This window comes from Podarcis melisellensis (genome assembly GCF_964234715.1).
Source record: "Podarcis melisellensis genome assembly, chromosome: 2".
Lineage (NCBI taxonomy): Eukaryota > Metazoa > Chordata > Lepidosauria > Squamata > Lacertidae > Podarcis > Podarcis melisellensis.
The window spans coordinates 51052547-51124635 of record NC_138529.1 but is presented as its reverse complement, the minus strand read 5'-3'; the positions used below and the strand labels follow the sequence as shown (position 1 = coordinate 51124635).

General features: G+C 43.3%; 1 protein-coding gene across 2 annotated transcripts; it reads right to left on the bottom strand.

The window, feature by feature from the left end:
* Positions 1–15818: 15818 nt before the first annotated feature.
* Positions 15819–67483, bottom strand: NSG2 (neuronal vesicle trafficking associated 2). Of its 2 annotated transcripts, none has more exons than XM_081900140.1 (5): positions 67230–67483; positions 66302–66452; positions 40056–40175; positions 20941–21051; positions 15819–19444 (listed from the first exon to the last, which is right to left on the bottom strand). In XM_081900140.1, exons 2-5 carry the CDS (start codon positions 66428–66430, stop codon positions 19253–19255), a joined length of 552 nt encoding a protein of 183 aa, XP_081756266.1. In that variant the 5' UTR covers positions 66431–66452; positions 67230–67483; the 3' UTR covers positions 15819–19252. The 2 variants fall into 2 exon arrangements, with proteins under 2 accessions (XP_081756266.1, XP_081756267.1); XM_081900141.1 differs by lacking the exon at positions 67230–67483 and adding an exon at positions 66679–67001.
* Positions 67484–72089: the final 4606 nt, after the last annotated feature.

Below are 72089 nucleotides of genomic sequence, written 5' to 3'. Positions count from 1 at the left end.
ACCCCTGGCCACTGGCGCCCCCTTCTGCGAATCTTCCGATTCGCTGGAGAGACTCATGGAATCCCTTGGGCCACTGTCATATTCTCCTACGCTCCCCTCGGATTCTTCCCCTTCGCTCTCCATCTCCTCTCTTCCCTGTGCCTCTCCTCCTGAGCCTCTGACAATAGTTATAAGATTGTGGTGTGTAAGTATTTTTATACATAAATAAATGGGCTTATTTGGATTTGGGGGGAGGGGAGCCATAGGCTTTAAATGGGTTTTAAAGAAATTGTGTGAATGTGACCTTAGTTGTCTATCACCCACAAAGTAGAGGCAACGTATTGCCCTGTTTAACAAATAATAATAATTGACAGCCGGGAGAGTATCTTTTTCTGACAGCATCTCATCACCATTTGCACCCCATCACTGCTGCAAGGTAGTATGATAGAAGTTGATACAATTATTGGAGTGTGTAGATTTGGAGCGGCAGCCTACAATCAGATCCCCCAGATGAGTCACAATTCATGCCTCCATCTCATTCTTCACTGGGGTTTCAGCTTTTTGTAATCAATCCCCTCCCTCCAGAAGGCGTAAGGTGACAAATCATACACAAATGGTTTGAGAATGTGCAAATAACACCTTCATCTGCCACAACAGCTTAGAAGTCCCTGTGTTCAATTTGTTTCCTAACCTCTACATTATCCTTCAAATTCAGCCGGCACATGAAAAAATAATTGGATAGTTGCTTTGTAAAAAACAGTTGTACGTAACCAACCATATTGAGTCCATCACCAAACGTCACAATTTATCACCATCTAATCAGTAGTGAGCAAGGAGAATTATCATATCGGAATATGCCTGTCTCCATCAATAAGCCAGTGATTATTCAGCCAACATGAAGGCTTAGTCTCTCTTTGTTTCTTCAAATGTACGATCCTTCGTGAGGATTCCCCACAGGAGGGATTATTTATACAGAGGTAGAGAAAGCTCAGCGAAGGAGGCGATGGGAATGCTGAGAGAAATATTCCTGAATGTGAAATATAAAAGGCTGGGCCCCTAATTGGCATTTGCAGAAAGGAAATGCAAAGCTATATTACCTAGCAAATTAAATATGCACCGCTGTATCAGTTTTGAAATGCCAAAAGGCTGCTGATATAAAGTGGTACCACGAGAAAACCATATCAGTGGAGACAGAGAAGGGGCAAACATCATTTTGGGAACAAGTTGTCCCATATGTTAGATTTCTGACAGAAAAAGAATGGTATGTTTCACATTAATGCTGCCATCCTATACATATTCGTTTTTTATTTTGTGGGGGTTAACTTTCAAGGAAGCAAGCTTGCAGCCTTATTTTAATTTCACTTCATGATTCCTTCATAATTTTTATGTGAAAAGTACTTTCACTTCAATATCCTATCTGGATATTCTTACCTGTATCCTTTTATCCTCCTGCTGGTGTCACCTGTTGTGCTGTCCTGGCACTGGCAGAACGTAAGCACCGAGATAAACAGGCTTAGGGTTTTTCTGTGTGTGTTTTGTAACTTTCTTTTAAAAGCAGGGACTTGGGTCCCATGGCCATTAATAATTGGCCAGTTGCCATGTTAATAAAAAAAATGGAAGACAAAAGCAGCATTGGCTTCATGGATTTAGATAATCAGAAAAAAAGGATCCCTCATCACTCCATTAAAACTGGCATGATAAAAGTCTGTAATTTTATCAGGACAAGTTAATTGTTGTTTACTGTTGTAACAATTCCATTCTCAAAATTTATCTTCTGTGCCATGAACATAAATAAAAACAGGGTGTGTTTTTTTTTAAAAAAGAAAACATTAAAACCTATTCTTCAGCAGAGACTCTTTTGACAGCAACTCATGGAAACCGGCGCTGTGGATTAAAGAAGCCTCAGCACCTAGGACTTGCCAATCGAAAGGTCGGCGGTTCGAATCCCTGCTGCGGGGTGCGCTCCCGCTGCTCGGTCCCAGCGCCTGCCAACCTAGCAGTTCGAAAGCACCTCCGGGTGCAAGTAGATAAATAGGGACCGCTTACCAGCGGGAAGGTAAACGGCGTTTCCGTGTGCAGCTCTGGCTCTCCAGAGCAGCGATGTCACACTGGCCATGTGACCCGGAAGTGTCTCCGGACAGCGCTGGCCCCTGGCCTCTTAAGTGAGATGGGCGCACAACCCCAGAGTCTGTCAAGACTGGCCCGTACGGGCAGGGGTACCTTTACCTTTACCTTTTACATGGAAACCCATCATGTGCAGATTGAAGTGATGCAGTTTAGGAACAGCTTTGCCACGTAGTGAACTATTTGTCTAACCCAGTGGTGAAGAACCATTTTTCTATCAAAGGCCACATTCCCTCAAGTGTAACCATCAGAGGCTGCTTGCTAGATAGGGGCCAGAGCTACTAGTAGCTGAAGCCACTCTTTTTCTCTTCTCTTCCTGGGCATGCTCTGTCTCCCTCTCCCCATTCTCTGCCTAGCAGGCTGCCAGGAAAAGAGCAGCTTGCTTTTGCCACTGGTTTCAGTTGCAAAGGACTTCCGCCCCCTCTTCCTACCACCATTCCACCCATTTTGGCTTTTTCCCTGTGGCTTTCCCCCTCCTGCCCTTGTTTTCTCCCTACAGGATCACCCACATTCACATGGCATTAGATCATGGCTCACATGTTGCCTTGATGCCACTGGCTGCCCATTCCTGGGCTAAATCATGCCCTTTTGGCTTCCTCTCTCCATATGCCAGAGAGTCAGCTACTTTTACTCAGCTGCTGACCTACATCCTGCTGGGTCTGATACCATTTCCCCCTGGATCATCCTTGCACCATTTTAGTGGAGCACATTAAATGAAAAAGAGCAGCAACCTATGAAAAAATGGCCAACACAGTTAGAGGGGTGGGGCCAAAGTGTTATCAACAAGGCAAGGAGTTTGTGGTAATGTGCTTGATATCTTTTTCTATAATTGGCAGGAAGTAGCTCATGTTTGCGCTTACCCTACTAAAATCTGGACAAAATTTCATCCAAGATGACATCAGTTGGAGTACAAGTTCTACTAGCAACAAGTCGTCTGTGCTGCTTGATTCATGTGCAAGGCATCCGTGATAAATGTGCATGTGTGGACCAGCCTTATGTACAAACCTCAGTTATAATTACAATGCACACATATTTCATGAAGAACATTTATTCTTATATGAACATTTCATTGCCTCAGCAATGAAATATGTATGTCGAGGGAGAAAAATGTCACTTCCTATTGTGATGTTAGAAACATGCAGAGCATTGCAAGTTGCAAACTGTGAATTTACCAGTGCCGTGTGCCTCCTTTCCTCTCCTCATCTCCTCCCTTTCCTGACTTTGGCCAGCCTTATGCTGACTTCCATACATATGCTGGCTCATAGTTACGGCACAGCATAGTAGAAAAGGAAACATGCCAGCAACAGAAATAATAGCAAAAAGCAAGAGGTGGAGAACATTGGAAAGAGTAATAACTTTGGGATAGCTGAACTAGATAAACTGCAAAATGTTTTTTTTCAGTGTAAAATGAAGCATACGTTTTACTCGAAGCTATTAAGAACTGAGATCTGTGAACAGCTGTCCCTCATGATGAACCATGGTGCTGCAGGTGGCAGCTTCTCAGTGAAGTTCTCTCAAACCTTGGACTGACTCTGTACACTCCTGGGCAGGAAGGAGTATAAGAGGGTTTTCTGTTCCAGTTGAGCCTTGCTTCAGCAATGAGTTATGCATTCTTTAGTTCTGAGCTGCCCCGATCTTCAATCTGGCCTCCAGGTTTTCCTTAGCTCTTGACTTCATACCTCTTCGGTGCTGGGAGACCAGGGAGGAGGGGAGCTGCACATCGCAGGAGGGGGAAACAGCCTGGTTTTCTCACCAGTCTGCCTAATCTCTGCCTCTTGGCTCCCTTCTTCTCCAGCCTCTGCTTCTGCCCTCGACCCTGGACTGCTCTCTGCCACAGCCTCTTCCTGCTCACTGAACCCTGCTACCTCTTCAGCATCTGACACCTTCTCCTCCCAGTCTGCTCTCTTTTCTCCTTTTCTGAGCCTTCTTTCCTTGGGAACGCCTCCCACCACTCCTCTGCATCCAGCAAGTCCATGACATGGTCTTGCATTATACCAACACAAAGACCATTGGTACATCTAGTGCAGCATTATCCACAGCAACTGGCAATATCTTTTCACTTTTTCAAGGAAAGGAGTCTTTCCCAGTCCTACCTGGATAATCTAGGAATTGAACATGGAATCTTTTGTATGCACAACACGTTCTCTGCTTCCAAGCTAGAGCCCCCTGCCAACAGTCTGCTCACTACATGGATGGACTCTACAGATCACCAGCTAGCTATGTGGTTAGAGTGGCCAATGGGGACACATCTACGTAGCCACTGTACAGCCATCTACGTCCATCTTCTCATTTAGCAAATGGTGGTTCCCAGCACCTCCAAACGAGCACAAGACAAGGATTTAAGTGCATACACCAATCAAGTACTGAAATAAGCTCGGATTCACAGACTTATTTAACACTTGGCTAAACATCACTTAACGTGGTGAGGCCCAAATGATTCCTCTGCAAAGTGGAATATTTTGTCCCAGAGGAGCTGCAGTCATTACGAATCACAATTATTAGGCTAAATCAGTTTTCAGAGAGCCAGGCAGAAAAGAAGACCATTTCATTAAACCAGAACCTTGTTCTTCATATTATGTTTTATTAAACATGGGGAAATTGAAGTGCTACCCACTGCCAGTTGGGCCAACCACTGTAGACCACTTAAACGGCATAGTGATACGAATACATCATAACTGGAAACCAGCGTAGTGCATTAATTTCAAAGACTGGGTTTAGGTTCCTACTTAGCCATGAACTCTGTGGGGAAGAAACTCAACCAAGGCAGTCTCTTGAAAAGCCCCTTTACATGACCATTATATTTGCAGCAGCCACTCATACTCTTGGTAAGCCACCATTACCAGCAGTCCTAGTAGAATGAGAGGTGTCCCAGGCAGAACTCTCTATGTATTCATGCCCTGGTAAAATTCAGATTAGACTGCTGTAAGGCACTCTGTGTGGGGCAGCCCTTGAAGTTTGTTCAGAAACTAGGACTGGTTTAAAACACAGGTGCATAATTTGGTGCACAGCTTGTCCTAGTTCCTGTGGCTCAGTGGCAGAGTGAGCTAGTGGCTGCTATTAATTGGAAAGACATGTAATGGTTCAGCCTAACACGAGTACAAAAGCAGACCTTCCCTGTTGTAGCACCTTCCCTCTGGAATACCCTCCCCAAGCCTTGTTATTGCGAGGTGTCAACCATTGGGTGCTACTGCCACTGAATAAAAACATGTTTGTTTGCTTGCCTTTTTGGGACCACTAGAACTCTTACTTACGATGCTGGCATCCCTGTTTTAAATTATTTTAATCTGTACAGTATTTTATTCTTATAAAACCCTTTGAGATTTATTTTAATGTAAGCAGCATCGTAACATTATCAAAGAAATAAACTGCTTTGCATACTAAGAACTTTAGAAACATTCAGCTGAGAGCCAGTGTGTTGCAGTGGATAGAGTGCCAGACTACAATCTGGGAGATGAAGGTTCAAATCCCCACTCAGACATGAAGCTTACTGGGATAGTCACTCACTCTCAGCCTAACCTACCTCACAGGGTTGTTGTCATGGCAAAGTTCCCGTCCAGTGAGATTTATTTTGCTGTCTCCCAGTCAAGAGGGATCCATTCCAACTCTATGATTCTAAGACAACTGCTGATTGTCATCACTGGCTATCTTGACCATGCAAGAGTTTGTCTCTGTGCCATGCCCATTATTCATTAATGAGACACTTGCATTACATCCTTATTGGAAACAACTAGAATGCCATCAATATTATGCATGCAGGGAGAACCTCTCACCAAGTTCTCAGCTGCAGAGAATATTAAATGTCACAAGCTTGGACTTCAGTGATGAACATGAATCTGCCAAGTGCAAGAGCAAAAGACTACAGACTGTCCACATGCTTACCCTGCCCAAAGGGTAGAGCCAAGATGTTGTGGTGTACTAAGGGCAATTAAAGTACTCAAATTTCATTTTTGTCCTTGTCTACCAACCTCATGGCCTCATTGAAACACTTTTTTTAAAAAGGGGGATTTTGTATGGCTCAAAGGCAGAATCAGTGCTGGGAGAGGCTTCTTTTTCCTTTCAATGGATGAGAATAACATAGCCTGACTGCCTCTTTTCATCCTCTCTTGAGCCAAGGAAACAGCCCCATTTTCAGTGCAATGGGCTGCTTCCTTCTAAAGCACTCATAACCTCTGCATCAGCTGGCCATGCTAGGAGTGAAATATGTACATGGTTCCCATTGACTTTAATTGAGGGAGACAGACAGCCCAAGCACATTTGGAGTCTCCTGTAGTTAGCAGCAGTGCAAATGCTCTTTAATATCCTATAAATCGCTTTTGATTAGCAGCTGGGTGACATCCATCACCATGCAGCACATCAAAGAGAACAAGAACTATTTTCTTGGTTCTCTCATTCTTTTCATTGCTTTCCTCCTTTTGCCAAGTTCCTGTAGGACTCACCACCTGCAGAGGGCAAATGGGCCTAGACTGGAGGTCCACCTTGGGTGGGTGAGAGAAGTAGCAGTCTTCTTTCCTTCTGTTGAGAGGCTAACTACATTACCCATGGCTGCCAATGCAATACCAAATACTGGTGAAGTTTCAGTACACTAGCTGCCAAGATGTCCTGGGACATCGTTGCTGGCCACCAACGTGTTTGACATCTAGATCGCCAAGAGTTTCTTTTTTTTTTTAATATTTTTTATTGAGTTTTCACATTTTATAGACATACACACACACAAACACAAAACACAAAACAAAGCATATATAATGTTCATTACCCTCTTTCCTTGACTTCCCCACATCTCTCCTTCCCACATTCCAATTTCAATAGTTAGTTCAGCAAGTTATTTCCTCTTCTCTCTATTATATTGTTGTCCTCTGTTCTTAATATTTAACATCTCTTGTTAGGCTCAAGTTTACTTATCCTATTTTTACACATTAGCTCCTTTCTCTAAGGTCGACCTACCCTCTCTCCCACGAAATCCTCCCTTTTTATTAAACAAATCATATCAAAATTAAAAAGAACAGCCAAGAGTTTCAGTAGGAGCAGGCTTGGCCCTTTTCTCTCTTCCCATTTTGACAAGAAAGCTTTGCAGTCACTCCTGAATTAGAGTTATTGGAGTATTTAAGGTAACAGTTGGCACCTCCCTCATTATATGCATGTTGCTCCATGCCATTGAATGAATGGAGACAAATCTCCTTATCAAGTAAGGTCCCAAAAAGTATAGCCCTGTTGGAACCTGTTGGAGATTCAGCAACTCTTCCCCTTCCTTTCCAGGACTGGAAAATCTGCTCCCAAACTCGGACACACTTTCTACCTCCTCAGTGCGCCAAGCATGAGCCATTTGCCTTGTTATCTCATAATTTATTTTCTGGAATGTGTGCTCAGCATCACTGATGTCTCCCACTGAAAACAAATGAGATCTGGGAATATTTAACTCTGACTGGTTTGCACCCTTGCCATTTTTGTATTGGTGTGCAACAAAAGATTAACATTTATTTTTTGTGAAAATAAGCTGCACCTGTTTTGTTTTTTGGCTTCCTAGTTACAAAGTAAACAAGTGACAGCCAACTACAACTCCCATCATCCCTGACCACTGGCCATATTGACTGGGGCTGATGGGAACTGGAGTCTAACAATTTCTGGGGTCACCATGTTGACTAGCATTTGCATAAACTGTTTAATTTTACACTTCTTGATAGCCCCTGTTCACTGCGTGATACTTTCATTACCTGTCTTTTACTGCAAGGTGTTTGCAATCCCGGAACCCTTCCACTCAAGTTGGGAAGGAGGTGATTTCTGGTGGGAGCCTTTTCCATCTGCAGCCCTCATGCATCATGTCTCACACCATTTCCAAGGGTATTCCCACCCCATAGGAGCCCAGGGTGCAGAGCACAAGGGAGGGGCCCAGGAAGTGCAGCAGGGAGGAAAGAAACCCTTGTTCTGCATGAATATAATTAACACTATTTTATGTATGGAAGGAACGTTAGGAGACAAGCTAATAATCATGCTCAAATTCTGTAGGTTGCCTTGTGCAAACCTGAAAAAAGCAACTTATTCATGTGAAAAATTAAATGCACATAATTAACAAATAAATGGTTGAGTGGATAGAATCTGAAATATTCTAACTGGTCAGAAGAAGACCCAGGAGAGAATCTGGAAAGGGTATGGTCAATGATCCTTCAAAAGGTCTTTGACAATCATAGACCTTTCTTGTTAGTGGCTGAATTATTAAGCTGGTGAGCCTGGCTCACATGAGCACAAATGAGTGAAGTTAACACAATGTCCAAAATTTGCAACATGCAGTTATTGCCAACCTGGCTTTTCTTATGAATGCAGAGCCTTTTAGAAATGAATCACTTGTTTTGAATTCTGGAATGACTGTATGTAATGGAATTCAAAAATAAGCTTTCTGAAGCCGTGGGACATTGGAAAACTGCCTTTTGGTGTTATCTTGAATGATGCTTGCTTGTGTGTTCATTGCAGAAACACTCGTGAAGGCAGCTCTGGTGGAAATAGAATTTTACAGAGTGTGAAATGAAGACAGAACAGAACTGCAGTGCAGGCTTTTTCTTAAGCGACTGCCTTTGCTCATTCCACTGAAACATTGGGCAGCTACATGAAGTTGTTCTCTTTTAATCTTCAGCTCCTGAAACTTGCCAGGCCCTAACAAAATAGCAGAAAAGTGACCCAAAAGCCCCTCATTCAGACAGGCCATTTCATGTCTCACGAACTCTTAGCTCTTTTAGAACTCCATCCTCATCTTGATATTTCACCACTCACTCCCCTCTCTCGCTGCTGATTTATAACTGCGGCCATGTTGGTTCCTATTATGTACTTTGCATTAAGGGAATAAGACAGTCACAGATTTTTATATCTTAAATGGCTAAGTGTCAGCAACTGCTCGCAGCCAGCCATTTAGGCAACAATCTTAAGACATGGCACAGACCCATCTCTAGACTGACCCAGTGGTGGATTTATGGTCCACAGAACCCTGTGCACAGCTCATTTGGGGGCCCTATTAATTCACTTGAATAAACATGACTATGTCCAAAAATACAACAGAGCTAAATGCATAATAATGTGTTAATTAGTAACTTGCGTCACCTTTGTTTTTCTATTACATTATTAAACAACACTTTTTGTTTCTAATTAATTTTCTGCTTTTCACTTCATGGCACATAATATTGTTTTGTATTATACTTTCAGTGGAACGGGGTTTATAAATATTCACTAAGACATGTTTGGGAATAACACACAAATAAAACAAACACAGTCAATGTCAGAACACTATCCAACTGCAATCCTGGCTCAACTCTCATTTCACTGCTTCCTTGGTCTGACTTCTCACTTCCTTCAGTACCCTTAGTGACTTCTCTCGCATTTTCCAGACATTTCATAGAATTACTACAAACAACTGAAAGTTCTGTCAAGTTCAAGAAAAGAACATGGCAGCACTGGGCAGCCTGTTGGCTTATATGACATCACAACCACTACATTTTAACCGCAGAGTAGGAAAAATGAAGAGTGGAAACAATGCAATAAACAAGTAGTGGAATTGAGCAAAGGTAATTCATTGTTTGAAGTATCATTTCAAAGGTGTGTTCTCAATTAACAATGTATATTAATAACTCAGGGGTGGAGACTCAGCTGCACAGGGTATTACTGCCACTACTACATTTATATCCCATAATTTCATCCATTGAGTTCTAGGTGGCATTCAGGGTTCATTAATCCCCACAACCAGTGCTGTTCTTCTAGAAAAAATGGTGCTGGTACTCACCATGAAGTTGTTACAGTAAGTGCCACATTTTGAACCAGTGATTTTCTCACAGGAAAAAAGGTGTCTGTACTGTGTACACTTGAGCACCCCCAGAAAAAAAGCACTGCCCACAACAACTAGAGACGCCGCAAGTCCTAGAGTGGCCCTGGGAAGGTCACCCCAGTCTGCACCGCATCAGTAAACACAGCGCGGCCTGGAGCAGATTCTGGGGAAATTGGGGCATCCCAGAATGTGTTCAGAAGCCATGGCAGCTTATGTAAATTCAGGACACTTGAGGGGTCTGGAAATGTCCCCCATAACATCACATCCTGGGTGTCAGGATGGCTAAGGGAGCAGGGACATGTTGTTTCAGCACTATATAATCTACCATATGCACATTTGCAGGACTGTTGCAATGATTTTCTCTCAAGGTAGCACATTTGTTTACTTCAGTCATCATGCAAGAAGCAGCTTGGAGAGAAGGTTTCCTCCTCCTCTCACAATTTTCTAGGCCTAGCCATCAGCTTAGCAAACTCAAGTTTCCATGGAGAGTCACCTGCTAGGAAAATCTCTTTCAGCGAATAATGCAAAGCAAATCTTTAGTAGTGCGGGCTTCCCTCACTGCCCCCCCCCCCACATATCCTAAGCCTTTTGTCTCTTGTTTCTCTATACATCTCAGCATCGAAAAAGGGGACGACGTCTGTGTGGCTGTTCCATTTAAAGTGGGGGGAAAGAGTTTCCCTGAAAAGCAAGCAAAATGGCTGCTAGTGAGGAAAATGAAGACATTCCTTCTGAGGGGAAGCACAGGAGCATTTCATCTCTATTATAATGATCTCTTTTTTAGTACACACTGAATCTAGGGCTTTTTTAGGAAGTGCACTGAAGAGAACTCAAACTGAATTTTTAGATCATTCGCTGACTCCCAGTGGTACCATAGCAGGGAAAAAATGCTGTTGTAAATTGAGCCCCCTCAATAGCAGGGGCAAGTTGGCAGTGCTGTGTGCATGTGTGACCCTGGTTTCCCTCTTCTCATGTCATTTCCACACCCCATGGTATAACACTTGAACAGGGCTACAGTCTACAAAGGAGTTTTTTCTGCTTTAAAGATTTCTAATTAGGTAGAAACCGCTAGCAAAACATATGCCTGTAATCAATTTGATTCTGTGCTGAATCTATATCAAACCAAGGGGTCATTTGTCAGTTGCTTTGACTGATTTCCCAACACATCAGTACAAATCAATTAAAAAACACCACCACCACAAATAAGTTGGTTTAGATTTCCCTTCTGATTCCATTTGTGAAGCAGGAGAAGTGGAGTTTGATGTTTTAGGGCAGAGGGTGAGGACCAACCCTGAAGGACCTGCATTTTCATGCAGGTTGCATTGCATTGTCCAAACCAATTCCCTGCAACTCAGAACCAATTAGCAATCTACTCTATCTGAGCTGCTCCCTGGTTTTTTATTTATTTTCATAAACACAGCCAAATTGTTACAGTTAATTACATTCTGCATACTCTTGACAGAGTTGAGTAATAGTGGAAAGAGGAAGCCACGAGAGTAGACCGAGTTATCTGCTTTCGTATTATCATTTGCCTTCACTGCTTGAGGTTCCGCTCAGTTGTAAGAAGTTCTCATTTTTTTTAGGGCTCACATCAGGGTTTGCTCTCTGTACTTGGCAACAGTCTTGTACAGCCTCTTGTTTGCCTTTCTAAATGCAAATGTTTAAGGATTACAAATCCATTGCCTCCAAGGTTCTGCTTGCTACAGAAAAGACAGAGGATTGGGCTCATTCAGTAGAGGAGGGAAATATATGAATGAATGAATGAATGAATTTGATTTGATTTCTTACCCACCCTTCACCAATAAGGTCCCAGGATGAGTAACAGCAATTTAAAAATACAAAATCAGTTCACACAGTTCTCTCTCTCTCTACAGAGAGAGTTATACCAGTATACTGTGTATATATATATATATTACCATTTTATATATATATATATAATGGTAACCAATGCATCTGTTTAAAATCAGGTGCTATGTGGGCTCTAAACTGAACCCCAGCCTTCTGCATTTCGGATAAGTTGACGTTTCTGAGTGATCTTCAAGGGCAGTTCCATTTAAACTGTATTGCAATAATCCAGCCTGACCAAGTCATCTCTGTCCAAAAGGTGCCAGAGCTGGCAAACCACCCAGAGCCTGATATAGGCACTCCTAGTAACCTGAGCCTCCAATGACAATGTACTCCTCCATATTGCATTTTTGCATATGCTGCTATTTTGGATTTGTGTCTCACATTGAGGGGGAGCTTGAATTTATTTTTAATGCCCAGGAGTCAAGTAGACTGGTTTATCTGCTACACCAGTTCAAAACTGTCCACATGGTGTCTGTGATTGCAAGAATATGTGGTGCTTTGGTGAAGACATTAACATCACATGAAATTTATATTTATATTTATATTTATAATCATCACTACCACCCACTGCAGAGAAGTGATTCCAGGAATATAAGGAAGAATGTTAAACCCAAAATTTACTGCCCAAGCTCCATTTGTAGCATTGCATTAAAGGGTATGAGGTTGGGTCATAAATCAAATTTCCCCTTTTTACAACATTCATACAACATGCAATATGAGAAGATAGACAGGAAGCCTTCAATGAAGATAGGGTTCACCTGCCAGTTGACCATTTCATTGCATGGCAGCTGCGTGGATAGTGCCATTCTGTAGTTTAGGTACTAGGAAGCACAAGGTCAGAAATTTCCTGTTGCTGTTCTGTTCTAGTTTAAAAGAGACAACAAAGTTCTTGTTACTGACCAATGATACTAAACAATTGTTTGTGGCACCTGCAAAAAACGGCTTTATTCCAGCCAGGCACGTAACTTTAACCTGTCATCTTGATACATGATAGTAATAAGCATAGGTGTTTTATAATTGCTGGTTGTGTTTTTTTATTTAAACAACTCTTTAAAACATCACTTGACTTGTTGATATTTTTAATTATTTTGGGGGGTTGTGTATTGTAAACCACTGTTAGGTCTTCTATTCTAATAAGTGCTATATAAAACTTACGAAACAAACAAATAAATAAATATTTCCCAGGAGGAGGGAGGAAGATGCAATGTCTTTGGCACTTGGCAATGGGGTGGGTTTCCTAACTCCATAAGCCAAATTAGAATTCTTCACTTACCTTGGAGACAAAAAAGCTCTTGCTATAATGAGGCATGTGCTTGGTTCTATTATTTGGGAAAATAATGACAATGCAAGAGGGTGTGTGTGTATGTGTGTGTGTGAGAGAGAGAGAGATGTGTTAAAGGTTCCATCATTCTGCAGTATTTATCCAGGACCACCCAATGAAGAACAGGCTGCCCTGGCAGTTGCAGAGAAATTAGATGCTGAGAAATTCAGCCAGTGCTGCTTTGAGTCAAGGGATCCCAATTATTCTACATTTTAAATGGGCATGACCTATCACAGAAACAGCCCCTGACAGCAATATCAGTTATTTCAAGGGTCTGGGTCCCTCCACGGTCTCAATTTCTTTTTTGTCAAGCTATTATGAATACTCAATATGAAAGTCAAAAGTGTGGCACTTATAGAATCCCAAGTGTTGCTGAAAATAGAAAAATGTTCCCTTTTAATAATGTCATAGAGAGACACCACTGAGCCACAGAGACTTTCTGCTGGTGGCTGGAGAAGTGGAGTCCATAAAAATATGAAGCAGAATGAAAATTAGAAGCAGTCCTCTTCCACCTATTTATTCTGCAGTGGGGTTAGGGAGGGGAAAACCTTACAAAACTCCATTTCTAACACACGTTTACATTGTCGTCCATGTATTACGTGCAAATCAGAATTATCCTTTTGGAAAGTGTTCACATTATTCCGGTACTTTCATTGAGCAACTGGTAAGGTAACTGGGATATTGTATCAATTTTGACAAGATAATCTATTCTCTTACGGTTGGCTGTTCTACATTTTAAAAGGAATTTCAAACAGAGAATAACAAAGAATGCTTTTTGATGTTCTTTTGTCTGGGATATGAGAATGGGATATTTTTCATTGGGATATGAGAAACTTTAGACACAGACTGAACACTTGTTGGGAGTCAGGTATCAGTTAGCTGAAGCATCCTTAATTGGGGAGGTACTTTCAGCTGATGCAGCCCAGCACCCTCTGAATAGCTGTAGGCTCCCCACCCCTGCTTTGCAATAAGACCTTCTGCACCTCATTGAGGGCACCTGTTCTTTGTCTTTTGAGGGGCCGATTTCACATTGCACTTTGCCATTGAGCTGTAGTCCTTCCCCTCATAGTTCTGCCCTAAGCAGCCTTTATAAAAGTTGATTCACACAGCAATTCAGATTCAGAAAGATTGTTTCCCACACTAGCTTCCATGACAACCACATTCAAACAGGCTGATTAGTTTCCACACAGGTGATTCACTGCACTCTTCAAAGCAGCTATATTTCTCCTCCATACCTTAAACATGACACCTATTCCGATCTATTGTCCTTTGCCTGCAAAATCATTAATGGAGCTGCAGCCTCACCTTCTAACTTTCCATAATCAGAAGTGTGCTCAAATGTGTTCTTCCACTCTTGGAGCTCTTTGCTCCAGCAGGGACTTCCGCAAATGGAAGACAGTGTGTGATTTTCACAAATTCCACCATTTCTCTGTGCTGTCTCCCATAAAGTGTTCTTCTGGAACAAATTCAACAGAAATGGCCTCCTTCTGCCTTCCTTTCAGAGATGCCTCCATGAGATTGAAAAGCCTTCTGTGAGCAGAGTGGCACAGCTGGACAAACAGCCCAATCATTTGCACCTGTTGATGGGTTTTAGTTTCCTTCTTCCAGTTTTTGAGTCCTTCATGTCACCAGAGGGCAGACTTTTTTTAAAGCCTGCAGCCACCTTAGGTCAATTCTACTGGATCTCTAGGGAAATTAAAGCTCTATCATTCTAGAGTTCTGAAGAAGTAATCTCCTCTATGAAAGTTGAAAGAGTTTCGCCACAGACCTTGTCACTATGCTTAATTTTGAAACCTAACTTCTTTGGTTTATATAACTCTGTTTTCATGACATGATTGTTTGATTCAAAGGGACAATTTTATCATCTCTCAATCATTGCCGATGACTCATCAAGCAGAACTGCCTTGCACTGCAGACTTTTAGCTTGGTTCTAAATGTCTGTTAATCATCCTGGAATTAAGCAGCAACACTGATAAGATTGTGGCAAGACTGTGATATCTTTTTGCAACTGACCTTTTGTGCTAAGGTCCATTCTGGCATTCACTTCTGACGCTATAAAGTAATTGAAGCTTATCAGTTTCACAAGGCAATGATTTCTTATGAATGCAGCCCTTCTTATTTTGCATGTCAGAGGAAATAAAGGTTTCAGGACCAGCAGGCAGCCTGATGCAGTAAATAATCCTAGCTGTCAACTGAAAAGGTCACATCATGGTGTGACAACTCCCCCCCCCCCCCAATTTGTATACTGCTCTACATCCAAGTATTACAGGGTGGTTCACAACATATTACTTGACAATGGGCTGGCCTATGCATTGAGCAGAGGCAGCAAATCTCCTGGGCACAAGTGCCACTGGGTTCATGCTAGATGAGTAATAATTGTGGACTCACTTACATTTGGTTGCTGCAATGTGCAGTACTACCCTATGCATGTTTGCTCATGAATCCCATAGCTCAGTGGGACAATACATGTTTTGCATGCAGAATGTCCCAGGTCTAATCTCTGGCATCTCCCGGTAGGGCAAGGAAAGAATCCTACCGAATCTTCAATATAAGGCAGCTTCCTACATCCCTATGCCAGCCCATCATGTTTTGAAAGAGAGAGAGAGAGAGAGAGAGAGAGAGAGAGAGAGAGAAGACAAATGTGAGCAATCAGTGCTTTGCAGTTCCAAGCACACTAATTCACCCACATTTTATTTGCCTCCCCCATCTTTTAAGTGAAGAAAATAAAAATAACCGTACCATAGTAGCTGAGACTCTCAGACACATCTAGCTTTATTTGTCCTGTCAGAAAAGGTCAAGAACTACACCAAAAATACTTCAGTCTCTTCTACCTACTGACATACAATACACCACAAAATTATAAATTGTCCAGTAGTTGTTCTGGGCATTGTTGTTGGGGGCTTAACCCCCCCCCTCCCCATGGATTTGTACATTTCAGGTGATAAATGGATTTACAGGTGAAGTATGAAGCAGGAAGGGGGTAGAGAGATAAGGATAAAAAGTCAGACAATGAGATTTGGCACTACAGTTTTGGCTACATTATACAACCATTTATCATAACTCCTTTTGTACTCCAGCTCCAACTCAATGGACTTTTTTTTTTTGGCAAACAAAATATACATATTTGACTTAAATAAGATATCTGACTTCCAAGTTCATTTTTTAGGACTCTCACTTGCAGTCAGTATAACACTTTGATTGGGTTTGATTCAATTTCACTTTGCTTAGTTTTCCTTTTAATTTGGTTCACTTTGGGCATAATCATCAAAACGTTGCTCCTGCTGACCACTCCCAAGCAAATTCCAGCACATCTAATTGAATGATCATTCACTCAAAGAAGTTGTAATATTTCTTCAGTATGTTTATAACCTTCTTTCCCTCCGTGATCCATCATAAGACAGTGTACATGGAGTTCCCAGGCAGTTTCCCATTCAGGCACTGACCAGACCCAGACCTGCTTAGCTTTAACAAGGAGGTTGTATTACATGCCCTCAAACTATGCCCTGGGGACTTCCTGCACCGGCGTCAAATTGCATGGAAGTGCCCATATGATCTGGGCATCTATGGTGGTGCTAGTAAGCCTTGACGTTTAATTGATAATGCAAGCAGTAGCAGCCAGTGGCAGGGGACAGCTTTGCCCAGCAGCCTTCCCAACGAGGAGATCACTGCTGCTAACTGAGAGGGAGGTGTCAGTGAAGTCGAGTGTGGTTGTGGGTTCAGCAGCAGAGCTGATGTAATGTTCCTGCCGCTGCATCCACACCGTGCCAACCTCCCAGCTGCCTCAACCCTCTCCCTCTCAGTTACCAGCAGCAACCTCCACACTAGGAAGCCAGAAATGCCGCCATACCCTGCCCTGATGACCACTATCCACTCCAAGGAAGCAGCACCCCTGCTCCAAACCATGTAAAGCATATTGGGCTTAAGGGTCAATTCACACAAGTACTTTGTTTTCACAACAAGGTGGTTTTGTGCAGTCAGCTGGTGGCGGAGACTGGCATGGAATCCACTCTTCTTGATGCAGTCAAAATATACTTGTCTCCGTCCCACCAATGACAAGCCTAGCAAGACTTGTTTATGGGAAATGAACACCTTTTCCTGAAGTCTTACCAATTAAAGGTTGGCTTTTATGCAGGAAAATGGTGAGGCTCAGTGGTAGCACATGTCATCTGCATGCAAGAGGCCCTGGGTTCATTCCCTGACATCTCCAAGTACAGGATCAAGTAGCAGATGATGTGAAAGAGCTCTCTCTCTTTCTGCCTGAAACCCCAGAAAGCTGCTACCGGTCAGAGCATTGGGCTAGATGGACCAGTGCTCTGACCCAGTAAAAACCAGATTCCTAGATGCAGTAGCCAAGTAGTCTTGGGAAAATAAACACATAGAATTATAGAGTTGGAAGGGACCCTGAAGATCATCTGCTCCAACCCCCTGCGATGCAGGAATCTACAGCTGCCCCATGTGGGGATCAATCCTGCAACCTTGGCATTATCAGCACCAGGCTGTAACCAACTGAGCTATCCAGGCTCAGCTTCCCCCCACCCCGACTATTAGAGGAATTAGACTATTTCTTTGTGAGTGGGGAATGGTATATGCAAAGTGGCTCCATGTCTCTTTGCCATCTACATGGTAATAGTTGAGTATTTTAGCTTTTGGCTTCATTGCTCATGGCAAAAATATGACTCTAGAGGGATTAAAACATATCATCCTAAGGAATCTAGCTATGGTCTAGCAAGGAAAAGCATGCATATGGTACACAAGGGGTTTGTCTGCCTGTTCTTTCCACAACAGCTCCAAGTAATATGCAGATTATGTGGGGGGGTATATAAAATAATCATTTTGTCTGAAAAATAAGACAATTGGAGGTTGAATGAGGTGAGGAAAAGCTGGAGCAGAAAGAGTAGGAAAAAACCCATTTAGGTTTGCAAGTCTGAGAGGCGCTCACCTCTGGATTGTGTTCATAGAATCTTTCTTGTAAGCTACTAATTATCTACAGAATAAGCTAATTTCAGGGGCTTATCTTCCTCAAAATACTGCTCACTGCACTGGAGACTCAATCCTCCTGTGGCCTCTGAAGCAGAAAGAGGTCATTTCAGATATTCCTGTTTCAGCTTTTCCGACATCTAATAGGACAGGTATTTTAGAAAGCAAGAAGGTTGCCATCAGACCAGCTCAACTGTGGCCTGCCCTTTTGGGGCATTTACCTGGTGGGGGTTGGGGGTGAATGTTTTAAACTCAGTTTGTTAGTCAATATAGACATGTGAATTGGCACAAACATAAGGAGTCTCCTTTTACTGAGTCAGACAAGTGATCCATCTAGTTCTGGACCGTCCACACTGACTGGCAGTGGCTTTCCAGGGTTTCAGGCAGGGGACATTTCCAGCCCTATCTGGAGATGCTGGGGATTGAACCTGGGATTTTATGCATCCAGAGCAAATGCTTTGCCACTGAGCTATGGCCCTTCCTCAGTATTTCCTTCTGAGAGAGAAACCAAAGAAATGGTAGCCATGATCCACCAGGTCATTGCACATGCAGGGGACTCCAATGAATGCATTGCATCAAGGGCTTCCACATCCATCTTCATTTTATAGATCAGATCTGTAAAGCCCTAAGTTGGGCTAGAGCTCATGCCCTTTTGCCCAGCCTAGTGTAACATTCTATTGTGTCCCTCCATCAACACAAGTTTCGATTTTAATCTGACAGACAAATTCCACAGTATTGTGTGTTGCTGCTGTTTTCCCTTTGGGGGCGGGCAAGAAAGGCCTGAGAAACTATGCTTGTGATTTCTTCTACTTCCTTGCAAGTGTCCTCTGGATTTGCTTTTGTTTGTGTGTTTTTTCATTATTTTTTTCATTTTTCTAACAAATCTTAAGCAATGATTTTAAAAATATTTGTACATTGTTAAGATATAGTCAACACCTAACATGCCTTTGTACAGGATTTTGACTTAGTTACAAATCAACGAGAACAATGCACCAAAGGAGGGGGGGAGAGAGAAAGAGTGAAAGAACAAGAGAGAGAGAGAAAGAAGAAAGAGAGAGAAATATCCATTAAGATGACACCTGCACTTGGAGTTGCTTTATTCTTGCTGCACTGATTGCCCAGTGCCCTCGCTGAACTAGAGCAATGCTTTAGAGACATGATGTTGTTCTTCCCCATTCCCCTCCATCCCTAGGCCACCAGCTGGCTTAATGGCCTTCTGTCTTGGCGGCCTTGGCTTCGTGATTTACCGATCCGGAGGAAAGCCAGGGAGAGACGGACCGTGAGCTGGTTTGCTTGGCCATGCTGTAGTGGCTGATGACGGTGTAGAATCTGCCCCTGGAGTTGGAATCCTGAGCGGAATAGTAAGCATCCAGGGAGGCTGGAATGCACCGCTTATGCTGAAGGGAAGGAAGAGAAGCATGGCCAGTAAGTAGCAATCTCATTTACAGAAACTTTTTTTAAAAATAAACATTATTCATCCTGCATTGATCCAGGAAATTCTGAACATTTCCCTCCCTCCCAATATATTCAGTATCAGGGCAAGGGACAGAGGCTGCGCACACTAACCCGTTTGTAGCACAGAAAGTGAAGTTTTTCATGTCCTGAATTGTTCATGCTCATCCTCAACATGATGCTTTCAATCGAGATTGATTCTAGATCCTGACATCCGCAAGGGTGGGTGGGTGGGTGGTGACTTGTTACATGTTTGAAAACCTCCCCTCAATTAGGTAATCCATGCCTTTTACTCCCTTCACATGTCCCAAGTGAATAAAGACATGGTTATTGAAATCTTGGTAAACGCCCACCGACAACATCATTGGAATGGTGTGGCTATACCCTCCATTGCCAGGACCACCTACATCCGTTTTCAAATGAACACACTGCGGGGTAATGCAGAATCAATCTCAAATCAATAGATCATAGAGTTGGCCGGGACTCTGAGGATCATCTAGTCCAACCCCCTGCAATCAAGGAATTTGCAGCTGTCCCACATGGGGATCGAACCTGCAACCTTGGCAATATCAACACCATGCTCTAACCAGCTGAGCTGAGCCTTTATTTTCACAATGAAATCAGCCCCCCGCCCCCCAAAAGCAACAGATCTGATTCTGCATGGACTGCATAGAAAAAGCAAGTAGTGTACACAGTCTCCATTGATTCTAGAATAAAATATAGTGTGTGCCAGATTGTCTTGTTAGGATGTGGAAAACAGGTTCAGATCTCCAGTCAACCAGACAACTCACTGGGTGGCAGGTGTTCATTTCACACCTGTCCATACTTAACCTTCCCCAACCTCACTCCCTCATCCCTCCCCCACTCCCAGTTATGATGAGACTTTGAAATTTGCTCTTCCAGCTTACCTCATCCACAAGTTGATCCAGCAAAATAAATCACCTCTTCCTACTAAATCCCTCTCATTTTAGAGGACTGGCATGGTAACCACCACCTTTTGTTTTCTATATCCTATGTTGCCTCAACGCTCAAGACAAATATCCTGCTAGAATAAGCACACGTTTCTCCCCAAGGGCACACATCCAGCATCTACAGAGAGTTGCCACCAAACCTCTAAAATGCACTGGACACAGTCTCTATCCCCAAATGTTCAGTGGCTAATCTTCATAGTGAGCGAACTCTAAAGGCCAGTTTATGTGAGCTCATTTAGAAATATGTGGGGTTGGCTTCATGCAGATCTAAACCTGTCAAGTTCAAAATAATTGTGGTTGGCAGAGGGTGCTACCAACCCCTATTTCCTAAATCACTAACTGCTTTTCAGCATGTTGTTGACAAATGATGTCTTTGATCCTGATGCGAAAATGCAGGACTAAATTGTAGCCGTGCGGTGAATTAGATTCTGTCATTAGCAGAGACAGTTCATCCATCTCAGACTTCTTACCTTATAAACAAATCCATCTGGGCAACTGTGGTCGTAGGTAAAAGCTTTGTATACCACAAGAAATACTATGCAGGCGAGGAACGCAAGAGCCAGACTGATGAGAATAGTGACCTGCAAAAGAGGGCTAATATTAGTCTACTGACATATGCAGCATCTCACAGTTAAATGACTTATATTAACAATCAGCCTAATAGACTGCAGTCTTTATCACACTTTGCAGTGCTTAACTAAGCATGGAAATTAAATGAATACCACATCCAATATCCCCAGGTTTTTATGTCGATTTCCCCTCTAAATTGAGGCTATGATGATGTGCATTTTTCTCTATGCATCATCTATAAAACCTGGGTTTGTCCCTCTCCAATCTTGCTTTCTTATTATAAACCAAAAATTGCTGCTGCATCTCCTTTGACTTCTGCTGGTTTCACACTGGATGAGTATTTTGAAGATTTTGCCTTGTTTGGCACTTGATGGTAAGAACCTGTGTGCTACCAAGCGTGTAACTGTTAGTGGCATTGTGAGAAGGAAGAAACAATGCACGCTTCATACAAAAGCAGCCAAGTGCATCTTGTAAGCCTTCACCACCTCCTTTTACGTCTTCTGTTGCAAACCAAGCACAATTATGATGTGTTTTTAGATTTAGCCAAAGGAGACTTTCCCTGGAATTCGGTGAGGGTGTTTTTCTTTTCCTCCCTCTCAGAATATTGACACTCCACCTTCCCGTTTTATTTGGTTGTTTTTTTTAAGATTTGTGGTGGCTTGCAGCATTTAAAAGAGTAAAACATTGCAGCATTTAAAAAAGAGGTGGTCAGGATTTTCGGTTATGGAAGATCATTGGGAGTGGGAGCAAGGAGCCCCTCCCTTGGCAGGGAGTTCATCTCCAATGTCAGAGATCCTGAAGAGATGTGGGGACAAACTTCTCCAGGCAATCTTAATGACTAGTCACATTTGTGTGTCCTTTAAATACCCTGGTCCTAAAACACAGCTGTTAACTTTTCCCTTTTCTTGCGTGGAATCCTATTTGGAATAAGGGAATTTCCCTTAAAAAAGTGAAAACGTTGGCAGCTATAGTCCTAAACCATTAGGGCTTTAAATGTTATAAACACTGCTCTGAATTGTGCAGCGAGTTTGCAGCAAGTGACTGTTGATGGCAGATGGGTTTGTGGTGAGCTTGACTACTGGCAGACACAAAAAGGCAATAAAGAGTTATTCAGAACTAAACGCTTCATTTTTGTGCTGTATTATTTAGCACACAATCCCAGGCCACTATTAGTAGCTTCAGAACTAGGTTAAAAAACCCACAACCTATCTTGTTCTTATGGAGCCCTCTCACATAAGCAGAAGCGTCTCATGCAGACCTTGCTTTGGCTGAATGTATTTTTGTGCTAAGAACAGGGAGTTAAGATGAGTAAAGGGTCAGTATGTTCCTTCCACCTACAACAATCTAAGAATAGTGAAACCTTTCGCTCTGCACCTGTCTAACGCTATTGCCGGGAAAGGTTGAACATGTCTGAGGAATATAAATATCAAAGCAGCTGCCTTAGGTCTTTGCACTCACTGCATGCCTTTGAGACCAAATTTGGACCATGTGTGGTTCCTGAGGGGCGCCCATTTGGCCAATGTGACCCGATTCCATCACAATCCAATGCAGTAACTGACACTAGGACTGACCAGCTGTGAAAGATGATGTAATCCAAGAATAGCCAATGAGTAACCCTCCAGATCTTGTTGGACTACAACTCTCATCACCCCCAGTCAGCGTGGCCACTGGTCAGCGATGATGGGAGTTGTAGTCCAACAATGTATAGGCAGCAGCACTTTTCATTACCCAGGGATAGTCAAACCCTAACACAGAGAAATGTGGTCATGAGCTTGTTGGCTTGTGCATTTGCACCATCCGTCCTTCACCTTTATTCAAGGTATCAGTTGCTCAAATATGCATTCACAAGAGCACAAAAAGGATAGGAACTCTCAGAGAATTGGCTAAGTCTAACCCACACAAGACCTTTCAAATTTAGGGAGTCGAGAGACACTTTGGGAAAATAATACACCAAAAGCATATTCAAATGTATAAAAGCATATTTACAAGATGCTTACAGTTTACTCTGGAGATTGTAGTCTGAGAGTAATTTGTAAAAGCCTCCCTGCACAATGCTAGCTAATAGCATCTCAGAAGAAGAGGCAGGCTGGCATTTTGACAGAAAGGGGGGATATTATTTGTATTAGGGAAGACTCTTAACTCATGTGATCCCTCCATTTCCATTCCAAAGTGGTGCACCCTCAGCAGGACTGCATGGCATGCTTTTTCTGAATGTATAAATCTGCCATAAAAATGCAGATTAGCAATGAAATACAGAGTTGTTGCTGGGATAGAAAGCTGAATTGGAAAGGGTTACAATAACAGGCAAATATTCAAGGAGAAATGTCAGAGTTATTAACATTTTGAAGTTATGAACTCCTTGAATCTTTAGCACATATAAAATGAGCAAGCTGACATCTAGTATGTAGGGAGAAAATGTGCAATTCAGCACTAGAAATATTACTGGGTTGTGCTAAACATTACCAGGTTGCATCTGGGGCACTGCAGCACCTGGAAACAAGAAAAGTGATCCCTGAAAGAGTGTAAAAGGAATTGTTCTGGGAATTGATCAAGGAGAATGCATGACCTTGTAGGACAGTCAATGTGGCAGAAGGAATGAAGTGTCATGGGATGCAGTACAATCCAAACCTAGGGAATGTTAGGTTGCATTGCCTAGAGCAGTGTTTCCCAACCTTGGGCCTCCAGATGTTTTTGGCCTACAACTCCCATCATCCCTAGCTAGCAAGACCAGTGGTCAGGGATGATGGGAATTGTAGTTCAAAAACAGCTGGAGGCACAAGGTTGGGAAACACTGGCCTAGAGGGCAGCCAACAAATCCCATGGCCAAAGCTTCAAACAGCTGAGGACCACAGCTCCTGCACCCATCAATCCATCCCCAAAACCTGCCCCACCAACAATATTACTTTTCTCCCTCCCTAAGAGTCCCTAACACACCCTCCAAAACTGAGCCACGTTTTTCTTCCCTCCCAACTTGTCTGCTATTCTTCCCTCCTTCCCTAGCGCATCCCAACCTGCAGTCCCTGCTTCTCTCTCCCACCAGGCTCCATCTTCCTCCAACATTCCTCTTCCTGCACACCAGCTTTTGATTATTGATAGAAGCGCCACGGCTACCAGCACAGAACGCTTGCCATAACTATGGCTTTAAACATTCTCTTTAGGGACTCTACTACTGTTGTATCTGTCTGTGGACCTCTAGTTTTATCTCCCAGATTCAAACCCTCCGTCTTCCCTCCTGTTCTTAGCCTCCCCTCCCTCCGGTCATCCTTGGTTACTCTCTTCCCTCTTCTACACACCCACAGAAATATTCCGTGGTATTGCATTATACCTGAAAAATGCACAACACACAATTGATCTGGATTAAAATGTCAGCAGCCATTTAAAACCAGAGAGAAAAATTAGGGGGGGAAACATGGACTGGAAGGTGACAAGGGTGAGTTACAGTTCTCTGGGTACTCAAGGAAATACAGGACTTCATTAGCATTCAGATTCTGCATGATCAGGCAGCTGAACTACCTAATAAAACCCAGGGTTGGGGTGTGTTTTTTAAAGAAAAGCATGAACCTTGGCAAATCTCAAAGCAATATAAATCCCCACAAAAGAGAAATAAAAAATTAGGGCGGGAGATAAAACTCACAGACATTATAGACAGGAATCCTTTGCAGGCAGACACTGCCCTTACCCTATCAGCAAAGATTTATCAAAGATGGTACTTAATTGCTGCACTGGATCGCTATGGAAACTAATGCCCTCATTCCATGTCTCTTCAGTTGGGGTGGGGAAGTACTCAGCCTTAATTTTATCACTCTCTTTGCCAAAACAGTTGTCATGGGCTTGCAGCTATGTATAAAACCTTGATTGCTGTGACACATGGTTCTAGCTTGCATATTGTATAATGCTGCTCTCTGGGGGTATGGGCTGTATTTCACCAGATTTGTTTTTGCTATATTTCATTCCTGTGAACCATCCTGGGAGTTTAAATGAGTCTCCTAAATAAACAAATATGAATACATGGTATAGACTTATGAGACCTGTACATTTATTAAACTAAGTAGCCCTGATAATGTTGCTAACCAGGATACTTCCTCTTCATTACATTGTCTAATTCCTATTGTTTTACATTAGATCAAAGCATTGTTCCACACCAACTTTAGTGGAATTCTAGCTCAAAAGAAACCTCCTTTACATGTTTCTTGATTCATACAACAAGTAGGTGTCTTTTAAAACAACCAATTACCATATTTTCCTATTTGACAATATCCAACCTATGTTCCTTTGCAAGATGACTTTTATCTCATTCCATGAAATCCTGACTTTAGCACTTGAATATGAAACAATCAGAAACCAATGGGCTTCCTTTTGGGCACTTGTCTTAACCAGAATACACCCATGATTTCTGTGAGATGATCCAGCTCCTCCTGCCTTTCAGTGTTTTTAGTCAATAAATGAAATCAGGGTTGTGACTGACAGCTGAGCTGTTTGAACAAAAGGAATGTCCCTCCCACCTTCAATTATTTTCTGTCTAGTGGCTTCTGTCTCCTTGTACATGCAACCCCCAATTTGTGGGGGGGGGGGTTGCATTCCAGGTCATTGCACACAACAGCAGAGCACACATAAGGCAGCTCCACCCATTATGCCCCTCCCCCATTCCTTCCCTTTTTCCACCCACTTCTGGGTCGCTGCAATGTGCGCATGTGCATGTTGCACATCAATTGGCCATGCATAAATTGGTTGTTGTATGTAATCTCCACTTGAGATCAGCAGTTACCGATAAATTTTTCCCCACAGATTCTCCTAGATAGGACACTCAGAAGTAAGTTTCCTTGTGCTTCATAGGGCTTACTCCAAGGTAAGTGGGTACAAGATTGCAGCAGCCTAGGCTTTCTTGTGAGGAAGGGGCAGAAAGTGGCTCATGTGTCAGCACAGTTGAATACAGTTGGGACTTACACATTTAAACACACAATAATCAGGCCAAATTGGTTGAAGCCCCAGAGGTGTACTAATCTGGCAAGGTGGCAGGGAGAAAGAGAGAACAAAATATGTCCTTTTACAAAGATGCATCATTCTGGTTAAGTAAAGCAAAAATTAATGCCTGTAATACAAACACTAAGTCCCCTTTCACAGCCATTTTATACCTCCCTCTATAGAGTCACAACAGTAATGTAAGGTAGGTTTTGCTGCTGGTTGTGAGCAGGAAGTGAGCAAAACAATGGTGAGCGAAATCAATTTATACTGCAAAACTGTATGTATTTAGAGTACTTTTTATATCAGGGCTGGCAAACTGTTTTCTGTTTTGTTTTTTCCTGCAAGAAACATCAGAGTTGGATGGCAGCAACTAAAGCAAGGAGGAGAGGGAGGGAGGCATGCCTGTTTTCCTGGCTTTGGCTAGGCTTGGTTAGGCTAAGAGACACTGATTGGCACAGGGGCACCAAGTGAGCTTCTTGGCTGAGTGGGGATTTCGGATCGTTTTAGCTCAAAAATGAAAAAGAAAAAAATGTTGTTATTATGAGGTATTAATAAATAGCCACAACGAATGACTACACAGCTTGCTTTCTGACTAATTAAATCTTGAATTTATCCAAGCATGAACATCTGAACAGAACTGCTGTAAATCTTAGATCACTTTTGAGCCCCTCTATGCCTGATGTTGCACTGAGTGTAGTATCGCAGCCAAAAATCAGCAGGTGAAAGACCTACAGTAACGCAACACATCTACAGCTCAGGAAGCTTGAGTTCTTGGTTTAGGTTTGGCATAGTTCCATTGTAGTGTGGAACTACAATGATGGGGAGCTTCCCACCTTTTGATATTCTGTCTCATTACTCTGATATTTTTGTGAGTGTTTCACCCCACCTGTAAATCCTGCAAGTGACGTAAAATGGATGCTAATTTTTGTCTCCTTTGGCAAGTGCAGCAGGGCGCCCAATCTAAATACAGCATACTGGGTGCAGAAAATCCCATTGGCACTTTTGTTGACGGCTACTGGTAGGGGTTCCAATTAGGAATCGAGGAGACATTCTATTCAGTACATATTTAAGGTCAAAACTGTTGTATTTGCACTTTCGGAAACCATATGTGAACCAACACACAGCTAGCCTTCAAAATTCAGAGTTATCTGAATTTTGTAATGCAGTTCTCTGGCCCAACAACATTTACAAAAATGTATGTGTTAGTGGAAAGTGTGCATAAAAATGAAGATATTAGTGAAAACATACAGAATGCAATTTATTGGACAAAGTTGCTTGCAAAACGTATGTCTTAAAACAGCATATAAGAAAATGTTTAATAGGAGAAATTTGTACTAAAATGCTGGTGAATTTTCAAGAGGATTTTTATTTAAAAACTGTAACCTACTGCAAAATGTGGAAATCTGAACTTACGATTGGAGAAAATGCAAGAAACTAAACTGGCAGATCCTTCCGCCCTTGTCACAATAAATACTTAGAGATGGGAAATCTTACCTGAGCTTGATTTGCAATGAGCATGAATTAGCTCTAGCTATTTTGGAATGGCTGTTTTTAATTCTTAAAAATTAAAAAATGGCTTCTTAAATACCTTTTTGAACTAACTCTCTATACCTAATGATCTTATTTCCTTCCACATAGCCATGTATCTGTCCCAGTCCTTTCTGTTTTCTGACTCCTGACAATACAATTATTCAGAGTGGGGAAACTATGTATAGCCTGTACTAAAAGATTTCATACTTTAAGTTGATCTGGAAAGGGTGGGTTGCAAAACAATATTATCTGGAACAATGTGATGAATTCATTCTGTACTGGAAGCTTAAAATAAGTATCAAAATATGGGGGGAAAATGTGCTAGAAGTTTCATGATGATTTATTATTCACAGAAATGAAAATGTAAAAAAAGAAAGAAAGAAAATTATTTAATTTATAAAGCATAATCCATGTATGATGGAGTGGAAGAATTATGATACATTATTTATCTAATATTGGACAGTTGGTAACTCTCTAGAACTTCTCTGGTATTCCGTTTTCTTTGTATCATATTTTTAAAAATTAAATTGAGAAATTCTGAGGCTATGCTAGCAAGTTAAGAACATAAGAAGGTATCTGAAGGATCAGACCAAAGGGCTCTCTAGGGCAACATTCTATTCTCACAGAGGATTATGGGAAGCCCAGAAGCAGGACCTGAGTAAAATAGTGCTCTTCTTACTCATGTTTCCCAGGACCTGGTATTCAAAGGCATACCACCTCTGCTACTGGAGGTTAGATATAGCCATTATGACTAGCAGCCATTGATAGCCTTATCCTCCTTTTTTTTTTTTTTTTTGCAATCCCAGACAAGATGGCAGCCTACATCTTGTGATGATTTCTAAATTGGTCATCGGTAGAATTCAAAGGCTCAACGTTAAGGACAGACTTGAAATATGTTGCAAGCCAAGCACTCGATGTGTAAAATGGAGCTCTTACTCTCCAAAACATTTCCCTCCCACTTTTACAAAAAAAACTTTTCTCCCTCCCATGGAGCTATCCCACGACACCCTTGCCCTACTTCTTCTGCACATTTTGTAATTAAGAAAGAGCTTATCAGCTGAGGTGACATCTCCGCCGCTAATTCCCCTGCCCCGCTGTCCCGTGGGCACAGTGAAAGCACAAAACAAACAAGTACACCATGTTTCCAAGCAATTTGTCAAATCATTAAATTGCCTGGGCAATAAGTAGCTGGCTCAATTAGACTGGCCAATCTCCATCACATAATATGATTTCTAGAGGCTGTTTCAGTCCTAATGGATTTGATGTCTTAAAATGTTTGCAGTGCCAAGCTGCAGCCATGTGATGTACGGCACTGCCAAGTCCTAGGCACAAACAAAAACTACCATTTCCCTGTGCAAGCACCAAAGAAGTCCTAAAATGCGATTTCTAGGTAGATGCTTTAAAGTCCTTAAAGTTAACAGCTTGGTCCCCCCCCCCCCACTTTGTCACTGAACAGCCTGGAATATTGCTCCCCATCATTCAAGCAGGGAAGTAGCCTAAAATATTTTGAGTTTTAGCACATTAAAAAAAAAATGGAATGGGATTTGCTTTCCTGCAATCTGTTCTCGTATTGTGGGCTTGAAGGAGAAGGTTGACAGTGTCAGAATGGCTGCAAATATTCTTTGCTGAGCACATTATTTTCTTAAGCGAGCTACTGGTTTCTCCCTGCCCCCAATTCCATGCTTTGATGATGGTCATGGTCCATACTTTACAGGAAAAAAATACAGGAGATAAATCATACGCATCTAGCCAGCCAGGTTACATCACAAAAATATTCTGTGCAGGTACAGTTTCACATTTTAAACTTACTTAGCAAATTTGATTTCTTAGTGCAGAAACGGGTTTGATTTTCCTATTCCTGAGCTATTCCTATTCCACCCCTAGTGTGGATGGAGGCTGGAGAGAGAGAAGTCAACATTTATTTTGGGTGGCGGTGAATTAGGAGCCCTGTTCAGATCTAAGAGCTCATTTACTCCAATAATACTCCATCGGTTATGGATGTTTCAGCTGAGATTCCTGCATTGCAGGGAGTTGGACTAGATAACCCTTGGGGTCCCTTCCAACTCTACGATTCTATAAGACTGCAATTCTATGCCTCCTGAGCAGGCAACAGGTAGATCATTATTAGGCCTGGTGCAGTGGCTATGCTTTTATCATCATAGCACTACAGACTAGGAAGAGGCAAGGAGAATATCTACAAAGCAGCAGCATCTCATAGTTGTTTCCTGCAGGGTCTCATCTCCTACTCCCACAATGCAGCTGGACAGTGAAAAGCAGAGAGTGGCTTGCAGGCTGGATGAGGCACCATTGCTGGCAAAGTCAAAAAGGCAGCTATAAGAACATACAAACAAAAGAAGAGCCTGCTGGATCAGGCCAATGGCCCATCTAGTCCGGCATCCTGTTCTCACAGTGGCTGAACAGAAACAAGCAAACAGAATTAAGCACAAGACTCATGGCAGCGTGATGAGGATAGGACTGGCCCTGTCATTAGGCAGAGTGAGGCAAATGGCCAAAGAGTACCTATTTGATCAGAGAGGGTGGGTTCTGTTTCACCACCTGAGGCAAAACTGGAAGGTGTCACCCCAAAACACCCTACCATCACCACTCCCCCGAAGCCTCCCTTACCCAGATCACATGGTGGTTCCCACAAAGTAGCAGCAGCAACAATAGGTTCCGGCAAGATTCCACAAGATCTTGTGGAGGTCTTGCGAGCTCTCGGTGCGATTTCACTGGAAATGGCCCCCACTACTGGTGCTGCTTCTCTGCTGGTGGCAGAGGTGGGCAGGGCCTCTATGGGGGCACCCCCTCTTGGGTTTCTGTGCCTGAGGCAGCTGCCTTAGCCCACCTCATGGGTGAGCCGGCCCTGCATTACTTGTCTTTTGAGTGGAAGCTTAAGGGTTTCAGCATGCCCATCTACTCGGTTGGTGTGACAGAGACCAGAGCTAGACGCTGTCCACCTGACATGTGACTTTTGCTGTGAAATATGCAAATATGCCGGATCTCTGTGAAGCTGACTTGTAGTCATGCATCAAAGAGTTATTTCTGCTACTCACAGTCATGTCTGTGGCAGTGTTAGTAACAATTAACAGGAGAAACATTAATAACTGTTAGTAGGAGATAATATCAGAGAGTCTTTTGTTGTCATTATTACAGCTGCTTTCCTCCAAGACCACTATTGTGGCTCTGGAAAGATCTACAATCCATGTAGCTGACAAGAATATTACATATCCTTTAGATTTAACACAAGCGGATGAGTAGTTTGAACTCAATATGTGAACAATGCAGTTTGCTCCTTAAATTCACGGTTTCTGGTCTTTGGGATCTGCAAAAGCATCTGTTGTTTTTCCTGCTAAGAATTTCCTGCCAGTGTTCCCAATTAATGCCCAGGTGCAGAAAAGCTTTATCTCTCTCTCTTTTTTTTTAAAGTGGATCATTAGGAAGGGGGGGGGCGTGTTGAGAAAAATTGGAGCTGACTTGCCTTTCAAAGCACTAATTTGAGCAGGTGATTCAATTAATGGGATTACTGCATAGGGGCATATCAACCTGCTGCTGACCTTTCATTAGTGACATCTCATAACTTCCCATCAGCTTGTGCAATGTGGCACTTTGCCACCCTGGCTACATCTGGGATTTTGCATTAACAGAAGCCTCAGAGCTGCAAGGAGCCTTTTTAGATGCAACAGTGACTACAGCTCAGCAAAGATACGTCTAGGGAAGTTAGAATCCTCTGTGGCCACGAGGGAAGCTCATGAGTTGCAACATCTGGCGACTGGTGCATTACTGTTCAATCTCCCAGAATCTCAGATTTAATTACTGAAAGGAGTCCATTTTAAGCTTTCGCTGCTGCAAAATAATAGTAATAAAATGAAGGGAAAATAATCAGCAGTCAACACAATCCAGTCAGCAAGGGTGACCTATAGCAAAGTGTCTGGTGGCACCTTCTAAAGACCAACACATTAATCATGGCATAAACTTTCAAAGACCAGTGCCTCCTTCCTCACATAAATGAAATACAATTTAAGTATGTTATGCAAAAATCAAACAGGGGAGCTCTCAAACATACAGTTCGCAACTCTCACAAGTAGGAGGCCTGAGCAGAGCATGCTCAATTTGAAGACTGAACTTTTGCCTCAGCACAGATCAGCTGTACAGATTGGGGGGGGTCCACAAGTGTGGTAGCAAGTATTGAGAATAGGGGCATTGCCCATGAATGCCTCAGAAACCTTACACCAGGGGTGTGGAAACTGTGGTCCTCTAGCTGTTGCTAGATGGAAGACTACAACTTCCATCAACTCTGACCATTGGCCATGAAAGGGGTTCATATTTGCAACAAGGGTGAATCTGCAGGTTGTTTGTGTGTATGTGCAATTGATAACACAAGTTCATTGTGTGCATTACAAGATAAATCAGCCGAGGTAGGATGAGAATAAATATGACACCAATAAAATAATAAAGTGCAGCTATGAAATCAAAAGATCCATTTGGAACACAGTTGGGAGTGCGACTTCACAGCACTGAATCAGCTAAAACAGGAACACAAAAATGAATGACTGCTAATTTACAAATGTTTGACTTGACTCTTCCATTAATCTACACCCGGCTTTCATTATATATGTTATACACATTGCACAGATTATAAAATTACCCAAACATGGATTGCTTCTTCCTGCCACGTCACTATTTGGAGCAACGAAGCAACTATACGAATCCAAGATGAATTTTCCGAGGTTGAGGGGTTTTTGTCCTCAGATCACATTTTAACATTTCAGTTGTTCATGTGCCTCTGACATTTAGTACGACATCCCTCAGAAGTGGGGCCTCGATATCAAGAGCCCTGGAAAAGCCTGAAACTTGTACACAGATCAAAAATGCAGAGGAATCATTCCTCCATCCCAAAGCCAGTGATCTTTTCACTTGAAATGAAATCAAAGGCAGTACTCTGAAGTATGTTTAGATTTGTTTGTTTTGAAAAAGCTGATGTAATCAAATGCCCTTTGCTCTGTGTATATCATCATAGGTCATGAAGCAGAACTTTTTAAAAAGCTGAATTCACAGATGGTACACCGATTTCCCTTCTACTGAACACATTATAGGTGCATGAAGGACATCTGAAGGCCATCCAGTCCAAGCCATGAAACTGTGGCGACAGCCTCCGCTTTATGGATGGGGCAGAAATTCGATTCACCTCACTTTTAAAGGTGAATCTACCTAATTTGCTAATTTGCACTCTCCGAAGCAATACACAAACTAACGTGCAACCATCCTGCAAAATTTGCACTTCTCCAAATATTGTTGTGCAGTTCGCCAACCAGGCAATGCGTACAAAAGCATATTTACTAGTGAAAATAACATACAATAACGTGTTATATTAAGAGCATTGCTTTGCTAAAAAATATGTGCACGGAATGTGACTCATCAAAGCCAGTATTCCATTTCCCACAGTGGCCACCCAGATGCTCCTGGGAACTCCATAGGTAGGGCATGAAGGTCATAGCTACCAGCAATGGGTATTCAGTGGATTATTGCCTCTAAACATGGATAATTTATGTTTAGTTATTGTGACTGGTAGCCATTGGCTGATCTATCCATCATCTCTAGTCCCCTTTTAAAGCCAGTGGCTCACACCTTGTGACAACAAATGTCACCCACAAATGTGTTGGATGAGGAAGTAAAAAGAACATGAAAAGTATTACTGGATCAGGGTCTTTTTACTGTTCAGTAACCTCACTGCCCTTTCTGTGCCATTCACCCCCCTTTCCTTTGCTCCTAACTTTCCTAAAATATTTTTTGAAAAACTGAACACATTACACAACCCCTGTGCTTAAGTGACCCAACTGTGCTTGACAATTCACCTAAGTGAGAGGGGACAGTCTATGCTCATTTGATTATGCCCTCTTCCGGAAGCAACAGGGTTTTTCAGCAGTATCTCTATGCCTCAAATACATTGGGCACGAGGCCTGATAGTTGTCATGGCGTCAACTTATTTTCCTACCGTGAACCGGTTGTTGCCTGAGCCTGTAACTATTTGTTTAAATGAGTTGCACTGAATAGACAGATTGAAAACACACAAGCCTGCACTTCAGGGGTATTTTCCTTATATAATTGACTCATCCATTTTGTTCGCCCTTGAAGGATGCCTGAATGGAGTACCGGCATTGTTCAACATCCTAACAAATGAGATGGGAGGGCAGAAACATACACCAGAATGAAAGTGAGAGATGCCTGTTTATTATTATGCTTCTCAGGACACCCCTTGAAACCTGGTTTGAAGCAAAAGACTCTAGAAAATTCACTCATACCAGGCTATTTCTATTTCTGTTTCTCTCCAGTCAGAACAGCAAACACTAAAGAGGGAAGGGCTTTTTAACCCCTCAGTGATGGAGCACCTGCTCTGCATGCAATTTCAGTCTCTGGCATCTTCAGCTAGAGCTGGAAGAGAACCCTGCTTGCTAGTCAGTGTGGACAAATATGAGATATATGCACCGGTGGTCTGATTCAAGGCAAGGGAGCTTTCTGTGTCCCCAGATTCTGTCTCAGTCCATTGCTGCCATCTGTCCCAAGACTGTGGCTTTCATTTACATCAAGTTCAGAGGACTGACTGACTATTTGGATTCTATGAAAGAAAGATCCAGAAGAGCAAAAGGCCAGTATAGGTACTGTGAAGGCTGGAATCTGCAGGCCGTCACCTCAAATGATTCACGAAACCATGGAGCTGGGCAGACCAAGGCTGACAGAACAGCTCTGACAGGATTCAGTGATTAGTAACGGTGATGCTTAACAGCACAATTAAATTGCCTATGTGTTCGGCTCATAGAAGCATAGAATTTTAGAGTTGGAAGGGACCCTGAGGGTCATCTTGTCCAACCCCCTGCAATGCAAAGGGAATCAAAAGCTTCTGGTGGCTTCTGTGTAAATCCTGGAGTGTTTGTCAGGGAACCATAGGAAACTTTCAGAAGACTCAAAACACCTTCAAGCACCCCAAACCAAGTAACTCCAAAGCGATTCAAGTAAGATGAACAACTGCAGAGTATTCAATGTATGTTCACTATGTGTTCAGCCTGGCTTGTTCAATGGGTTCCTTGTAAAGTAGAACATTTTTGAAGAACAAAAACCTTGTTCAGCAGGGATGGGGAAGCTATGGCCTTCTGGATGGTGCTGGACTACAATTCTGAGCACCCTGACCATTCGCCATGTGGGTAAGGCTGATGGGATTTGGAGACCAACATACTAAGAACCCTTAAAGGCTCATTCATCCAGCATCACAGTAATCAACCAAATGTCTATGGGAAGCATACAAGCAAACTCTGAGCACGACAGCACTCTCCCTACTTGTGATTCCCAGCAACTGGAATTCAGAAGCATTATCTCTCTGACAGTGCAGGTAGAACATAGCCATCATAGGTATGTTCTTTGTCTTCCATGAATTTTCTAACCATCTTTTAAAGCCATCCAAGTTGACAGCCATCTTACAGGAGTGAATTCGTTTAACGATGTTCTGCGTAAAGAAGGGAGATTCAGGACAGATAAAATGATACTTGTCCAACATTCAGATTCATCGGATGGCCCTGGGTTTTAGTATTATGAGAGAGGGAGAAAAACTTCTCTTTATTCACTTCCCCATCTCTGTTCTAGACGGCCTTTTCAAGCGCATTCTTGCAGCGCAGGAGTAAAGAATTCTAAATTAAGAACATTTTGACATGCCTTTCTGCAGGGCAAACTCAGCAATGAAAGAAATTACTTTGGGGCATTGGTGGCTGGGCCTTAATGTCATTTTAACATCATTTTCTTGTACTCCACCTACGCAGAGTAGCAATGATGTTTGTCATAATGTATGTACAAGATGAGTCATGCAGTTGCAGAGTAATTGGTCAAAGTTCCGGGATGCTCTGTAATTGAGCTGAGCTACAAGAAAAATATAGTATCATATTTCAAAAGTGTCAAGCAGCAGAAATTACACAAGATTTCAGCAAGAGGAAGAGTGAGCGAGCAGCAGTTGCCTAGGGACAACAGCTCTTGTCAGATGCTACCACAATTAAAGAGATCACATCAGTGCTATCCTAGATGGATGACAGATGCAGTTGCGTAAGCTTCCCTTCTATGGAAAACTCCAGCCTCTTCGTGATAGAAGGATGTCTAATCATTCATTAGCTTGTTCAATAAATGATCACCACTGGGCACAGAACAGAGGTCATCTTCAGAGCTACCTACCAAGCACATAGAGTTCTGAAATTTCCTGCAAGGGTGAAGCAACCCTCCCAGGAAAAGCAAAACTTCCTTCTTGCCATTTTCTCTTTCTAGTCCTGGAACAGGAGTCAGGGGTGGGAGAGGGATGCTACTGAAAAAAGCCCTTGGCTACTCTCTCTCCTCTCCCTCTTTGTAATTTCTACTGCAATTTAGCCCATGTCCTTGCGGGATGACGCTGCTTATTTCCTTGCCCCCAGTAGGGGCAGCCAATGATGTGGAGACGAGAAAGCACATGGCGTAAGGACATCAAGGCAAGTTGCACTAGGTGCTGTGGAGCAGGGAGGAAAGAATTTGACACAGAGCTGCCAGTTTCAGCAGCGGTCTCACGCTTCTTATAATGCTTTGTTCTGCCCATGTACATCCAGACTGGACCATTGCAGGGCTGCCTTTAAAGACAGTGGTATAAAAGGGGGCCTCCAGAATGCTGGTGGGGAAAAGGCAGTTGAAGCACATGATATCAATCTTGCACTAATGACATTGGTTATCAGTTTGTTTCCAGGGTCAATGTGAATCTTAGTCTTAAGTTTTAACAATTAGAGACCTGAATAGCCTGGGGTCAGGTTAGCTTAAGGACCAGCTTTGCCCCTGTGAACCAGCCAATCTTAAGATTAGGGTCACAGGCCCTTTTCTCTGGCCCATCTTTAGCAGAGATTCAAGGAGGGGAGAGACCAGTGGCAGGGCCTTCTCAGTGGTAGCACCACAGCTATGGAATTCTCTCTTTCTGGACAATCAGTTTATGTTGGTTTTAAAAGCTGCTATGTTCTTAATACAAATAAGTGTGTTTTTATTCTTATTTTAAACAAATTTTAAAAGCTGGACACAAAACACTTGGAAGAAAACAAAATGGAAAACAAACACCCTCTCGCTTTGCCTCCCTAGCTTCCTGAAGCTCTTCTTCCAGCAGAGCCAACAGACTGAGATATAACGAAGGTGCCAATTTGCATCTTGGGAAGGCAGAAAACCTACTTCCTCTTCTACAACTGCCGTCCTTAGCCATGAAAGGCTCTCAGAGACTTTTGGTTCTCACATTATTGCTGTGGGAGCTTTACTTGGGGTTCCTGTCTTCACTTTTGCGAAGGTTAGAGTTTTCTAAATAAAAGATATAGCCATTCTTGTATGTCAGGCTGTTTGAAGGCAATGGTTAAGGGAGTGTCTATGCCATGAAATGTGCACATGAAGCACACCCTGTAATAGTGAGTGCAAAGCCTCAGGTTTGGGTTTTTTGAAAAACGGCATGCTTCTGAAAGCAGAGATATGCTTGACAATGCATACATACGATCAGCTGAAATTTCTGAAGGCCCAGAGGCACAGGGAGCTTGAAAAAGAACTCCAGGAGTCAGGGGAGAATGAATACCCTCCAGAGTTCCTGCCCTTCCACCCTGATAACAACACCGCAGCACATTATGCAAAATAAGCAAATTTGAACATTTGTCTTGATTTGCATATTTCAGACAGGCTTGAATGCAGCTTTTCTTGGTGCAGAGTATTTTGCAGAGTGCAGAGAACCCTGGCAACCATTTTCTCAAGAGAGGGAGGGGAAAAGGCTTCAACAGCTCATCAGGAAGAGGTGAAGCAATGTCAGCTGCTCCTTTCCCTTCATGGTAACGGAGAAGAGGCAGACTTTGCAGTATTCCTACATCACTGATCCCCTGAAGTGGCATTGCTCACTTGGCAATGGCATGACAGGAAAAGCCAGAAGCAAGTCCCTTCCTTTTTTTATCTTCTACTGACACAGTCTTTCAGGATTATCTTACAAGAGCCAGAAATGATTTAGAGTTGCGCATAAGCATAACTAAGGATGCAATTCCATACACTCCTACTTGTAAGTTCCATTGAGCATGGGGATGTTTCTCAGTAAAATATGTCTGGAATTGCACCCCTAATCAAATTCAAAATCACATCATTGTGAACTTTAAGAGAAAAATCTCTTTTTCCCCTCTCTCTTCACTCAGGGATCTCTCTAGACAGCTTGGATTATTGTCACTCCTATTCCAGTCAATGGGATGATGACTCATTTGGCCTAGAAAATATCTATAGAGCCAAATCATACTCCAATTTAGAGAAGATGAAGGCATGGCCTCTGTGTATGTATAAGCGTTTCATATTTTACTGTAATATTACAGGAAGGTGGAAATGAAATTTCTAGTACATTGCTCACTGGAGGGCCATTGAGAGAGCATCCACCCAGCAACAGAAAATATGATGATCACATTTGTAATGTCTCTACGACTATATCTATCTACCCATCGCCAAAAGCTGAGTTAATAAAACTTAAGCATTTTACTCTTTTCCTTCCCGCTACAAAAACACAAATGCAAGATGATTTCATCAGCTCTAGATAATAGATATGCACATAACCAGAGGGAGGTATATTTAATAACTTGCCTAAAATATGTACTGGGTTCAGTACAGGAGAAGTACAGAAGGCAATAAAATATAATCTATTATCTCAGCTCATTTTGGTCAGGAAATAATACCGCAAAGTTAATATGGTGCATGTGAGCCTTATGAAAAACAGGCAGGAGAAGCTTACAACCTTATCTGCTGGCAGTTGCTATGATGGGCGATTAATAAGTGACACTGAGAAGCATGGAATAGAAATCATATGGACTATGGAGAAAGGAAAGGGCTTGGAAATGAAACTGTCAGGTTGAGGAAGGAAAAGAGTTGATTCTACCACTGCACTCATAAAAAAGCAAAGGGAGAACTCCTTTCAGTAGTCAATCTGATGCTTCATTGATCTCAGCAGCAGTGCAAGGGAGGAGGAATGCAGGGAAGTGCAATTCCAGGGTGTGTTTTTCCAGAGCAGGAATTATGACATCATCTGCAGCAGCACCAGGATAATTGGGGAACCTTCTTTGCTCTGGCACAGCTTTACAGTTTTAGTATTGATTATGGCATAGCATAGAGCAGTGATGGCCAAACTCGGCCCTCCAGCTGTTTGGGGATTACAGCTCCCATCATCCCTAGCTAACAGGACCAGTGGTCAGGGGTGATTGGAAATGTCTTCCCAAAACAGCTGGAGGGCCAAGTTTGGCCATCACTGGCATAGAGGAAGTCAGAGAAGTCTGCTTACCTCTTTAAAGCTACAAACAGCATTGCAGGCCACTGGCCACCCCGAACACTGGCCCAGCAGAGGAGGGTTGTGCAGAGGCTTCTCTTGGTTGGCAGGGGTCTAAAACAGGCTTCTTTGCCAATCAGGAGAATTGATCCCACCTGCCAAATTGGCCAATGGCAGGCAGCTTCTGGGACAGGCGCTCCTCAGGGGGCAGGACCAACTGAGCCTGCAGGCTTCAATTGGTTTTGCTCCCTGGCCATTTTAAAAGGCCCACCTCGACCTTCACACACAGTTTCCTCATTGGATCACTCACCCACCTGCTCTGAAAAGCATCTGTAAGATCGACATTAGAGCTAATGCCTGGCTCTTTCGCGGAAAAATTTAATTCTGGAAGTGCGTTGTGAAAGCCAAGTACCTTTCCATGTTTGGGAAGGGCTGCAAAATCAAACACCTTGGACCAACACTGAGGGCCACACGTCATATTATGTTGGAGTTCTGGGACTGGATCTTGCAATGTATCTGTTAACGCGAGTTGTGGTCCACAAAGGCTTATGTCATCACGAATGTGCTAGTCTTTAATGTGCCACAAGATCCTTGCTTGCTTCCAATGTCAGTTTGGTCTTCAAAAAGCAGCCAAAGGGAGGGGTGATCTGGATCAGGGTTGCAGTACAGGGGGAGAAGGGTCAATTCTCCTCTCCCTTGCCCCACACAATACATTTTTGTGCTCATATTCTCCCTCTTCTGTGACTAGCAGCAGCTGAAGGGAGCTAGCAGCTGGGACCACAGTATGGGGGGTGGGGGGGCTGAACCCCTTTCCGCCATGTCATGACTGATCCAATCTCCTCCCCACCCCACAGCTGCTTGTGTGCAGCTGTAATCCCTGCCTAGGTCTTGGAGTAGGGGCTGAAGGCTGATAACTTGAAGCTGAAGCTAAGGACAAACAGGTCTGGCCGGTGCCAGGAAGAGTGGCCACCTGAGAACCCTCCAGGTACACTACCTTGGGTTCCACAATGGAAGTAAAGTGGGATATAAATGTAAGAAAATAAAAATAAATCCAAAGAACAAAATCACGTTGAGAATTCTAACCCCGTGACCCCAACATAATGCACTATGGGACCAAGTTGTGTTATTTTAAAACCAGAATCAAGGCAGCTGTCGTCTATTAATTATTCCATGGCAATTAGCACTGAATATAGCCAGTTAGCAATTAGCATTTCTTACCTTTAATCTTTCTGTTACACCATCAGTGAAACTGACTGTGAATTCAGCAATTTTGGGCACTCTGAGTTTTCCTTTGTTCTTCTGGTCTGGTTGATATTCTGTTCTCGTTTTCACAATCACCTAGGAGCAAATGTTGACATCTTAAGCTTTCAGAACAAAGCAAGCACTGTTTTGTTGGAAGAAATGTTACTTTCCCACAAACCCTCTCCTCAGATAACCTCATGTATACTGCAATCAACATAATTTTTATTTCTAAAAAGCAAGGAGGTCAACTAAGTGCATCATTAAAACCTCACAACTCTGAAAGATGGAATGTTTGTTTTAAGTGCATGAGCATCCTACATGTGGTAAGATCTGCTTACAGCTCAACAGAAGCCTGCTTCTTCTTTCCCCCAGATAACTATGCAGAAACAGCATGCCAGGGCAATTTGGGGCATGGAAGATCTGGGTGCTCCACACTCTTGATGCTGTTCAAGTTACTTGTGACCCAGATTGTGGCGCTAGCCTTGCAACCACTTGGTAAAGCTAACAAGCATCATTCCAACTGACTCTTTCCATCTACCTGCTCTCAAAAACCTATCTCCCTGAAGCTCACTGGGTGACCCTGGAACAGTTACTGTATCTCAGTGTATCCAACCTCACATGGTTGTTATGAAGACAAAGTGAAGAGGGGAGAATCATCTATGCCACCTTCTGCTCTTCTGACGAAAGGTGGGATGCAAATGTAGTAATAATCTGTCATCTCCAGCTTTGTCTTCCTAATAAACTACATCCTATTGTATATTTTTCATTTGCTGCTCTGCCCTCTGTGGATATTTTAGCAATCTGAATCCAGAACAGTGCTGATAAATTGCAGTCTAATTAAGGTGGAAACCAAACATTACAAGGAGCTACTGATGGAGATGGCGGCCTCTTTGCTGAGTCCCCTTCTTCTCCTCCATAACATGTAGTGCAACTAAACCATATATTGGCCTCTTTGCACTGTGTCTTTCCTGCCTCCATAGAGACCAGAGGGGCAGAAATTCATAGATGAAAGATGTCAGAGAACAGAGATCTTCCATTTTAAGCCTTAAGGCTCCATATAGACCAGAGGTGGGGAACCGCAGGCTTCGGGAGCAGGTGCGGCCCTCCATAACTTTCTGTCCGGCCCTCAGAATTCTTCTGAAGCTGCAGCTCCTCTCCACAGGCAACAGCCTTCCCTGCTTCATACCTAAGTATTTTTGCCTGGTTGGAGCATGTCACTGAACTTACTTATCTAGATGAAAGATAGAGATGGGTATATGACAGTGTGGCGAAATGAGCTTACTGTTCAAAGGCAAATTTGCATGTTTCGCTCATCTCGCTTTTGCCTCTAGCTCTGCCTATCACTGGCATGTGACTTTTGAAAGGTTGTCCAGAAGGGAATGTGGTCCTTAGGTTCAAAAAGCTTCCCCATCCCTGATATAGATCCTTCTTCCTCTGCTCTTGTATAAAACTAATTTGGGTCCTGTCTGCCATATTCCTTGACTCCCCACCCCAAAGAGCAGCCAGCCTTAATGCTGGTCATTTTGGTTCACTTATACAATACAAACATGCTTCCCGGGTCTTCATTGTGTTTTGTATTGCATTTTAATTTCAGCGGGTCACCTTGGGAGCCCATTTTTAGCTGAAAGGGAAAGTAAAATTAAATATATTTGAGAGAAGAAAGTCTTTTTTTCTGTTGTTGTTGTTTTTCCAGGAGTGAACACCACTGTGTGAATAACTAAGCAAGTATTTAGATTTTCCATCCAGGATTTGTGTTCTAGATTTACATGGTGTTGTTCAGAAGAACCTCCCTCAGCAGCATGGCTGGCTACTTGCTTTCACCTCATTCCAAACACTTGAATCGTTTTAAAACCCCCGAGCCGGAAAAGCTCTTATCGTCAGTAGCCCACCCTTCTCACCTACAACTAAGAACTCACAGGAGTGACTGCTGATCCTTTTTGTTTTTCTGAAAAAGGAGCTCTTAGAGTGAGCACTGATAAGGGGTGAACCACTAGGACTTATCAACAAGGAAGTCATTTTCAATGTTTCACCTTGCCAAGAGAGAGATAGCGAGTGGGAGAGGGAGAGAGAGAGAGAGAAGTATGCTGAGAGATTTAAGTAGGATGAACTGACAGCAATCTCCTCTCTGTCATATTTTGTAATTTGTCCTGTGATTCTTTGATGAAAGGTGGCTTATAATTAAAAATGATCAATCAATAATTCTCCCCTTGCCCTGCCCCTTTGTAACTAGTCTCCCTCCTGCCACTCTGAAGTTATCTGCTTTTTAATTGGCAGTGCAATCCTATGCCCGGCTACTCAGATGTAAGCCCCGTTCTGTTTTGATCCATGAAATGCTAACAGTAACACTTTGAACTTGTTCTGGCAGCAAGTGGGCACACCTCTGAGCAGAGTGGTTATTTGCAGAAAGGATCTCACTCCTTCTGCGCTAATGGCAGCATCCAGATCAGATGTCAGAAGGCATGTAAAAAGCATCAAGCAAAGGTTTGTACATTCATCTGTTGGTTTTGTCAGGGGCCAGGAGTCAGATTCCTCTTTGGGTGATGGAGCTGGGGACTCTGAACCAAAAGCAGAAAGCCATGCAGTGCCAGCCCTAGAAGCACTGCAACATCACGAGAAACTGTGACACTGCCATTCGTAGATGCAGAGAACTTGACTGAAGACACAGTGAGACCAGAGGGTCCGCCATACTAGGAGACTACTGCGCCTTTAAGCAAAGCAGCATCTTCCAATGGGGGAGCTAACAATCTGGATACGGCAGCTGCTGTTGTTGTGGCTACTATATAGGGCTGCTACTATTTAGGGCTGAGTCTCAGTTTTGTCCTTGCTGAAGCAACATGGGAGTTCTGTGTTTCCTGAGCAAAGCCTGAGCCCTTCCCTACTTTGTACAGTGGTACCTCTGGATGCAAACGAGATCCGTTCCAGAGCTCCATTCACATCCTGAGCAGAACGCAACCTGCATCTGCAGGTCATGATTCGTTGCTTCTGCACATGCGTGTGATGTCATTTTGAGCGCATGCGCAGGCGGTGAAACACAGAAGTAACCCGTTCCATTACTTCCGGGTCACCACAGCGTGCAACCTGAAAATGCTCAACCTGAAGCGACTTTAACCCAAGGTATGACCGTATTCAAGATGGTTGGACAGTGTTCTCAAAGCTACGAACATGAGTTTGACCAAACTGCAGGAGGCGGTGGAAGACAGGAGGGCCTGGCGTGCTCTGGTCTATGGGGTCACGAAGAGTCGGACACGACTAAACGACTAAGCAACAACAACATGACTGTATTGCCTTAGTTTCCCTGGTATCCAGTCAGAATCTCAGCCTGTTCACAGCCTGATTTCTGCCTTGCATTGCCACAAAGCAGGACTGATCTGCTGCTTTGCTATTATTTTTTTAAGAAACTTTTTTAGAAGTAAAAAAAAGAGAACATTTTAAAAAATGTCCCAGAGTCTGGAGGATGTTTTATTAAGTTCTGTGTCCTTTGGGAGAGCAAATCCAAAGCATATTTTTTCCTCCAAGAGCTGGGCTGGAGGTAGGGGAGCAGAAAGTCCCCCAAGCAGTTAGACAAACCAGAGGCTGGGGCTGGATGTTTGTCCTGTCTGGTGGCAGCCTACAGACATTCATTTAAAAGGGACCTCTTCTTCACAAAGGGAGTCTGCCAGTAAGAAAAACCTCTATCACCACCAATCCATCACAGACTCTAAGCCTTCATATACTGAGCAGGTACTCATGTGGATCCTGACAACTTGCATCACTTTAGTAGTAACTATCCAGTACTGCCTGATTTGTCTAGTCAACCCCTGGCCTTTGACTTTAGCATTCTGAATGAGCATGATAATCCTGACTCCAGCATGCATCAGATTGACCCTGAATACACAGGTTGCCTTATATGTGTTGCTGACATGCTTTCGACTTCATTTCCCCTAGCTTACATGAAGCTGTTCCCAGTACTGTAGATCAGACAGCCGTATACTTGAAACCAGCTGTAACATAGTTAAGTGTCTTCCATATGAACCACAGGCCCTAAAATACTGCTACAGAAACGTAACTGGCATGTTGCCATTTGCTAACAAACAAAATGGCGGAGGATCCCAATATTTGAAGGAACAACCCTGTCTTGCTTTTAACATCAGTAGGGAATACCTTGTTGAGAGCACCACCACAATCTGTGGTTTGACAGGTAGCGTAGCATGAGAGGAGCTTTATCCTTTATTAGGAACGATTTGACAAAACGAGAGAATTTCACACTGCTCGTTGCATGTGGAGATTATTTGTGCAGAATCTACACCCAAAAACTCCCCAACAAAAAACCACAGATGGCCAAAATATAGAGCTTTTGAAATACCATTAAGATCTCTGAGCTCTGCAGTCTTGCCTGCTGGTTATGCCAGCCGTAAAGGCACCAAGCAGTGTTCACATCCCTCTCTCATGCTTTGTTCCTTGCTGCAGTATCTTCTGTTCATAGCTGGGCCCTAAGGCAGCGTTCCATTTGTTTTCTCCATGCCCTTTGTGCAGCCTGGACCATTAATTATAGAAGTGTCCCATTAGCACCTGCTAAGTAATGTTCTTCAGAAAATGCATCTGTGTTCTATTTATAAACCAATCAGGCATATCACCCAGGCCCTTGCAGCTCTGCAGCGTGTGGATGCACATTTCCCACTATCTCATCATAAAATGCACTGCAGAAGCTCTGCCAGAGCATCCATTTTCCCTCTGTAGTGTCTGACTTCTTTCCAGGTTTAATCCCTTAGTCTCCCTTTAAATCTTTTATTCCCTTGTTTAATTTCTATCTGGTTTGTAGATGACCTATTGGAATCGATACAGGAGGACTTCCCTCCCATACTCAAGGACACCAAGCATCTATTAATGTACTTTGGAAATCAAGGAGATACAAGATGTACTAAGGCTCCTATGCACACTTACCTGGGAATTCGTCACACTGGGACTGAATTTTGCACACATTGCAAGTACAGTGGTACCTCGGGTTAAGAACCTAATTCGTTCTGGAGGTCCGTTCTAAACCTGAAACTGTTCTTAACCTGAGGTACCACTTTAGCTAATGGGGCCTCCCACTGCCGCTGCACGATTTATGTTCTTATCCTGAAGCAAAGTTCTTAACCCGAGGTACTATTTCTGGGTTAGCGGAGTCTGTAACCTGAAGCGTCTGTAACAGGAGGTACTGCTGTATGTTTAGAGAGCATATAGCCAGCGGATAATTTCTCAAGAAGGATTTGGCAGCTTGAAAGCTTGCCTTTGACTTGGAATGGCAGACCACGTGTGTAGATTGTTGAACAGCGAGGGGGGTGCATTTGAACATGTTTAGATGAACTTTTGTTTTATAGACTGTCGTTGAACTCAGGGCCTTTAATTAATGCTTCAATTTCCTGCATGAAGAAACTGCCTAATTACAGCAGAAACTGAACTGCATAAATGTGTGTGGCAAAGAGTCTGCTTCATCAAATGCATTCATAAGGAGGAGTTATGCCTTGACACCCCCCCCCCAAAAAAATGTTTCATTACCATTTGCACACTTTCTACCATTGAGCACACTGGTGTGGACCTCTAGCTCATGGGTCATTTGGCCTGCCAGGCTGACAACATATATTATGTTAAGTGTGAGAAATGTCAAGAAGTAGCTATGGAGATTAATACTTGCTTTGCATCAAGAAGTCACATTTTTATCAAATTGAAAAATCAGCATCTTTTTCTGAATTCAAACGAGTGTTGAAAAGGGTCTTCTGACAGTGTGTTATCTGACATCAGATGACTGATAACCACTATACTGTAATGTCAGGTGCCCTGCCCACCAGTCAAAAGGGTCACTCAGGATGCCGCCTGCCAGCCAGATCCATTCCACAACCCAGATTCACTGTATAGGGTAATTTACATGACACCACAAGGAACTTGCCTCACCCTGGACCTGTAGGTGTGCTGCATGCTCATATAATCCTTATAATTAAAGTCCCTAAACAGAATTTAATTATTGAACTTTCCTTCCATTCAGTTACATTTGGTCTCCATTAAAATTTCTCTATAGTATTGTACATTGGTATTTAGCATGCCATCCTTGCTACCATTATAACCCACAATGTTTTCTGTTGTGAACAGGTTTATATACATTTAACTTCCAGGAGCTGCCAGCTTACCTATATCCAATTCCCATCAATGAACAGACATGGCGGTCCATCTCAGTTAATTTTCCTACAACATGCAAACAGTTCGGAGCCTTCCTCAAGGATACACTCCTCTGGGGGGTGGGGAAGCAATATAAACCAGAAGCACATGCATGGAGTTGTACCTGATCTTAAAGGTGTTCTCGTGACGGGGAATAAATGTTACCAGCGGAATTCTGTTCTTGAGGGATTATGAGCTATCATCAGTCTTTTGAACCTTCCAAAACTAGTTTCATGAACCTCATATTCATCAGTAAAGAAAGATCATGTAAGAACATTTAATAGTATGCTATCACCACTATCAAACCATCATTTAAGAAGAAGAAGAAGAAGAATTAGTTTTTACCTTTAAGCCCTAAATTATTTGTGAGCAGGGCATCTAAAACACCACCTTTAATGAGAACCCATCTGATACCTAAGATTTGCTTCAGAAGTCCTCCTCATGGCACTTGCACCATGTGGAAACTGGGAAGAGGGGCTTCTCTGTGGTGGCACCCTGCCTACAGATCACCATTCCCCCAACCAATTGTGGAAGCCCTGATACTTTTAGCTTATTGCCTCCATAAAAACCTCTTTGTTCTCCAAGGATCTTAGCAGGCTCATTGTTTTTTTACAAATTATTTTACTGCCGCTCCTATAGATTTTACTGCTTTCTGCTCCTCTGCTTTTTAAGATCTTAATGAGTTTTATTCACCGCAGTTTATTTTTTATGTCTGCTGTTTGTATCATACCATGTTAATGTACTGCTTTTGAAAGACACACTGTGAATATTTTTATCGAAAATGGGCTAGCACAGTTTTAAGTTAAACAAATAAATGCGGCGACCGTTCTCTCTTATTAGACCTGATTTCTCAAAGCCCGTATATCATGTACACACATACATTTGCAGAATCAAATTATTTTCAGATCTTTCACTCGGAACTTAATTAATCATTCCAGAAGAATTCCCTTTAAGGAAACCAAATGTAATAAATCTCAGAGTGTTGTATTCCCCCCCCCCTTTCTTTCAAACTGTTCATCATCCCACCGTTAGTCCTGGGGGCGGGAGAGGTGCTAATATGACACTTGATGATGCCTGATGGATTCCAATGGCTCTGTTCCTGACATTCAGTAGCTCATCTGTAACCAGCATGAGCATGCCAAATTGCAACCTGGAGGTCCTCTTATGTCCCACTCCGTTCATCCACCACCCATTGTGTCTTCCCACTTCCCAAACTTGATCCAGCAGGCAATACTCCCACTTTTCCTCCCTAGGGAAAGGCTCAGTGTTAAAGCATCTGCTTTGCCTGCAGGAGGGACCCGGTTTAGTCCCCAGCATCGCCAGGTATGGTGCCTGAAACCTTGGAGAGCCACTGCTAGTTGGTATGGACATGTGCTCCATGTGTTTTAATCTGTTTTTAGCTTTCTTGTAATTATTATTTGAAGGTTTTGAGTAGCTGTTTTCACCAATAATTTTATTGTTTTATTCTTTTTGTAAGCCGCTTTTGTAAACTACGATCAAGCGGTATATACATTTATGAAATAAATAAAAATAGGCAACTCTGCAGTAGATGGAGCTGGGGTCTGGCTCATTGTAAGGCAGCTTCCTAAGCCCCTATGTTCTTCCGATCTCACAGCAGGTGCCCCTTCAGAGATGGAGCCCAATGGTTAAAGGATAATAGTGTATGTGCTCGCTCTACTGATTCCCTTTAGATACTGCCCAGGCTGTTCAAACAAGGCAAAACAATTAACACCTGCCTAACACCCTTGAAGCAGAATGGTAGAATTCAAAATGCTCCCTGAAAGAACCTAATAAAAATGAAGTTATGAATATCCGGGTAGAAACTGAAGCTAACGCGCACACAAGGAGCCACAAAACATAAGGGATTGTTTCAGCATGAGACTTGAAGGAGAGAACCTCACCTATGATGGAAGTGTTTTATTATGAACTTAGGCCAAGGAGTACTCCAGCTCACAGGAGGAGAAGTCATGGGTGTTACAACAGAAGCAGGATCAGGGTAGGACAAATGTGCTGGACGTTCCTAGTGTGACATCTGATGCTAGGCAGGAGATCCCACAAGACACATTGCACCAGATGCTCAAGAACAGGTGTGGGTCCCTGCTGCTGAGTAACACGTGGAATGTTTGCTAAACCCCCTTTACAGAACCATGGGGTAGGTAAAAAGAACAAGAACATGTCATTCACAAAAATAAACTTGGGTTGACCTAGATTTAAAAACAGACCAGGCTAAATTAAGGACTATTATCTAAGAGGTTTTCTGCTCCTCTTTGAAGGTAAGAACATTAATGACTTCTGCTATAACCTCTCCAAGAAGGTTCTACAGTGACTAATATGACTCGCAGAATGAGACAGGAATACTTCATATCAAGGAATGGAGACTGAGATAGTGACTTGCCTATAGTCACCAAGAGAGCTGCAGCTCAGCCTGATTTCAATACTCACTGAGCCAAACTAGTGCCATTCCAAAATCATGGTCGTTAATAAGGCTTAAATGGCACGTTCACATCAGTTGACTCCAACTCTAGATCTTACGTCCCTGTTGACTCGGTTAAAGGCCTCAGTACTGTGTGATGTTCAAAAAGGAGTCCCACATTCTTGCATGTCTCCCATATACTTTGAAGGATTCCCTCAGAGCTAGTTTGTGTCCTACCTGCAGGTCAATCTCCACTAACACCTGAGCCCCTGCTAACTAGCTAATGGGATGAGGTCCAAAGGCATGTACTTCAATCTCATTCTGAAGCTGCACTCCTCTGCTCTTGCCACCAGAGGAGCTAGCAAGTATCACTCCACCCTGGATCCTTCACAGGCAACCTCTCCTTTCTCCTTTTCGCAACTTGCTAAATTGTACCTACTTCATGGTCTCAGAACTATGGATTGTATGCAACATGGTGCTCTAAGAATGTTCCACCATGCAAGGATTGCTCCTTTGTGTTTTTGATTACATTAAGGACCCCTCCAGATGTTCTTTTTATTGTGCATTATCATTTGTGCTCATGATGCTATCAGAGTGGCTGTATGCAATCGCACTTTCAATGCCATTTGTACCTGCAAAAACTTCAGGGTGGTTATATGGCTTCAGCTTCCATTGAGATGTGCCCCTTGGTTTTCTGCTAAAATCCCATAACTGTTTATGCTACAACTGTTCCAGCTCTCTTTAGAGCCCCACTTTTACTGCACCAAAGCATAAGAGCACCTCTGCAAGGTGCCAGAATGTATCTGCTTCTAACCCATTCCAACATGCTTCCTAATGATGCCAGATACTGGCATCCCTGGAGAGGGGAGTATTTTTGTGGAAATGAGCGATGCTTTAGCACAGGCAACCACAGCCTGGCCATAAAAGCATAAAAAGTACACATATGACAGTACGGTGGCTTAAAGTGGGGGAGTTGCAGGGAGGGAACACAGACAATGAAATGGGCAAAGTTAAAGTGTTGTTGCAATAATGCGGGAACACTGGGAGAGCATCGCCAACTGATAAGAGAGGTGATGTCTGGACATTCGAGTATAAATCCACTTCAAATGAACTATTAATGCATCAACAATGGCCGCTCAATGTATCTACGGGGGGCAACAGTTGCGGCCTCATGCTCTGCCTTCGTCCCCAGCAACTAGAGCTTGCTCACTTGCCAGCCACAGCTGGAGAATTCCCCTTAGCCAGTGGTAGCAAGGAGCAGTCTTTTCACCAAAGAGGGCAAATGTGAATGGGCCAAAAGGAAGCCCCAGTGGAGGGTGGTGCCTTGCTGGCTGGCCAAGCATCGGCTGTTGCCCTGCCCAGTCTGGCAGCAAAGCTTAAAAGGCTGGCAGCACATGGGTTCCACACCTCACATAGAAGTAGGGGGGGCACTGTGACTAGGACCAGTGGCGTAGCGTGGGTTGTCAGCACCCGGGGCAAGGCAAGTAATTTGTGCCCCCTAACCCGTGGATTTGCACCCCCTAACCCTAACCCCCAGATGTTGTGCCCGGGGCCCCCCCTGCACCCCCACGCTACGCCACTGACTAGGACCACAATGTATTACTTCGTACACCTACAATAGAATAGCAGTCTGGAGCAGGGGGTGGTTAAGAGTGTTTGGCTCAGATTTGGGCTCAGATTTGGGGAGATATTTGAGTTTTCTGAGCTCAGTTCTGACTGGGGGGCAGTTTGCCCCAAGACTAGCAGCAGATCACCAGCTTTGTAGGAATGAGCTCAATTGCATGGCAAGGCCCCGAACCCTCCCCCTATGTTGGAATAAAGACACTTGACACCAATATTTTAGGTTAATGGGCTAAAAAGGGCCGCAACTTTATTGGGTACAGAAAGTGAGTGGTATTGGCTTAGGCACTGGAACCGAACCGACTATATCTGACTCCTGCTCACCTGCAGGAAGTCTCAGAAAGGTTAACCACCAGTAGGGGGAGCCCTGTCGATGGAAACCAACTCGAACCAGGAAAAGGGGGCGAGTTCCCACCCACGGGCTGCTTTAAATGCTGCACGTCACGCCCTCTGGCCAACCAGATTGGCTGGCCTAGGATGCGTCATGGAGGGGGGGACTCCCTATGATGCAGGGGCTAGCCACACCCCCACGCACAGGGCAGGATCGTGTCCAGCGCGCAACTCCATTTCCCCGGGGAATGGAAATGGCTTTCCTGTATTCTCCACTTGAAAGCTCTCAGCTAGAAGGCCTGGGAAAGAGCTCTGAGGCCTTGGAGAAGGCTCCCAATTAAAAAGCAACAGTACTAATGAACCAATGAACTAGGTCAAAACAAGGACGTTCCTTTGATAGCCCTTTGATGGAAACCCAAACGAGTGAAAGAAGATAGGAGACCTTTAAAAAGGATTACAATAGCTTGCTTTCCATGTTGAAGAAAAGGAAGACCCAGCACTCTGATTTGCAATTATTCAGAATCCTTTCATCACTTGAGGAAATCCAGGATCATTTATGCTTGCACTTAAAACTCTTCCTTTCCTTCTTTGCCCAGGATAGAACGATAACATTTAACAGAGCTGGGCATCGTGAATGCTCCTCAATTATTCATTTCAGGAAAGGATATGTAGCCCTGATGTAATTCTCGCTTTGCCGCCAAGGAGTATATAATATGTTGTAGGTCAGGTGGTGCAAAAAAAGTGCAGATCATGAAATTTTAAAATACTGCTCCTTGGGATTATTAATAATAGAAAGTCTCGCTCGCTGCAGGAGTCCCGGGGATTGGCAAGACTGATAAATAAAACACATTGTTCCTGCCAAGGAGATTGATTGCTTCCAGGTTCAGGATTGGCCTGTGCACTCTTCCAAGGCTCACGGTCAGGGCATTCCCCGAGCAGGAATGAGAAAAGCAAACTAAGGGTTTTCATACATTTTGTTGGTGAATTCTGACTCATCTAACTATATATTCAAAGCTCAGGTTGCTTTCGCAAAGGGCTGCACGTTTCTGTTGTTCTCCAGCTGCAATCTCTGTGGCAAGGACAGCCATTATAGCCAAACTGGACTCTAGGTTTTAATGTGCCCAGCTTGGGGGTAGTGAGGGAGAGGTCACCTGAATTTCACCTTCAGAATCCCACAGAAGGATGTCAAGAGACAGCCTACATAACTTTTCACTCAAGGTTGCAATCCTACACACAAACTTTCCTGAAGAAAAGCTCTGCTGAGCACAGGGGGAATTACTTCTGAGAAAGCATGTACAGGATTGCACCCGTCTTTTAGATACATAGTTAAGTTTTGCCCTGAAGCTTGCATTTATTATTTATTCATTTGTGGCATTTATAAAAGCCATCCAACAGCATTGTTCTCTAGGCAGCTCAGAAGCATAAAATAGTAAAATGCTGTATTAAAATGCAATGTCCTTTCTCTTTGCCTCCGTCTCCACCCCCACCCCCATCTCGCCCTCATCTTTACTCTCCTCCTGCTTGCTGGCTCCTTCCTCTCTGCTTTCAAACATGCTTCTGCCTTCCTCCATCTGGAATAAAGAAACAAGAGACTCTCTTTGCTGCTGCCATGCTGTCCCCATCTTTACTACTTTGGGCTGAAAAGAAGTACACAAACAAACCAACGTCATCTTTCATTTCACCTTTAAATCCTTCATATATCCTATCCACAACAATGGCCATCACATATCATCTTCCAGCGCGTACCTTGACCCTCTTCTGCCTAGTTTTTGCCATTCTCACTCGCTAGTTGTTTCCAGTGACTTTCCTCTAACCAAACTGAGTGGCTTCTCCTTATGTTCTCAGATGTCTGTGTCTTCCTCTTCATATGTTCCTAGTGTGACATCTGAAGGTGAAACTCCTGCATCTCCTATCCGATGTGAGCACAACTCATACCGCATGGGAGACGCATGAGGTCCCACGTGACATACTGCACCAGAAGCTCAAGAAGCAGGAAATCCCTGATTCTGAGTAACATTTTGAAGTTCTGAGAATATTTCACATGGTATGCAAAGAAATTTCTAGAGATTTCTTTTTAGATATTCCATCAATGTCACCAGTTGAAGAAGGTCAAAACAGGACGGTTTTCCTCAACCAATCCCTCCCTTCTCCATGAATAAGACAGTCATCTATCTACCATTTGAGTCAAACAACCTGAGATTCATCAATGAATGACCTCCCACCTTCCTTCTCCCATGTCCATTCAGTCACCAAATTTGTAGTTTCAAGCATCTCCAATAGCTACACTTCTCTTTTACTGATGGCCAATAAAGCCTGTGTCCAAGCTGTGGTTGCCTACCAAACCTCCTGGGGTATCTTCCTAACTGTCCTTCCCTCCTGCCAAATATCTCTACTCCAGTTTGGTTCAGAAAGTCACTATTAGGCTTTTTTCTCCAGTTACTATGACCATGTCATTCAACTCCTTAAGTCTTTTCACTGTCTTTTTGTAACACTTGACATGAAAGTTTGAGTCCTATAGCATTCCCCTTCCCAAGCCCTTGCTATGGGCTGAACTATACATTCAAGAGTGTCACACGGTACTGCCCCTCCGGAGACGACATCACTTCACACAGCGTGTTTGAAATGCTTTCCTACATCAAGCTGTTCTTGCCTGTAGAAAGACTTGACCCTTGGCATGTGAGCTTTTCACAGGCAGTATGTTTTTGTAAGAAGAGAGCATTCAAATTTATAGTAGTAGACTATCTGCAGTCTGAATCAGCATTGTGGGTCCGCTCTGCATCCCTTTTCCCACTTCTTTTTACACCCCTTCTCTCAGGCCAGCCCTATAATTAGACAGAGTGAGACAGGCATCTCAAACAACCAATCTGGGGTGTCATGAAAGAGCAGCAAATAATGTTGCTAATTTATTTTTATTGTCCGTAAGTATGAGTGGTACTTGTTGGATGCCAGAATGGTGTCCTTCTATCGAGGCTCCATAGAGAGCATTCTCACATACTGTATTTGTGCTTGGTTCTCCAGTTGTACAGCTAGGGAGAGGAAGGTGCTCCAGAAGGTCATAACCACAGCCCAAAGGATTATTGGTCATCCTCTCCCATCTTTGGAAGAACTGTACGGTTCCCGTTGTCTTAGGAAAGCAAACAACATCCTGCAGGATTCATCTCACCCGGGATACAGTCTGTTTGCACTACTGCCTTCTGGCAGGAGATATAGAAACATCAAGTCAAGGACAAATAGACTGAAAAATAGTTTCTATCCAAGAGCTGTGGCCTTTTTGAATGCTGTAACTCGATAGTGTGACCTGGGAGTTTGATGGGTGTGGGTGTGGGTGTGGCTGGAATGTGGTTTGTTTGGTTGTTGTTGTTGTTTTGCTTTTGTTGTTTTTTAAGGGATGGCATCCAATTTCGTTGCACTTGTGCAATGTTGCACTTGTGTAATGACAATAAAGAATCTATCTATCTATCTATCTATATTGGCTGACATTGGGTCCTAGGTATCTAAACTTGAGGGAGTGGGGGCTTTTCCACTTCAGGCAACAAAATATGTTGGGGTGGCCCTGCCTTTCTCAGTCACCCCTCTGCTCTCAATGTCATTTCTCTGATCCCCTGAGTCTCCATGCCATCTGCCAGGCTGCACTTCCTCTGCCTAGAACAGCCTCTTCTTCTCTCTCCATCAGGCTTGATCTCTTTTGCTCACTCTCCTTTTTCTCTTCCATGTTATTTCTCTAGAAACCCACTTCTCTAACAACAAATCCCTCCCTGGATTATCCTAGCCTTATCTTGCCTGCCTTCTCTTTGCCATGTGATGTTCCCTGACCTTGATCTCTCCTTCAGTCTTCTCCACCCAATGCAGATGTGCTTACTAGGCAGAGACAGTGGACATTTCCATGTTATGAAGAGCCCATCAATGCTTGGTGCTATGTTGACATCTAGAATATCTAGATGACACTACTTTATAAATCTCTGCAGAGAAGCTGCCACTCCCTAGCTTTCATCCCTTCCATTTCTCATACTGAAGTAATTCACTTACCCACCCCCAAAAATAAAATAATTCAAAGCCCTTTTATTAATGCATTTCCTCGGCGGCAGGAAGCAACGGGAGTTTCTTATCCCTCTGATAATGCATGATGTCTGGAAAAACTGAGTGTGTGCTGAATTCTTCACAACGCCCAGTCCCACATGGAACTCATGAAGGGGTAGTTACAAAAAAAAGGCCTTATGATGGGAGAAAAGTGAGTCCATGAATCAATCCTCCATCTGAGCCAGAGCCAGATTTATTGAGGCACACAGCACAAACATCCCCTGACCATCATGCCCTCATGGATTCATGTACATACTCAGCTTATATAGAAAGCAGCGTTCTAGTGACTCTGTCTGTTGGTCCACCCAGATCTGAACAGTTGGCTGGCAGCAGCTCTCTGGGGTTTCAGAAAAGGCTATTTCCCAGCCCTACCCAAAGATGCTGAGGATTGAACCAAGGACCTTCTGCCTGCAAGGCAAGTGCTCTACCACCGAGCTACAACTCTTCCCAAGAACAGCTGTCATTATATGTAAATTTTAAAGGCAATCTATTTACTTCCACAGCTCATCTTTATGAACCACATACGTTTATTAAAACCACAGAAAGTAAACCCATCAGGACTGGCGATGGGAAGATGGACTGACGTTTTGAACAACAGTGGAAAGGTCTCCCTTGGGAGGCTGTGGACTCTCCTTCCTTGGAGGTTTTTAAGCAGAGGCTGGATGGCCCTCTGTCATGGATGCTTCAGTCGAGATTCCTGCATTGCAGAGGGCTGGACTGGATGACCCTCAGGGTCCCTTCCAACTCTACGATTCTATGAAGGCAAACTGGAAACTTTGGCTCCAACCAATATATAGAAATCAGCAAAAACAAATGCAAACACAGACTGTGAGAGAACCGGTGTGGATGGGTAAGCATGAATTAAGCTTTCCACCACAAACCGGGGATAACACAACAAAATAGCTTTTCGTGTTGTTATTTTTTGGGGGGAGAGAAGGATCCTATTGGACAAAAAACTGAACTGTTGCTGCCAGTAAGAAAAATACTGTTATCAGAACACATTATCAGAAATGCATCCCCTCTGAGATAGGGGAAGTAATACCATTTCATGATGTTATATGTTTGCTATCTCTTAAGTCAAGCATCGACAATCCGCAAACACTGAAAAGCTCATAGAATAAACAACTTTGATCTAACCATGAGGTAAAAGGGTATTTTGACACATGACCTGAATATGTACTGGGGGACTATGGTTTCAAAATGTACATCCCATTGAAAGCTATGGCATGTGGGGAGTAAGCATGCATGCCCAATGCCCAATCAGATGTATATTATGATGCACAGCTCGTTCACACCCACAGATCATAATGCAAGATGTGGCAGTCAGTCAGATGCTTGCTCCACACATGGATCTCCTTGGCAGGATGGAGGCATCATTTTGTTCTCTCTGTTGCCAGGGACAAAATGCAATGGGTTTAAACTGCAGGGAAATGTCTTCCTAACTATAAGCATGATCCAGCAAAGTTTTCAACAGGAGAAAGTTAAGCACACACTCATGTATCCATTGCTCATGGCCCATGACTGCAGTGTGCGACTGCAGTGTGCAACACACCAAGAAGTTCAGTTTAAAATGAAAGTAGTGGATTGACAGAGACTGAACTACACACAAGACTACAACCGATATCAGCAATTGGCTAGTGCCTACAGAAGCTGCAGTCTTAACGGCTGGAGGAGGCTTATTTCAGAAAAAGACAACTCGTTATTTTCCAGACACTGCATCTTCAGGTCTAGCAGGGTTTGCCTCATTGCAGGGGATGGAGCAAGCCACGATCCCCGAATTATCGTGAGTTGCAGAAGCCTCAGAATAATCCAACCCTTTGGGCATGGGACACAAATTATATTACAGCAGCACTAGAAAGAGCCCGTGGACATATAGAAACTCCTTATAAGCAGCTTAGTATTGCAGCAAATAGAAGTGAGACCTAATATGTGACTTCAGATACTGTGGTCTTCTTTGGACCTAATTCCATGCTGCTTTTTTAAACTCTGCAAACTCTCTATTAAGTAGAATGCTATGTGTCTGCTGCATCTGGTTTTTGATGAACAAGCAAAGAATCATAGAGTTGGAAGGGACCCAAGGGTCATCTAGTCCAACCCCCTCCAATGCAGGAATCTCAACTAAAGCATCCATGACAGACGGCCATCCAACCTCTGCTTAAAAACCTCCAAGGAAGGAGAGCCCACCACCTCCTGTGAGAGTCTATTCCACTGTCAAACAGCTCTGACTGTCAGAAGGTTCCTTTTGATGTTTCAGCGGAATCTCCTTTCTTGTAACATGAAGCCATTGGTTTGGGTCCTACCCTCTGGAACAGGAGAAAACAAGCTTGCTCTATCTTCCATGAGATGGTCCTTAAGCTATTTGAAAATGGCTATCATATCTCCTCTCAGCCGCTTTTTTTACAGGCTAAACATACCCAGCCTCAGGATGGGACACACCTAATGAGCCCCATCAGCAAAAGCCCTGCACCAGGACCTCCACCTGCACAATGGGGCTTCCCTACACTGCACCCCTTCTGCACCCCTGGAATTGGCTCTGAGGGGATTGGAAGAACCTCCAGCACAGCCAAAAGCTGAAATGCTTGCACAGGCAGAACATCTCCTTAGTGGAATGCTGAATTATTCCCTTACGGTTTTACTGAAAGACATTTGTCCTTCAAGGGAAGGGAGACTAATACAGAAGTAGTCCTACCCACATCATTAGTCCCAAAATAGCTTCATAGCCCCTGCTTTGCACGCAGAAGATCCCCAGTTCAATCCCTGGCATCTCCAGGTAGGACTGGGAGATGTCATTGTCTGAAAGCCTGCCAGACAGTATAGACAATACTGAGCTGAATGGACCAATAGTCTGATTCCGTACAAGGCAATTCTTATGTAGGTCTGAGTGACAGAACATATGAGTTGTTTTCAAAATGGCTCTGTTACTATTCCTAGAGAGTCTCAGGCCTGATCTAAATGCACAAGAGGATGAGGTAGTGGAGTCCTGAGAGGATGGACCATATTCCTTTCAGACTGCTAGTGGAGCTGAAGTCAAGGCTTTGAATCCCGCAAGTAGATAAACACAGAAAGGAGGTGCCTATGCTAGACTCTCTCTCCCTAATATGCTATGTGCAGGGAAGAGGATGGGTGCATGTGTTTGATGTCAGGGAAGTATTACAAAATTGCACCACCCTTTTGCAGCCGGAAGTGGTACAGTCCACTCTGTCATCTCAGCAACCCAACAAGTCCTTCTGCTGCATATCTAAAGCTGGCCGCAGACAATCCCATCACCTCTAGTGTGAAGCTCTTGGTATGAAAAGGCATTGCCTCACGCAATACTTCAATTTCTAAATCCACAGTTCCATATTCTGAAACATGACTCCATGCTTTGTATGCTGCGGGGAGGATCTCCATTTTTAAAAGAAAACGTTTTCTGTCTGCATAGCAATGTACAGACAGCACCGCAGAGTCAGATGAAGCACCTATTGGTCCATCAATTCCCTAACACAGTGTCAGGGAACTGGATACGGCTAGTGGGCTGGTTCCTTGTCTCCCCCACACACCATAGGGCCACCCACTTGTCATTCACCTGCCATCACTATAACATCAAGTGAGCCGTTTTTGCCTGCGCCCACAATCGGCTGTTAGAGTCTGACAGGAAGTGCTGACAGACATAAGAATACAGGGATAGAGGAACCACAGGAGGACACTCTGATAGGATTTTCTAACATGCAGAGATACTTTAAGCACAAGAATGTCCACCCCTGCTAACTATTCCTCTTTCCTATGGATTTATTCAGACTCCCCCCCCCCCGCTCCAGTTTGCTATAGGCTGCACCCTGGGGGAATAAGCTATACATGCTATGCATGCTATTAACCTGTGTGGGAGTATTTTTGTTGTGTATTATTAGCACTGGCCCTCTAATGCTTGTATTGTGAAAGAGGAAACTGCTGGTTTCTATTCACTATTATCCCCCAGTATGTCAGTATTTCTCATTTTTATTATCTCCTCTATAAACTGGATGGCTCTAGGTCAGGGATGAGGAAACTCTGTCCCTCCAGATGTTGTTGGGCTCCAACTCCCATTAGCCATAGCCAGCAGGGCCAATGGTCAGATATGATGGGATTTGTAGTCCAGTATCTGTAGCACACCAGGGTCCCCCATTCCTACTTCATGTTAAAGATACTTGGGTACCTTAGCAGTTTATAGCAGAAGCATCTTTTGATTATTTTAATGTCATTCCCCCCCCCCCCAGTTGTTCCTAACAGCTTGTTCAGGTTTCTGGCGACTACAACACATTGAGCTATCACATTCAGTGAGTTAATAAAGGTTTCTTTTTGAGGGGTAGCAGCTCATGTATAAGCAGTCATCATTGATATGTAACTAGGATACCGGTTTTCTTTTTCTTTTTTTCACAAGTTACGTCTTTGTGTACTTTTTAGCACTGGCATTATTGGCCATTTTGAGGCCTACTCTTCCATTAACTGCAATCCTGAAGTACCCATACTATCGGGAGCATGTGCTAGGGTTGGGGCAGGGGATGGAATGGAGCCCTCTCCATTAGGTTGGAATGAATCCAACCTAATTAACATCTCACCTGGCCCTCAGAGAAAGCAATTTCTTGCTTTCAAGGGAAGCAAGCACACATCTATTTCTCATAATAAGTATGCATGTGCCTCTGGCTGCTATTATGAATAAGTTTGCCAACTCAGTATATAGAGCTGAATGCCTCTGGGCACAAACAAAATATTTCCCCCATAGGGAACAATGTGTGTGTGTGTGTGTGTGTGTGTGTGTGTGTGTACACACACAAGGAGAGCAACGTTCCTCTGAACATGAACAGAATGTTGCTCCATTGTGAAGGAACACCAGAAGGAATACAGCAGGGCACTAAGGAGATTGTTCCATCAGTACAAGCATTTCATTTTCCCAGATGGAATTATCTCTCCTCTCCCCCTCCCATGCACTCTTCTGAGGGTTCCCTTGATACACACACCCCAAAGCCAATTGGGGGGCAGGGGGCACGTGAGACAAAGAGAAGAGGCAAAAAAGCCCTAGTGCACTAGGAAAAGATTTATGCTGGTGGATCTCATTAGATGAATCCAGCCCCAGGTTCTATTGAAAATGAAATGAAGTGCTGAATACCTCCAGGCATGTGCAGAGAGCCTTCCTAATGTGACAGAAAGCAATATGAAACCTAAAGTCTATATGGGGTGTAGTGCATTTGAACCTGTAGAGAACACCACCAGAATGGCACTATCCTTTTGAATAAAACATAATAATAATATTCCTATATCTTAAATAAACAGGGGAAATAAAAAGCAATACTTTGAAGTCAAAGTGCAGGTTCCTCGTCTCCTAGGAGGACATCAAAGGAGGACCTGGTGCCATGTGCTGCATGTTCCACCAGTCACAGAGCCACACTGAGTACACTGTGCACCTTCTCCTTCAGACCAACTCCAGTTGAATGGAAATATCTGAGCACACATGCTGTCTTCAAAGTGGTCATTTGCTGTTGGCTAGTTCATCTGGCTCTCTGAGGGAAGCGAGGGAAAGGAGCCCTTGCTCCCCTCCTTACACCTTGCCCTTTCCCTCTGGCATGTGGTATGGACTGGGCCCAGAGGAGGGAGGCAAGCAAGTGAATGGGTGCCACCGCAGCAGCAGGGGTGAAGATAAGGAGCTGGGGGAACTCAGGGAATGGGGCCCAATGAGTAAGAGCCCATTGCCTATCCATCAAAACCTGGAACTGAACACTGGTAGATCTACGAAGCTTTTGAGGGCAGGCCCATTTGTTCTGCTCTCCAATCTGTCATGCATTTACCCATGCTCCACTGTGACCCACCAGTGTCAGAAAACTGCTTGCACAGGTCTGCCTGTGTATGTTGCAAATCACCTGAGAATTGGTCATTTATCATCACAATGTATTGACATTTAAGGCCACCAAAGCAAAGGACACACAACCGGAACACAAAATTCATGGAGCACTGCTTTCATTAATTCTCCATTAAAAACAAAGCTCTGGTGGACTCAGTTGTTGGCAACTTTCCCTATGATTTATTTCATTTCAATCCCAACTTTTCCTCCAATGAGTTTTGGGTGGCATACATAGTTCCCCCCTCCCCCCACTTTATCCTGCCAATGGCCACATGAAGCAGGTTAGGTTAAGAGATGACAGTCCTAAGATCATCCAGGAAGTTTTGTGATTGAGTTGGGATTTGAACACTGGTCTCCCAGGTCCCAACAATTGAACCACTAGACCGGTGTTTTGGGTCTCCAGCTGTTTTGGGACCACAACTCCCAACATCTCTAACTAGAAAGCCCAGTAGTCAGGGATGATGGGAACTGTAGTCCAAAAACAGCTGGAGACCCATTTGGGAAACCCTTCACTAGACTGATACTTAGTACTTCCCACCAGGTTGGCAAAGCTGCTTTCTGGCTGAATCAGCTGCAGAAAACTCAATTGTGCAGACAAGCCCAGATGCTAATGGGTAGTGACTTCAACCCTGCTTTCTGCTGAGATCAGCTGCGTCTCTACCACCTGCCCTGCATCTGACAATCATATATGACACCAGGTGTGGGGCAAGTGGGCATGGTTTGGGTTAATCAGCCTCACAATCTGAACTGGGGACTATGTCAAGCCAAATTTGGCCCACAGACTGGAGGTTTCCCACACCTGCATTAACCCATAAATAAGCCTAGCAGAAAAATCCATAAACAAACCCACTAGATAACAGCCTCTAACAAACGGTATCAACTGGCTCTGGCTCTGCAACAAAATCCTTGAAGTTGTTTAAATGCCTTTTGGATTGTCACAATTTCACTGGGAGAGCTAAAGAAGGATGCAGTAAAAATCCCCATTAAGACAAGGTGAAAAATGGATTCATCAGCTAAAATCCACATTCAGAAATGCCATGGGGATAATGCTCAACCCAATTTATTGCACACATTTACAATAGGCTAGTAGCCTGGGAGAACACTGGGTTTCTAAGAAAGAAAAGCTTACGAAGCACATCGTCAGGATAGATAGCGAGATTATGAAACCTCAACAAGTGCTTTAACAGCACATTCTAAGAGCACAAGTCTACTCAGAAGTAAACCCCATTGAGTTCAAAAGTGCTTACTCCCAGGAAAGCCAATATAGAACTGAAACTTTAAAGTGCCATTTTAAGGAGGCTGTTTGGGAAGATTGAAAAGAGAAAACACTTATCACTGGGGAAACAAAAGCAAAAACCCTGCAACCCAAACAAACCACTGCCTTTCTCTCATTCACCAGCACCTCCTTTTCTTTTCTCACATTCATGCACACATTTTCTCTTCTCTACTCCTTCTGTGGCTGCCACATTTTTGTTCACATCTTCATGTGCAAATGCTCACAAAATGTCCACCGAAGGCTGCTGCTCAGTGACACACGTAGGAGAAAGAAGCGCTCAGCACACAGCTTAGAAAAGGGAGGCCTTGGTGAGAGAGGCCCCACCCCACCTTGGCTTGCACACAGAGCTCCTTCAAAAATACAAACATTCTGCATCAGCCACTACTATCCTTTGTGCAAATTAAGCAAACATACACATCTCCGCTTTACTATTATTATGATTTAACATATTCTGCACTTGAAACCCAGGTTATCTAAAAAGTACAGAATGATATGTCAGAACAAGAGGGATGGATTTTGGAAAACAGATGAATTATGAGTTCTGCAGAACAGGAGCGTGGTTACAGGAACAGAGGCAAGAACATAAGACTAGGATCAGGTCCAAGAATTAGCCCATCTGGTCCTGCTGGGACTAGGAATGGCTCCTCAGGGTCTTGGGAGAAGGGTTTTCCCACCACTGGTCCTGAGAGATGGCACACACTGAACTTGGAACCTTCTGCATCCCAAGCAGATGTGCACTACCCCTGAGCAAAATTTCTTGTAAGAGTTTTCTGAGGGAAATATGCCCCCAACCACATGCATACAATTTTGCCACACACAAATAGCATGGAGAATTTGGAAAGGCCATTGTAGTTCAGCTACAGCAAAACCCTCATGGGCATCAACAGGTTGCTGGAGGACATGCTGATTTTCTAGTTGGGGAAAATTTCCTTCCTTACTTAACCTCTTCTCAAACAAAGCCTCATTTAATTAATAGGAACTTCTTAAGGATCTGTCTCCTGGGCAACTGATACCAATCCACACTCAATATAAAACAAACCAGTGTGCTTCCAATCAGCTCCAGAGTTCCCATAGATAAAAGCTACACTTAGCTAAGTCTATCTCACCTACTAACATGTTTCCAACACTGACCAATTTCAGATCTATCAAAAGAAAAGGAAACAATTAGAATATACAGTGGTGATTCCATCATCATTTTATTCAGTTACTATTCTTTGGCTACTCACCATTCAAGTGCCTATGTTCAATTTAATCCATTTTAAGTAAGTTATAGTGTGGGCCAGAGCATCCCACAACATAATTTGAAATACTCAGTATTTTTAAGAGCTGACCTCTTACTTATAGCTCCTACATATGAAACCTCTGTCAACTGGCTGTAAGAAATATTTACTTATTAACTACACATCCATGGAAGGGTTGGCATGAGAATAGCACATTTATTCTCAGAAGTCACATTGAGTGGGGAACCAGACAACGGATCCATACTGTTAAAATGATTTTTCAGTAGTATTCTTCTTCAGTACTTCAGTACAACAGTATTCTTTTTCAGTATAAAAAAATTCAGTGGCCTGGCTGCACATAATGGAAAGTTTTCTTGTATTTTCAAGCAGAAACACCTGCTAATTTGTTTAAAATAATAAAATGTGATACATCTAACACCTTGTTTTGCCTTGTGCTGTCACAAAAGGAGAGAAAGTCTTTTTCACTAAAAGCTTCTTAGTTGTTTGATATGAAAATTTAAAGTATAACAACAACGTAATGCTGGCTGTTATTAGCATCATCATCATGACTGTTCATTATTATTCACTCCTCAGTCAAAAGCTCCACATGTGCTCAAAGATGCATGTGGAGCTTGAAGGTAATTTAAGTTCTCTTTCCATCCTACTAGGTGGGCCAGCTTCAAGTGTGATCTTTTTTTGCTGTCCACCTTGCCAATCAAATAAAAGGTGAGCTACCCTTACATGAGTGATGCGTTCAGGACCGGAAGAAATTGTTGGAATGAGACAAAAGGGGTTTGGAAAGTAATGATAAAACAATTGCTTTATCTGAGACATTAGTCGGGTTTCCAAAAGAGCCTTCCACACTATTTAGCTTGCTGGTTCCTCAACAGATACTGAGTCCTCACACCATAAGGATTTAGTTGCACTGTGGTGTGCGTCTCCCTCGAACAGCATCCCCCATCCCAAACCTCCTGGTTCTGCATCACAAAACCATGAGATCCTTCTCACTCCTCCAAAAAGCATCACCACCACAACAGCAACAACCAGGATGTTATGCCTTACACGCCCTAGAGGCCAAATTAATCTGACCCACCCATGAGGCAGCAAATGTTAAATGAAGACTCTGATTCAGCTCTCGACTCACACTGTCATCAATCACACAGCTGAGCTGCAGCATTATGAAGGTGGTCAGTGTGAACCCAGCAGTTGCTTGTGCAACAACTTATTTTAGCCTAGCTCCCCAGACTCTACTTAAGCTGCTGTCGTCCATGCTGACCTTGCAGCTTTCTGGCCCCCTGTGTATACCTGCTTAAGCGCTTGCCTGCCAGATCTTGGGGCTGCACAACCTACAACAGGCTGCAGTTCTGAGATCTGGTTCATCCACTTGGTCCACGAGCTTTTGCCTAAATAGAGCCAGGCCAGCAGTAGTTGCCTCCTCTTCCCATTTTGAGATATGGAGTGATGAGGGTGATAAAATGATTTGCTAATGCTACTCACTGGACCTTGAAGCCCCAGGCAAAACATGCTTTTTGGTGAACCAACCATTTAGGTTCATGCAAAACTACAGCAAATTGATTTCATAGGCAAGGGTTTTATTCATATCATATATCTGAAGAGGTCAGGGAGACAGTCCACTGCGTGCCCCTGATGAAGCAGACAGGCTCTTGCCTACATGCTACAACTGATGTGTCAGTCACTAGGCTACTCCTGTGGAATTCAGAGGAACTGTTTTCATTTAGAAAAGGAAAGAATGGGGGAGGGGCAGATTTGCATTTCCACATTTTTATTTTATTTTTGTTGAAATGTTTAATCTACTTGGCAAAATGTGTGCCTTGGATTTGGGAGGTAGAGGACGGAGAAAGAATTGCAGTCTTATTTTGCAGTGACAACAGGAAAGGAACAACTCCCCAAAACTAGCACTTAGGAAGCAACCCTCTTCCTTATTTTTTGAAAAATATAAGAAAATAAAAGAAATATCCAATTCTAAACCCCAATGTCAGACCTGCTTCCAGAAGTTTAACACCACACTACAAACACTCATCTTGCAAACTGTGTGTTCTTAGCTTCTGAGAAATCAGTTTGGATTCTACCTTCTTGCAACCAAAATTGTGGGTGCTCAGGTTGTCTTCATCGCTCCTTGCTTATACCAAACTCAGTCCTCCCTCAGTTACCATAGCATAGTCCCAGGTTGCATTAACGGAGTTCCTCTATATTGTTATAATGATTCACTAGGCATATTACAGTCTTTTACCACAAGTCTGATTTTACTGAAGTAATCGAGCCCAGGCTCTTGCACCTTTCCCCTTTTCTATTTGCCAACAGATATATTAGCATTACATCACCCATATCAACATGTTTTTCTGAACATTTATGACATGTGCAATTTGAGAATCAAATGTATTTACTCTGTCGTTACTCCATGAGGGCAACACCTTCTTTGTATTGTATATACTTCATTAAAATACTAAGACGCAGCACTGCAGTGGCTCTCTTTTTCCAATAAGGATTAATGCTACATAGATGCTCTGGGCACATAGTATTATGGTGAGATGTGTTGATGGCATTGCATTATCTCTCCAAATACAGTACAGTTGGGAGTTAACAATGTGTATGGAATACAAAACAGGCTATATAAAGATAACAGGTCGATGCAAAGCTAATCAATGATGCCCACTTTTCAGCATGCCAGTCGAAAGCTACGAGGTTTGATTATGAGTTTCACAAAAGCGATCACTTCCCAGAAGCCCATTTATGGGGGAGGGAGGAGATGAAGGCACTGAACGACCCTCTGCATTATTTTACCTGCTCATCTATAGAAGGTTAGTGTAATATTGAATAACCAGTATGGATTACAGATATTAACTACACTCTTGAGAATTGTAAAATAAAACACCCCAAATCATCACAATCTCAGAACAGGCACAGAACACAATGATTTATAAAATCATTTTAGCGAATCAGACGCAGCTTTATTTATTCCCCCACTAAATTTGAGTGAATAATCTGTTGAACAGACTCTGCCATTTTGCAGACTTCAGTCATGAACCATTTCCCAGGTTTGGTGGTGTGTCTGCTGGGCTTTAAATCTCTCTCACACACACACAAACACACAGGAAACAGTCAATCCCTTTTTATAAGGTAGCATTTAATTGGAACCATAGCTGTGCTTTAAAAGAAAAAAAAACGCTTCCAAGGGACAACAGAACAAACTAGTGGGAAGACAGTGTCGCCTGCTCCTGTTTTGTTCTGTTCTGTTCCATTTACCTTTTCCGGAGCTGGGAACTGCAAATGATTTACTTCCAAGGGTGTTATCAATGGAACCGTCTGAAAGCCATCCTCATTGGACGGCTGCTGCTTGTTCTTGTCATTCAAATTGCTCCCAAGTTTCACCATCCTTAGACCTCACTTTCCAGACCTAAAAACATAGAGACGACTAGCGTTAAGAGGGAGGGAGAAAACTGGAAATTAAGGAAGAGAGATGTTGCTTTGCCTTGCTTCCATCAACCTTGCCTATCACCCTTTCCTTTCCATTTGAATGTCTCTGCTAGCTCACTGGGGGAAGTTACTGGTGGGTGCGGGGGAAGCATCTCACATTTGGTAGCAATCTCTGGGCACCATTTAAAACAACAGAACATCATTACCAAGCATGCTTCTTGAGCCACCTTCCAAGAGACTCCAGATCAAGCCTCCCCTTGCTTAGATCCAAACATAATAAGCAAAGCCATAAATCACGATCATGTCAGATGAGCGAACCCCGCCTTGCTGCTTTGTTAGAAATCCAAGGAAACCAGGAGACTTGCACAAGGAAAGGGTGGTTCTGGCCTGGGGCTTTTGTGTGTGCGTGTGCGTGTTGCACTGTGCCTTGTTGTTTTAATCACGACTGCTGCATTAACCCCTTGGGGTGTGGTGTTTAATCAGAATCATTATTTTAGCCACCCCCCTGTTCTGAGCCTGCCGTTCGAGGATGGACACGCTTGCGTCTGGGGCTGCATTTTTAACAGGAAGGGAATCGGAAAGCCCTCGTTTTCTCCGGAGAGCTGATAAATCTGCGCCAGGAGTGCTGGGCAGGAGAGGCACAAGCGAACGGGCGCTTCACCAGCAGAAGGAGCGAGCCAAACGCCCACGCAAGACCCCCAGCCCAGCCCAGCCCACCCACCTCGGAGCCCGCCAGTCTCCCGCGCTGGCTACTTACTGCAGGGCACACCGCGCTCTCAGAAGGAGGCTCTGTCCGGATTGCGCAAAAGGGCTGGCTCTGCTCTCCCCCCGCGCTCTCGACTAGGTGGTGCTGAACGGACAGCGCTTCGCTCCTCAGCCCGGCTGCTTGCAAATGCTACTGAAGGCGAAGCTGGGACCGAGTGCGCAAGAGAAAGGAGCTCGAGCCTGCGGGAACGCAAACGCTCGCAAGCTGGGGCGGCGGCTTCTAGGCGGGATCTGGCGCCACCTGCCGCCTGCAGAGCGGAGCCGCAAGAGCTCGCCCAGAAAGCGAGGCATTTACCCACCGCGACGCCTACAGGCAGCTCGGAGAAACCCGCGGCTGGATTTCTGGCCCGGCATCGCATGCGCGTCTCCAACAAGTGGGCGGGCATCGTCGTCTGCCTGGTATGATGTCATTTGCAAACGGGCACGGCTCCGGCGTTAGACAGGGCGAAGTGCAATATCTGTGGCTTTAGCAGGACGAGCCTTGTCGGCAAAGAACCTTAGGCAGGAAGAGAGCATTGTCCTTGGCGGATTAATGGAACGGGGAAGAGGAGGGATGGCTTGTGATTTTGCTGATCATGAGCAATAGGCGAACTAGAGGCAAACCTCGAGATATAAAAAGCAAAAGCCACTGGGAACCAGTGGGTAAATCTGAAGAAATACGTTTAGCCTTCGAAAGAGTATGCTGGCGGGAAGGGGACAAGGGGCTAGTTGCAACACAATGCACAATGTACGTGTTGATTCAAACCAGGTTTTCAGATTCCTGCATTGCAGGGAGTTGGACTTGATGACCCTTGGAGTTCCTTCTAATTCTGGGGACTTGCTTCCAAGTGAACGTGCTCAGACTATCAGATGAGGAAGAAGATAAGGGCTTCTTTTCAGTCTCCCAGTGGAAAAGTCAGTAATATATCCAGTACCACAGACATGAAGATGTCAAGGACTATATCTGCTCTGACTTTAATTGCTCTAGCCAGCTGTTCATCTGTCTTACTACCAGGCATTTCAGCCTAGCCCGAAGTACAGCTATGTTTAATCACTAAGCAACATGTTGACTAGTACAGTGACTTTCAGCCACTGGTCTGGACCCCTGTGTTGATTCCCAAATTCATTTCGTTGGAGAGGAAAATGTGGCAAAGGAGCCAATCCACTTTGCCATTTCTGGTGGGAAGTAATTTCAAATAAAAGAGAATTCCATAGTGCTGACAAAACTGATGCTGTTTTCACATTAAACACCAAACATCTTTGTACCTCTGCTGTGCTACTTGTACCATGAGTGAATGTTCTTGATGCAAGATAGAACAAAACAGCATGTACATTTTTGTCAGTGCATGCTTCATAATTGCATTTGTATGTTATAAAGGAAAAAAGGCAATTAAAGCTTGTTGTAAAAAATATAGTTTACCATCCCCTACTTAGAGCCTCTTCAGTTGCACATTACATTTTTAATAGCATGGTTAAGTGTGTGTGTTTTAATTAAAGTGCACACCTAACAATGCAAAGTGTGAATGTGGCAGGCAAGTGTAACATCATCCCAAGCTTGGATTAGTAATGGTTCTCTGGTGATCATACACTTGATGGAAAAACTGGATGGGAAAACTGGGTTGTTACATAGGAGCATGAAACACAAACATACACACCTCCATCCAGGCAAGCAAGCAGTGTTTTCATAGTATAAACACATTCTAGCTGGGTAAAAGTACTTGGGAAGGTGCAGAGCAGGACCAGTGAGTATGGTGCAAGCCACAGGGGTTAGACAGAGATGCCTGGAGGGTTACATTCAGCACCTAGGTCTAAGGTGCCTGGAGAGGAATAAAGGGGGTGAAAACACCGCTTAAGGTGAGCTGATTTATGTCTACTGATGGAAAATAACTTCAGAAGACAGGAGTGCCTGGCGTGCTCTGGTCCATGGGGTCACGAAAAGTCGGACACGACTAAACGACTAAACAACAACATTATGCTGAAGGTACAAGATCCAGATCTTTCAGACTGAACCCCACATCCAGAAACACACTGGAAGAGACATGACTCCCCAGTGGTCCTACCTTTGGTTCTCTGCCTGTTATGGACATTTGGAAATTAAGAAGCAAGAGGTGAGCAATGAGAGAAAGGAATGAGCAAAGCAAGAGGTGACAAAAGGACATGAGCCTGGCTCGTTCTCTTATTTTCATGATATCTGAAAGCATGTAAGAGGTAACAATGAGCAAAGATAAGACCAAGGTTGAATTTAATTATTTGTTGGACATCAGAGGAAGCATCTCTTGACTACTTATTGCAGGACAAAACCACCATTCCATCCAGCATGATGCCTGAATGCAACTCATGAGTTAAAAACATAACAAAAAAAGAATGCATTATTACTTGGAGGCCAGAGCCACACATGTAGCAACATCTAATTTTCATAATTTCAGAGGTGGTGGAAGACAAGACAATTCCAGAAGAAGAAGAAATAGTTTGGGCTTTTCTTATTAAGGCTGTAGAAACCCCTATAGCAATTTTAGAAGTTTTAAAGGTTGATTTTAGGGTTGAAAACCCTTCTCTTTGAAACTTGCCAAATCAATTATTTGCACATTTATGTGACGTAGCACTAATGAGTTGGTATAAACTGGATGCTTCGTGTTTAAAGCTGTCAGCCCTGCCCAAAGACTTAGAATGAATGAAATCTCAGTGGAGACACTATTAAGGCAGCAGAAGGCAAAGCAAGTTGGAAACAACAAATCAAAGCAAAACTTGAAGATGTTATCGCATATTAGATGTAATCTGACATATCTACCCACACAGGGACAAGACTTATTCCGCTAACAGAAAAACATGCCTGTGTTTTTAGTCTTTTAATAAGAGTTTCACAGTGCTTTTTTATCAGGCTAAACAAATCATAGTAGAATTGCTATTTTCACTATCACTTATGATGATCCCATATGCTTAAGGGTCTGGTCCACCCATTTCAGCTGCCCTTAGCCTTGGATCTCCAGCATCTCTAATATTTCTAAGCAAATGGGCAAAAAAACCAACAAAGTCATCTCTTCTGCCTGCTTTTTAAAGTCTGCAAATAGCACTGGTGACACATATATTACCTTGCTAATATTTATTTCCTTAACTTTCCCAGCCATGTTTGAAACATGAATAAGCAAGCATATTCACTCTCGTCTTGGACCCTAAATAACTCTTTTCCTTATCGCGCACATCACAGAAAATAAACCATTATTTAAATTGCACATTGTATATCTACAATGGCTACACATGTACATATGCCAGCAAAATCAGTAGCAGTTCAGCTGTGCTACATCTTGACAGAATTCTGCGGCTCTCTGTCCTCTCTGGAACTACTAATTATTGCATTCACAACTACAGTACTTTTTTCTGCTACACCACTATTCTAGGACTATGAGGATAGGGACACTTTGGCCTACAAGCTGGTGATTCCACATCCTTGTTCTACAAGACGGCTCAGTCTTGCTGTGGCTATAATGAGTTCCCATGCCAGCACTACTGCTTCAAAAAGGCATGTGATACTGGAAGGTAACTCTCCATAACAGGCTGGAGATACATGTAGTCACCAAAGCCATAAGCTAGGTGGTTATACTCACCACAGGCTTTGGCATGCACACAGTGTCTACCCACAGTTCACTGTATCAACTAGTACTAGTCAAACCATCGGTCCATCTTAATCAATATTGTCTACACCCAAGTGCCTGGGGGTTGAATACAGCTCTCGAGGTTTCCCTATCTGACCCTTGGGACTGCTTCTGTCCCCCTAGCCTCCCCAGGCCACACTGGCCACACTCCATGACCTCCTCAAGGGCTTTTGTCAGTCTGGAATGTGCCTTTGCAATGAGACAATGCTTCTTTCTTGGCTGGAGAATGGAGAGATGGGGGAAGCAGAAACCTCTGAGTTTTGCAGGGGTGAAATGCGGCCTATTGTATAAAAGTAAGAGTCATACCTATTGCTTTACTGGCTTCTGGCTCTGGCCCCATTCACCTTAGGCATGTGGTCTCTGGAAGGTTCCACATGAGGGAATGTACAAAGAGAGAGCACAAGGAACTGAGCCAGAAAATTTTCAAAAGGCAAAATAAACCTAAGATTTTAAAACACCATTCACTGTTACCATTTAAAATAAATACATGTATACTTCCTATGTCGTTGGCTTTCTGTATTAATCTCAAAGGCTGTTTTGCTCATTTGAGTACACTGAAGTATGACCCTCGGATTCTATTCGTTTGTACTTTAGTACTGTTTATACACCAGTCAACATTTTAAATCAAAATTTCACATAACTGACTTACTAACCCAGTTTCTACAATATATTTATCTTTTCTAAGGAATTGTTGGTAATTATCCCTGCTGGAACATTGATTATTTATTTATTTATTTATTTGTTCATTCCACCTATCCAGCTGTGTTCCCTAGGCAGTTCAGAGCATGTTAAAAACAATAAATCCCCATCATGAAAAACCAACCTTACAAAACATTTAAAACAGTATGAAAACAGCAGCTGGAAGTTTTGCACCAGCATAAGCCCATGTACAAGGACAATTCTAATTCAAGATCCAAAGTCTTTGGGGGGGTACAGTTAAAAGCGTATTAAAAGGCCTGTGAGACTTAACCTAGCACCCAAGAGAATAACATAGGCACCAGGAGAGCCCCTCTGGGAAGGGCATTCTGTAGACAGCATATCACCAACAAAAAGGCCAAATTCCTAATAACCACTCAAAATAGGTGGGGAAATTTGAAGCTTACTATGCGAATATTAAGACTTGGTGGGAACAATTGGTGGAAGATGGTCAATGAATTAATCAGGCGTCAAGTCACTTAGGGAGAAACACACACACACACACACACAAACCGATAAAGCACATG

Excerpts from the sequence above, each read along its gene's own strand:
- NSG2 (XM_081900140.1), bottom strand. The coding sequence starts at position 66,430 with ATGGTGAAACTTGGGAGCAATTTGAATGACAAGAACAAGCAGCAGCCG. Across the intron at positions 40,176-66,301 it reads AGTTCCCAGCTCCGGAAAAG|GTGATTGTGAAAACGAGAAC; the intron begins GTAAATGGAACA and ends ATTTGCTCCTAG. Across the intron at positions 19,445-20,940 it reads CAGATGGATTTGTTTATAAG|CATAAGCGGTGCATTCCAGC; the intron begins GTAAGAAGTCTG and ends CCTTCCCTTCAG.